General features: G+C 41.4%; 1 protein-coding gene across 1 annotated transcript; it reads left to right on the top strand.

The window, feature by feature from the left end:
* The first annotated feature begins 14,733 nt into the window (after positions 1 to 14,733).
* LOC139558917 (uncharacterized) lies at positions 14,734 to 70,055 on the top strand. Its single transcript, XM_071374420.1, has 9 exons — positions 14,734 to 14,835; positions 15,064 to 15,196; positions 21,944 to 22,039; positions 40,386 to 40,510; positions 50,256 to 50,376; positions 64,462 to 64,605; positions 65,146 to 69,514; positions 69,627 to 69,654; positions 69,846 to 70,055. The coding sequence occupies exons 1-7, from the start codon at positions 14,734 to 14,736 to the stop codon at positions 65,148 to 65,150; spliced, it is 726 nt and encodes a 241-aa protein (XP_071230521.1). The 3' UTR covers positions 65,151 to 69,514; positions 69,627 to 69,654; positions 69,846 to 70,055.
* The last annotated feature ends 2,034 nt before the right edge of the window (positions 70,056 to 72,089 follow it).

Below are 72,089 nucleotides of genomic sequence, written 5' to 3'. Positions count from 1 at the left end.
ACCACCCCGCTGACCAGAAGCTCTCGGGGTGTGTGAGAACACGTGGGCAGACGAGGAGAGAGCAGTAGGAGTAGCAGTGTTATCAGTGGTAATCCATGTTTCCGTCAGTGCCAAGAAGTCGAGGGACTGGAGGGAAGCATAGGCTGAGATGAACTCTGCCTTGTTGGCCGCAGATCGGCAGTTCCAGAGGCTGCCTGAGACCTGGAACTCCACGTGGGTCGTGCGCGCTGGGACCACCAGATTAGAGTAGCAGCGGCCACGCGGTGTGAAGCGTTTGTATGGTCTGTGCAATATGGTCATAGCAACTGCTTAAGCAATAATCAAAACAACATAGGGCTAATTATAACCAATATTCCCTCTCACCTCTGACTGCAGCACAGAAGAAATGAGCTACAATTTTCCCCTTTAGTTAGTTTAGTTGCTCTACTTTGGCAATTGTTATCGAATCAATGCAATATTAGCCACTTTCAATGTAATATACCGAAACAAAACAAACTATGCAAGATTTAGTATGCAAAACTAACTGTGCAAGAGATTTTCTTGTAAGCAGAGTGCATTGGAATAGGATTCTATTGCATTGACAGGCATGACTCAGGCCTGCATTCCACACAGACCGGTGAGCCATGTGTTGCAGCTGGCGCACAATTGGCCCAGCGTCGTCCGGGTTATGGGAGGGTTTGGTCGGCCGGGATGTCCTTGTCCCATTGTGCTCTAGCAACTACTGTGGAGGCCCGGGCGCATGCAAGCTGACATGGTCGCCAGTTGGACGGTGTTTCCTCTGACACATTGGTGTGGCTGGTTTCCGAGTTAAGCGAGCAGTATGTCAAGAAGAAGTGCGGCTTGGCACTTAATGTGTTGTGAAATCTGTTGTGAAATGTATTGTAATGTTTTTTTTATTGAATATAACTGCCTTAATTTTACTCGACCCCAGGAAGAGTAGCTGCTCCCTTTTTTATTTATCCATAATAAATACAGTTATAGCTGACAGGCATCTTTTTGCTAATGAAGTCTAATTGATCTAAAGTTCAGTGATCAACATTCATAGTACCTCTTGGTAATTGACTTGTTTTATCTTCCTAATGAAGTCGCAGTTGGCTGAATGATTTGAAAATTCTTATCAGGATTCATGCCTTACTGCTATTAAGAACAATGTTAAGATGCATGTCTATCGCGATGCTAACCTTTCCATTATGAATAGCCAACCATGAACACAACAGTATCATTGACTTGAATTTGAAGTGTAATCCAGCATCCACCAATGCTAGAATAGCTAATATATGTTTTAATTACTGTGTTGTATAGACTCATGCATATACAGTTGAAGTCGGAAGTTTACATACACCTTAGCCAAATACATTTAAACTCTGTTTTTCACAATTCCTGACATTTAATTCAAGTAAACATTCCCTGTCTTACCTTCTCCCAAAAAATGGGAGAAGACTAGTATTTTGTAGTTGAGTTCCTCATTGTACAGTATTCCTCATTGTTCCTCATTGCACAGCCAGAAAAGTTCAAGACTGTTATTGTTTCCCTTCAATAAAATGCATTCAAAACTACTTTCTGCACATTTCTGCTACTTTCTTAGGCTATACAAGTGCTATCTCTTGCTAAAAAAATTCATGTTTACAACTATGAAGTACCTTTGGTAATAATAATAATAAACTTCTACTTTAGTAAAGAAAACAATTATGACAGGTGTGTTGTAATAAAAACGAGTGGTGTCCACTGATTAAATGCATTCTTTCTGCATTGTGAAGAGGGAAAACCCAGATATTCACAAAGTTTGTGATGAATGACAGGTTGTTTCTTCATGCAAAATAGATTTTGGGTTTAAAATTCAATTAACTTCTTTGGGATAGGGGGGCGCTGTTTTCACTTTGTAAAAAATCGTTCCCAAATTAAACTGCCTCGTACTCAATTCTTGATCGTACAATATGCATATTATTATTACTATTGGATAGAAAACACTCAAGTTTCTAAAACCGTTTGAATTATATCTGTGAGTAAAACAGAACTCATTTTGCAGCAAACTTCCTGACAGGAAGTGAAAATTCTGAAATCGAGGCTCTGTTCCAGGGCCTTCCTATTCAATTGCCTGAAATCTATGGATATACATGCACTTCATATGCCTTCCACTAGATGTCAACAGGCAGTGGGAGGTGGAATGGGGTGTCTAGCTTGATCTGAGGTCGAACAAGAGCTCTTGGAATGACGTGACCACAATTTCCTTTGTCTACCAAGGCGCGGGAAGGACATCAGCATTGGCTTCTGAAAAGCGTTCGGTATAGACGGCTAATATCTCCGGCTTTGATTTTATTTGATACATGTGATAATATCATCGTAAAGTATGTTTTTTCAATATGGTTTTATCAGATTATTGAAAGTTTATTGGGAGTTTTGGCGGTTTCCGTTCTCTGCGTTTGGTGAAGATGGACAGCTTCGTGCCACTTGGCTAGCTTTGGTTGCTAATTCGACAGGAGAAAAGGACATTCTAAAACCAAACAACGATTGTTCTGTACAAAGGACCCCTTGTACAAGATTCTGATGGAAGCTCAGCAAAAGTAGGAACCATTTATGATGTTATTTCGTATTTCTGTGGAAAATGTTTAGTACTATTTTCCGCCCTCATTGCAGGCGCTGTCTCGCTATAAAGTAAGCTGTATGTCGTACTAAAGTTATTTTTAGAATTCTAACACGGCGATTGCATTAACCTGTCTAGCCCCGGGGTTCCGCTAGCGGAACCCCCCCCACATTCCACTGAAAAGGCAAAAATTCAAAATTCAAAGTATATTTTTTAGAAATATTTAACTTTCACACATTAACATGTCCAATACAGCAAATGAAAGATAAACATCTTGTGAATCCAGCCAAAATGTCTGATTTTTTAAATGTTTTACAGTGAAAACACCACGTATATTTATGTTAGCTCACCACCAAATACAAAAAAGCACAGACATTTCTTTCACAGCACAGGTAGCTTGCACAAAACCCCCAAATAGAGATAGAATTAGTCACTAACCAAGAAACAACTTCATCAGATGACAGTCTTATAACATGTTATACAATAAATCTATGTTTTGTTCGAAAAATGTGCATATTTCAGGTATAAATCATAGTTTTACATTGCAGCTACAATCACAAATAGCACCGAAGCAGCTAGAACAATTACAGAGACCAACGTGAAATACATAAATACTCATCATAAAACATTTATGAAAAATACATGGTGTACAGCAAATGAAAGACAAACATCTTGTGAATCCAGCCAATATTTCAGATTTTTTAAGTGTTTTACAGCGAAAACACAATATAGCATTATATTAGCTTACCACAATAGCCAAACACACAACCGCATTCATTCACCGCAAAGGTAGCGATAGCGAAAAAAACAGCAAAAGATATATATTTATTCACTAACCTTGACATACTTCATCAGATGACAGTCCTATAACATCATATTACACAATACAGATATGTTTTGTTTGAAAATGTGCATATTTAGCGGTACAAATCGTGGTTTTACAATGTGAATACGTAGCCAAACTGCACAAAATTATCCGGATATATTTCTGACACTCACCTAATCTAATCAAAGAACTCATCATAAACTTTACTAAAAAATACATGTTGTACAGCAAATGAAAGATACACTAGTTCTTAAGCTTTTAGGGTTTAGTGAAGGGGGTTCATTTAGGACAAGGGGAGTATACAGAATGTTAATAACCTCTTTGGCATACTGGTTTTTGGTCGGAATTTCGGATGACTGATGTGCCCAAAGTAAACTGCCTGTTCCTCAGGCCCAGAAGCCAGGATATGCATATACTTGGTAGCATTGGATAGAAAACACTCTGAAGTTTCTAAAACTGTTAAAATAACGTCTGTGACTAACCAGAACTAATATGGCAGGTGAAAGCCCGAGGAAAATCCAACTTCAAAACTTAAAATGTGAAGTTATTGGAAACTATGACTTCCGCCTCCCAGATTGCAGTTCTTATGGCTTCCACTAGATGTCAACAGTCTTTATACATGGTTTCAGTCTTGTTTCTTGAAAAACCAACGAGTAATAGTTGTTTATCCAAGAGGAGCAGTTCAGCAAAAGTAGTCTCTTTGCTTGCGTGAATGAGAGTGCGCTCTTCGTTCTTTTCCTTTGTTATTGAACATCGTAATCTCCGTCTGAAATATTATCGTTTATTTAGATATTAGACAACCTGAGGATCAATAAAAAACATTGTTTGACTCGTTTAGACGAACTTTGCTGGTACATTTTTGGATTCGTTTGTATGTATCTTGAAGGACTGTCGCCAACTAAACGGACATTGTTTGGATATGAAGAAAGACTTTATCGAACAAAACGATCGTTCATTGTGTGGCTGGGACCCTTGTGATTGCAACCAGAGGAAGATCTTCAAAGGTTGGTGATTTATTTCATCGCTATTTGTGATTTTGTAACACCTGTTCTGGTTGAAATAGTATTTTGGGCTGGGGCGCTGTCCTCAGATAATCGCATGGTATGCTTTCGCCTTAAAGCCTTTTTTGAAATCTGACAAAGTGGCTGGATTAACAAGAAGTTAATATTTTAACCGATGTATAACACTTATATTTTCATGATTGTTTATTATTACTATTTGTTATTTATTACTATTTGGAGCGCTGCAATTTCACCAGATGTTCTCGACTGGCCTAAGAGGTTTAAAGACCATTTTTTTTAATTTATCCGTTATTTTACCAGGTAAATTGACTGAGAACACGTTCTCATTTACAGCATCGACCTGGGGAATAGTTAGAGGGGAGAGGAGGGGGATGAATGAGCCAATTGTAAACTGGGGATTCTTAGGTGACCGTGATGGTTTGAGGGCCAGATTGGGAATTTAGCCAGGACACCGGGGTTAACACCCCTATTTTTACAGTAAGTGCCATGGGATCTTTAATGACCTCAGAGAGTCAGGACACCCATTTAACATCCCATCCAAAAGACAGCACCCTACACAGGGCACTGGGATATTTTTTTAGACCAGAAGAAAGAGTGCCACCTACTGGCCCTCAAACACCACTTACAGCAGCATCAGGTCTCCCATCCAGGGAATGACCAGGACCAACCCTGCTTAGCTTCAGAAGCAAACCAGCAGTGGTATGCAGGGTGGTATGCTGCTGACCAAACAAGGTTTAAATAGACAGAAGTGTGCTATATGGCAGACCAAACTCATCTCTTGGCATGTCCAGCCCACTCATTATCTCAGCCAATCATGGCTAGCGGGAAGGTATTTTTGTGTGGCTAAACCAACTAGGCTTGTAATTTAACATTTGTATTCATATTTACAGATGGCATACACGTTTGTTGTAAAGGCACATGAAAGTTCTAATGTTCGAGAACATTCCTGTTAAACTTTATTTTAATCAAAATGCGTTTTATGTTCAAACGGCTCTCATGTGAAGTAGTGACCTGCGACATATGCCTAGTTTCCTGAAACGGGTCACATTTGTATAATTAGTAGGCTGACACAGTATACTTTTCATAATATTCCCCCTAATGTTATTAGCCTACCTCTTTCTTTCTCTATTGTTGCTTCATTCCTTCCTCGCTATCAACAGTTAAATGTAATACGTTTTGTTGTCCTTATCTTTATCATTCTAATGACATTCTTGAAAAATGTAGGACTAGAATGAGATGCAGAAGGCTTTCAGGCTTTCACTTTTCTTCGCGAAGATTTAATGGTTATGGGTCTGAATAAAAACTGCTATAGCCTACCGCATTCACTCTTCTTTCAAACTACCAATGATTTATATTGGCTGCTGTATTTAACATTCAGCAAAAAAGAGCTTGCGTCCCTGTTCAAGATTGCGTCCAGCAAGCTATTCTTGTCTAGCATTTCCTGCATGGGACTCCAAGAGCTAAGGAGTGTTAACTTTTTAGTGCTAGGGTACTTTTTCTCAATTTCTGCCTGACTGACGCGCCCAAGGTAAACTGCCTGTTGCTCAGGCCAGGATATGCATATAATTGGTACCATTGGAAAGAAAACACTTTGGACTTTGCAGAAATGTTAAAATAATGTAGGAGTCTATAACACAGTACATATGGTAGGATTAAATCCAAAGAAAAACCAACCGGACGTTTCTTTTTTTTGAGAGCCCATGCTCTACCAATGGAACGTAATAGGTACAAAAAAACGAATCTAGCTTCCAGTATGCAATTCCTATGGTTTCCACTGGATGTCAGTAGTCTTTGTGCAAGGTTTCAGGCTTTTTTCTTCCCAAACGAGGAAGAATAATGAGTTTTAATACAGGAACACAGACTTAGAAATCAGTGTATGCGCGCGCAAGGCAGAGGACACGCACCTGCTACTAACATCGTTTTCCTATTGAACATACTTCTTTCCATACGAAATATTAAAGTTGAATTACATTTTAGGATATCTGAGGATTAAATAGAAATGTATTTTGACTTGTTTTAACAAAGTTTAGCCATAGCCTTTTGGAATTCTTTCTCTGCTTGTTGAACGAGTGGATTACTCAAATCGATGGCGCCAACTAAACAGACTTTTTGGGATATAAAGAAGGATTTTATCTAACAAAACAACACTACATGTTGTAGCTGGGACCCTTTGGATGACCAATAAGAGTTATATTTTCAAAAGGTAAGTGAATGTTAGATCGCTATTTGTGAATTCATGAAACCTGTGCCGTTTTTTTTTTACATGGGGCGCCGTCCTCAAACAATCGCATGGCATGCTTTCGCTGTAAACGCCTCCTGTAAATCGGACAGTGCAGTTAGATTAAGGAGAATTGCATCTAAAATTCCATGCATAACACTTGTATTTTCATCAACATTTATAATGAGTATTTCTGTAAATTGATGCGGCTCTCTGCAAAATCACCGGATGTTTTGGAACTACTGAACGTAACACGCCAATGTAAACTCTACCGAACAAAACATACATGTATTGTGTAACATGAAGTCCTATGAGTGTCATCTGATGACGATCAAAGGTTAGTGATTCATTTTATCTCTATTTGTGCTTTTTGTGACTCCTATCTTTGGCTGGAAAAAGGGCTGTGCTTATTCTGTGAATAGGCACTCACCTAACATAATCGTTTGGTTTGCTTTCATCGTAAAGTGTCACAGCCGTGTATATCCTCCCAAGCAGACACCTTGATGGTCCTGAAAGAACTTCATTGGACTCTATGTGAACTGGAAACCATATATCCTGAGGCTGCATTTATTGTAGCTGGGGATATCAACAAAATTTATCTGAAAACAAGGCTCCCTAGATTTTAGCAGCAAATGTGCGACCTGGGCTAGCAGCATTCTGGATCATTGCTACTCTAACTTCTGTGACGCATACAAAGCCCTCCCTCGTCCTCCTTTCGGCAAATCTGACCATGACTCCATTTTGTTGCTCCCAGCCTATAGACAGAAACTAATACAGGAAACGCCGTGTTCAGGTTCATTCAATGCTGGTCCGACCAATCGGATTCCACGATTCAAGATTGCTTCGATCACGTGGACGGGGATATTTTCCGGATAGCCTCAGCAACAACATTGATGTATACGCTGATTCGGTGAGTGAGTTTATTAGCAAGTAAATCGGTGATGTTGCACCCATGGTGACTATTAAAACCTTCCCCAACCGGAAACCGTGGATTGATGGCAGCATTCGCGCAAAACTGAAGGTGCGAACCACTGCATTTAATCATGGCAAGGCGACCGGAAACATGACCGAATACAAACAGTGTAGTTATTCCCTCCGCAAGGCAATCAAACAAGCTAAGCGTCAGTATAGAGACAAAGTAGAGTTGCAATTCAACGGCTCAGACACGAGAGGTATGTGGCAGGGTCTACAGTCAATCACGGATTTCAAAAAGAGAACCAGCCATGGACATCGCGGACATCAACATCTTGCTCCCAGACAAACTTAACAACTTCTTTGCTCGCTTTGAGGACACTACAGTGCCACTGACACGGCCCGCTACCAAAATCTGCGGACTCTCCTTCACCGCAGCTATGTGATTAAAACATTTAGACGTGTTAACCCTCGCTAGTCTGCCGGCCCAGACGGCATCCCTAGCTGCATCCTCAGAGCATTCACAGACCAGCTGGCTGGAGTGTTTACGGACATATTTAATCTCTCCCTGTCCCAGTCTGCTGTTCCCACATGCTTCAAGAGGGCCACCATTGTTCCTGTTCCCAAGAAAGCTAAGGTAACTGAGCTCAACGACTATCGCCCCGTAGCACTCACTTCCGTCATCATTAAGTGCTTTGAGAGACTAGTCAAGGATCATATCACCTCCACCCTACCTGACACCCTAGACCCACTCCAATAGGTCCACAGACAACGCAATCACAATCACACTGCCCTAACCCATCTGGACAAGAGGAATACCTATGTAAGAACGCTCTTCATCGATTACAGCTCAGCATTTAACACTATAGTACCCTCCAAACTCGTCATTAAGCTCGAGACCCTTGGTCTCGACCCCGCCCTGTGACACTGGGTCCTGGACTTTCTGACGGGCCGCCCCCAGGTGGTGAGTGTAGGAAACAACATCTCCACCCCGCTGATCCTCAACACTGGGGCCCCACAAGGGTGCGTTCTCAGCCCTCTCCTGTGCTCCCTGTTCACCCATGAATGTGTGGCCATGCACACCTCCAACTCAGTCATCAAGTTTTCAGATGACACTACAGTGGAAGGCTTGATTACCAACAATGACGAGACGGTCTACAGGGAGGAGGTGAGGGCCCTCGGAGTGTGGTGTCAGGAAAATAACCTCACACTCAACGTCAACAAAACAAAGGAGATGATGGTGGACTTCAGGGAACAGCAGAGGGAGCACCCCCCTATCCACATCGAAGGGACAGTAGTGGAGAAGGTGTAAAGTTTTAAGTTCCTCGGGGTACACATCACAGACAAACTAAAATAGTCCACCCACACAGACAGCGCGGTGAAGAAGGCGCAGCAGCGCCTCTTCAACCTCAGGAGGCTGAAGAAATTTGGCTTGTCACCGAAAACACTCACAAACTTTTACAGATGCACAATCGAGAGTATCCTGTCGGGCTGTATCACCGCCTGGTACGGAAACTGTGCCGCCCACAACCATAAGGCTCTCAAGGGGGTAGTGAGGTCTGCACAACGCATCACCGGGGGCAAACTACCTGCCCTCTAGGACACCTACACCACCCGATGTCACAGGAAGGCCAAAAAGATCCTCAAGGACATCAACCAACCGAGCCACGGCCTGTTCACCCCGCTATCATCCAGAAGATGATCAAAGCTAGGACTGAGAGACTGAAAAACAGTTTCTATCTCAAGGCATCAGACTGGTATATAACCATCCCTAGCCGGCTACCACCCGGCTCCTCAACCCTGCAGCTTAGAGGCTGCTGCCCTATATACATAGACAAATGTGGGTACATTTAGGTATCGACGGTAAGAATGCCTATTTCACCAGCCACTGAGGCAGGTGGTACATATTTCAGGGCTCTACAGTGTGAGCATTAGTGTGAGAATTACATTTGCATGTGTGAATAAAAATAGAGTAAAAAGTCAAGTATGAGCACATGTGCGAGTTGTGATTTATAGCAGAAAAATGCTGCAGTAGCTGTTTTCAAAGTATTTCTGCCGGTTTGTTTTATAGCTGCTAATCGCACAAAGAAATAAAAATCTATAACCCACCTCGCACAGCAACACTGCCTGGCTATGGAGCTTAGTGCAATGTGCTGATAGATTCATTTTTGGAGTCGCTGTGCACAGGCATAAAAGTTGGTCTAATTTACTCAAGTCTACGAAGTGAGACTCTGTCATCATGTTTCTTGGATATTTACATTGTCTTATTCACAAGGTCGGTTGTTTTTCAATGTTAGTTTGAATCTGCTGCTTCAACTGATAGCAAAGAGATGCTGTCTACTAGTAGTCAGATCCCAAATCTCACACACAAGTAACATGACTTGAGTTCGTAACCTCCTGCCCTTAAAGTGGCAGCTGAAAATCGGATATTTTGGTTAAAAGACATGGGTCACAAAAAATGAAGTGACAATGAGCAGTATATCACATTACTACTAATATTTTTAGTTTGTTTTAGAAACATTAAGCTGGTAGATTTTTCAATCTACCTGCCACAGTGGTTCGTGGACCAAAAAGTAAATTTTAGGCCCTGGTTGTAACCATTGGCGGAAGCCTTCTTTGGTGCTATATAAAACCTTTTTTAGTGGTTCTTTATATAACCTTAGGAAAGCGTCCTTTATACTGTAGAACCATGCAGGTTCTATTTAGAACCTTATGAGCATGGTTCTTTATAGAACCTTCAAAAAGGGTTCTATAAGGCACCAAAAAAAACTATCTGGTACTATTTAGAACCATTCTTTTTTTGTGTGTTGTCGTTTGGTTTTTGACATGCAACAGTGAAATAGTGTATTCGGAAAGTATTCAGACCCCTTGACTTTTTCCACATTTTGTTACAGTACAGCCTTATTCTAAAATGGATTAAATGTTTCTTTACCCTCATCAATTGACACACAATACCACATAATGACAAAGCAACATCTGTGCTCTGCCTCTTTTCATGATCAGGGCTTCACTTTCTAACCTCCTACAAAGGAGTAATTCACAACACTGATGAAAGATTGAGTCACAAATTGAGATCAAATGATCTTCGGGATGCTGCGTTTGAAGTGACTCAAAACCATTATTTTCGCATATCTGATGGTCTGAACAGCCAAAAAGCACATGGAATCAGATATTTCAAGTCACATTTCAAAGCTGATTCCTGGCTATGTGACTTGTGGTCAAATGGTCAAATTTGATTTATTTTCCCTCAAAAGGTTTTTAGACTGATATTTGGCATGTCTTGCTGCCAACTACTCTCTTGACAGTTTGACAAGAACATGTGGTAGCTAACAAGCTTGTTAGTTGTTTACAAACAAATTAGTGAATGTGCTATAAAGCTAAACAGCTACCTAGTTGACTGCTGTGGCTAGTCATCCTTTGAGGGTGTTACGCACACCTCCTGGTGGAGGGAACGCAACACCTTGCTACACAACTTCCCGTGGAGTGAAAGAGGTATGTGATTGTAGGTGCGGGTAAGGATGACAGAGGTAGAGAATATTACCATTTACTGGGAATTTATTTCCTTAACATGGTAATTTGGGGAAAAGGGGCTGGACAGAACCAAAGCAAAGAAAGTTAAAGAGTCCCCTCTCCTACCTTACCTGCCTACCCAACCTTAACGCCACTTGGCACACTAACCAAAATACAGGAGGCACTCCACAGGTCTTGCCTAGTGTGCATTGACAGAGTACATACTACAGGTATATGTATGCCCACAGGCTTCTTGCCTAAGCACTCCCAAGGTGCTTTCCCCTTCCCCCTGTGTACAAATTAAACAGAATAATACAAACTTAAAGTAAACAATTTCAATAATCCAAAACACTGAGTCCTATTGGCACACACATAACTCAGAAGTAGCAGCTACAAAATACTTTCAACAAAACTGTCTCTGAGCAACAACCAACACAGGACAACAAAGAAGCTCTCACTCCTAACAAAGGAACACTGGCTTTTATCCAGCTGCAGAATGAGTTTGTAATTGCCGACAGCTGTATCCCCTAATGAGAGTGCGGGATCAGGGCTCCAATCTGCAATAGGGCCGACCAATCAGCTGCTTGGGGAAATCCAGGAAGCCATCCTGAAACATATACACATATATACAAACCCACAACACAGAAACTGGGGGACGTAACAGAGGCTTTAAAAGTGTTTTTACACTATGATTTTGAACATTCAAGCAACTGGGAAACATCCATGGCAGTCATTGTTGTCACCTTAGCTTGCTACATAACTTCTGAGTGAAGCACAAGCACCACCACCAATCAGCCTACACCACTGCGCATACGCCTGTTATTGCTATGACAACTTGCGAAACCATGTCAACAAATGACTACTGTTTGAACACACACAAATCTGATTTTGTCACTTGTAACTTGCTGTTTGTACAGTCAATATTACAAACTAATTTGAAAAACAAAATTGTTTTGAGCATTAAGGCCAGTGTGAATAAAGCTTAAGAGCACACATGCATGCGTACATGCATGCACAAACACACTCACAAGCAAGAATGCACGCACACACACACACACACACACACACACACACACACACACACACACACACACACACACACACACACACACACACACACACACACACACACACACACACACACACACAAAACCAATATTCTCTTTACACCTCATGTATCCTCAGTCAGACTCCAAGGATAGAAATGTTAATGTAAGTGTGCAAAGTTTCAAATGACATGAAAAAAGAAAATACAGTATTTCAAAGGTGAAATGTCTTGAACTAATTAATTCGTGCAGGTAGGTATCTGTGATTCCTCCACTGTCCCTGAATGAAGCAAAAGCAGGAATATGCAAATATCAAAGAATTTGTACAGCTCGGAGCAAAAACGAATCACTCGGAATTAAAGGAGTACAATTGTGCGGAGGCGATGAAAATGAATCAAAAGGGGTAAAAATGTACCTAATGATTACGCTGGTGTAAATTAAAAGGAGGAGTAAATTAAAAATCAACATTGTACTGACATAAGAAATGAATAATAAAAATGTGTGTTATGTTCTGACTACCTTGCTTTTGTGAATATTTATCACTGCTATGCAACCTTACGCTTTTTGATCAGTTCCTGTTTCACTCCCTGTGGAATAACCACTTTGTTGTGTAGAATATGCTTTCATTCAGACTTTTCAAAGCAGAGTGAAGTAGAACCCATTGTATCACCCTAGACGCATACAAAGCTCTCCCCCGCCCTACATTTTGGCATATCTGACCATAATTCTATCCTCCTGATTCCTGCTTACAAGCAAAACTAAAGCAGGAAGTACCAGTGACGCCCTCAATAAGGAAGTAGTCAGATGACGCGGATGCTACACTAGAGGACTGTTTTGCTAGCACAGACTGGAATATGTTCCGGGATTCATCCAATGGCATTGAGGAATACACCACCTCCGTCATCAGCTTCATCAATAAGTGCATCAATGACGTCATCCCCACAGTGACTGTACGTACATACCAGAAGCCATGGATTACAGGCAACATCCGCATCGAGCTAAAGGCTAGAGCTGCCGCTTTCAAGGAGCGGGAGACTAATACGGATGCTTATAAGGAATCCTGCTATGCCCTCAGTCGAACCATCAAACAAGCAAAGCGTCAATACAGGATTCAGATTGAATCCTACTACAACAGCTCTGACACTCATCGGATGTGGCAGGGCTTGGAAACTATTACGGACTACAAAGGGAAAACCAGACGCGAGCTGCCCTGTGACACGTGCCTACCAGATGAGCTAAATGCCTTTTATGCTCGCTTCGAGGCAAGCAACACTGAAGCATGCATGAGAGCACCAGCTGTTCTGGGTGACTGTGTGATAACGCTCTCGGTAGCCGATGTGAACAAAACTTTTAACCTCTCTTGGGCACGTGAGACGTTAGCGTCCCACCTCTTCAACAGCCAGTGAAACTGCTGGGCGCCAAATTCAAATACAGAAATACTCATTATAAAAATTCAGAAAACAAAACATATTTTACATAGGTTTAAAGATTAACTGCTTGTGAATCCAACCACGGTGTCAGATTTAAAAAATGCTTTACGGCGAAAGCATACCGTACGATTATTTGAGAACATAGCCCACTAGACAAATCATTACAAACAGTAGCCAGCCAGGTAGAACAGTTACACAATTTAGAAATAGTGTAACTGCGTTTCGTGCGTTTTCTTCAGTAATCCACAGGCTCAAAACTGGAAGACATAAAAATCTAAATTGTATCCGTAAAGTTCATAGAAACATGTCAAACAATGTTTATATTCAAACCTCAGGTTGTTTTTAGCCTAAATAATCGATAATATTTCAACCGGACAATAACGTCGTCAATTTAAAAGGTAAACAAGAAACGCACTCTCTCGGTCTGGCGCAGGAAAAAGCTCTGTGACACAGCAGGGTCCACTCATTCAGACTGCTCTTACTTCATCATTTTTCAGAATACAAGCCTGAAACTATTTCTAAAGATTGTTGACATCTAGTGGAAGGTATAGAAACTACAATTTGAGTCCTAAGTCAATGGATACTGTAATGGCATTGAATAGAAAACTACAAAAAAAACAAAAAACTACTTCCTGAATGGATTTTTCTCAGGTTTTTGCCTGCCAAATCAGTTCTGTTATACTCACAGACACTATTTTAACAGTTTTGGAAACTTTAGAATGTTTTCTATCCAGATCTACCAGATCTACCATCTATGCATATCATATATTCTGGGCCCGAGATGCAGGCAGTTTAATTTGGGCATGCATTTCATCCAAAATTCCGAATGCTACCCCAGGACGTGTACTCAAAGCATGAGCGGACCAATTGTCTCCACTGACAGTGTCTTCACTGACATTTTCAACCTCTCCCTGACCGAGTCTGTAATACCTACATGTTTCAAGCAGACCACCATAGTCCCTGTGCCCAAGGAAGCGAACGCAACCTGCCTAAATGATTACCACCACATGGCACTCACGTTGGTAGCCATGAAGTGCTTTGAAAGGCTGGTCGTGGCTCACATCAACAGCATCCTCCCGGACACCCTGGACCCACTCCAATTCGCATACCGCCCCAACAGATGACGCAATCTCAATCGCACTTCACACTGCCCTTTCTCACCTGGACAAAAGGAACACCGATGTGAGAATGCTGTTCATTGACTATAGCTCAGCGTTTAGCACCATAGCGACCACGAACACCTCCCTCTGCAACTGGATCCTGGACTTCCTGACAGGCTGCCCCCAGGTGGTAAGAGTAGACAACAACACGTCTGCCACGCTAATCCTTAACACTGGGGCCCCTCAGGGGTCGGTACTTAGTCCCCTCCTGTATTCCCTGTTCACACACAACTGCGTGGCCAAACACGACTCCAACACCATTAAGTTTGCTGACAACACAACAGTGGTGGGCCTGATCACCAACAACGATGAGATGGCCTATAGGGAGGAGGTCAGAGAACTGGCAGTGTTGTTCCAGGACAGCAACCTCTCCCTCAATGTGAGCAAGACGGAGGAGCTGATCGTGGACTACAGGAAACGGCCGGCAGAGCAGGCCCCCATTGGCATCAACGGGGCTGTAGTGGAGCGGGTCGAGAGTTTCAAGTTCCTTGGTGTCCACATCACCAACAAACTATCATGGTCCAAACATACCAAGACAGTCGTGAAGAGGGCACGACAACACCTCTCCCCCCTCAGGAGACTGAAAAGATTTGGCATGGGCCCCCAGATCCTCAAAAGTTTCTAGAACTGCACCATCGAGAGCATCCTGACTGGTTTCATCACCGCCTGGTATGGCAACTGCTCGGCATCTGACCGTAAGGTGCTACAGAGGGTAGTGCGAACGGCCCAGTGCATCACTGGGGCCAAGCTTCCTGCCATCCAGGACCTATATAATAGGCGGTGTCAGAGGAAAGCTCAGAAAACTTTCAGAGACTCCAGTCACCCAAGTTGTAGACTGTTTTCTCTGCTACTGCACAGCAAGCAGAGCGCCTAGTCTAGGACCAAAAGGCGCCTCAACAGCTTCTACCACCAAGCCATTAGACTGCTGAACAATTAATAAAAATCGCCACCGGACAATTTACATTGACCCCCCTCCTCTTGTACACTGCTGCTACTCGCTGTTTGTTTGTTACCTATGCATAGTCACTTAGACCCCACCTACATGTAGAGATTACCTCAACTAACCTGTACCCCTGCACACTGACTCTGTACCGGTGCCCCCTGTATATAGCCTCGTTATTGTTATTCTTATTTTGTTACTTTTTATGATTACTTTTTTATTTTTGCCTACTTGGTTAAGTATTTTCTTCTTCTTGAACTGCACTGTGGTTATGGGCTTGTAAGTAAGCATTTCACAGTAAAGTCTACATTTGTTGTGTTCAGCGCATGTGGCATATACAGTTTGATTTATTTCACTCTATTCTCTCTTGATAATAATGTTTTCTATTATTCTAGTCTTTTCTCGCTGTCTGAGAAGAGGGAAGATCTTCATGAAGGCAGATTGTAATGATCAGTAATGTGGACATTTATTTTGGGAATGCTTGAACTTTCTCTCTCTCTCTCTCTCTCTCTCTCTCTCTCTCTCGCTCTCTGTCTCGCTCTCTCTCTCTCTCGCTCGCTCTCTCGCTCTCTCTCTCTCATGACTCCAGCAACAAAGGTGATACTTCTACTTTTTATTATTCAGCCACAGTATTTATGTTGGTTTCTTTATATACTATAATGTTTAATAACTGTTGAGATCTCCCACCTTTTTTGCTAAAGTTTAACCAATAAAAAATACATTGTCGTCAAAGTGTCTTCTGTCTAGATCTAACTGAAGGGATGGGAGTTAGTTGGCTTTAGTACCAATACCCAAAGCAGTAACAACAAACATGCTTAAGCACAATCATCTTCCATTTCCCTCTTCTTACGTCTCCAGTAACACCTTCCTCTCTCTTTATCTCCTATCTTTCTTTCTTTCCACCTCTCCACACCACCCCAATCACCCTCCGTTGCTGGAGGATCGTTCTTTTCATTCTAAAATAAAATTTCAACAAGAAGTGTGATATTGAGAAAAACGTCTTTACTAACAAGTTTATTGGTCATAGTAGGTAAATAACAACAATCGCTGCAGGGTTCCAACATCCCGAGCTACAGTATACTATCACTAGCTCTTCGAACTGAAATTCAATTACATACATTTCTCCTGGTCACACTTTATGATCACACAAGGCTAGTTTACACACAGCTCCACGGTCAATGAGGGGAGGATATTATATTCGCTGTCTCCCGTACTGGATTTCAACAACCCCAGGCCTTTTTAAATTCACTCGCCATCTAAATGGTAAGTACAGTATGTTATTTCTAAATGATGAATCTTCCCTTTGAAATGTATTTCAATATTTTCTGCATTGAAGAAAGTTTGGAGACAGCAAACTTTATAAACTGCCTTCAGTGCCTCAAAAGGAAAATCTTTCAAATTGGTGTTGCAATTCATTATTATGCATTCCTTTTTTCTTTTTTTGTTGAGGAATAAAAGGGACAAAGCGCATTCATTTCTAGCTACGAATTATATTGAAATTGTTTTGGTCACCTGCTTTTTTTAAATTGTGTGTGCTTGTGGAAATTATATTCAAGTCCACAGGTGAAGACAAATAATTATTCCTGATATGTATTTGATACATTTTATAATTTATATGTTGAATGGATATGAACCAGCCTAATATACAGATGTACCAGATGTATGCAGAAGATTCAGTCTCTTACTTTCAAGAAACCGTTTTCTGTGATGTCAATCAGTCAGGTACATACAGTTACGGCTGTAACATCAGTCTTATCATTCATTCTAATCAGATTGGCAGGGTAAATTTTTTCTAGGCCCACCCAGGGTAACGTCATGCCATCTTTCCTTACAGTACAAACTCCTTATAGCAGACATCTGTAAAGTTAAAACTCTTAAGGATTATCCCCTTTTTTAAATGTTTTTGCCTAAAATGACATACCCAAATCTAACTGCCTGTAGCTCAGGCTCTGAAGCCAGGATATGCATATTCTTGGTGCCATTTGAAAGGAAACACCTTGAAGTTTATGGAAATGTGAAAGGAATGTAGTAGAATATAACACAATAGATCTGGTGAAAGATAATACAAAAGAAAAAAACAACCGTTCTTTTGTATTTTTGTGGTACCATCTTTGAAATGCAAGAGAAAGGCCATAATGTATTATTCCAGCACAGTTGCAATTTAAATGTTGGCCACTAGATGGCATCACTGTATGTGCAAAGCTTTAGTCTGATCCAATGAAACATTGCACTTCTGCTCAAAATTGTGTATCAAGACTGCCCAAATGTGCCTAATTTGTTTATTAATAACTTTTCATGTTCAGAATTGTGCACTCTCCTCAAACGATAACATTGTATTCTTTCACTGTACTAGCTACTGTAAATTGGACAGTGTGGTTAGATTAACAAGAACTTAAGCTTTCTGCCAGTATCAGATGTGTCTATGTCCCGGGAAGTTTTCTTGTTACTTACAACCTCAGGCTAATGCGATTAGCATATGTTAGCTCAACCGTCCCGTGGAAGTGACACCGATCCCGAAGAAGTTTTAAACTAATAATAGATTAAGTACCAGGCTAGCAGCTGTTTACAGTAGTTTTGCAAATCCCTTGGGAATCTTCCTCATGTCCTTCATTCAGCTGCTGTTTTACTTTTCCTGTTAGTCCTGCAGAACATCAGTGTAACATTACTGTATTGTAATGAACAAACATGAGCCATTTTCTTTTGCTAACATAATTGAAAAGGGTTTTCTAATGATCAATTAGCCTTTTAAAATGATACAGTTGGATTGGCTAACACAACGTGCCATTGGAACACAGTTGCCAATGGTTGCTGATAATGGGCCTCTATACGCCTATGTAGATATTCCATAAAAAATCTGACGTTTCCAGCTACAATAGTAATTTACAACATTAACAATGGCTACACCGTATTTCTGATCAATTTGATGTTATTTTAATGGACAAAAAAATTGCTTTTCTTTCAAAAACAAGGACATTTCTAAGTGACCCCAAACTTTTGAACAGTAGTGTACGTTTGGCCATGTAGTGTATATTGGCACGGTTGTTGTTAGGCCCATTATCACTTTCGAGGGCATTATCGAGGGCATTATCACTTTTGTACAACGGGTTACCAACATATTCAAATAATGTTTGACATATTTTCATTGAAACTTTATTTTGATTAATTTATTCTTACTATTTCATCCTTCCATGAGATATAGTCCCGACACAAATCTAGGGTTGCTACCCTAGCTGGCTGGTCATTTGTTCTATTGGTTCTGTTGCCAGAGATGCGACCCAGTTGTTCAGCCTTTTTGTTCTAAATCTATGGACGCAACCCAGTCGTTCATTCTAAATGTTCCATTGCCATGATGACTGACAACGTTCTAATCCCTTGCTTGCTAGCTAGCCAACTTTGGCTGACACAGTTATGTCAAACAGTGATGCTAGAATAACAGCAAAGTAGCTGCATTTGCGTTTGTGTAAGCTGTTTTCTAGTGATTTTTTGGGATACATGCATAACAATGAGCTAATGATGAGCAATTTTGCCTGGTGTAGAACATTTGCTCTCTCGCCAGTTCACTGTTCAGGAAAGATAGCCTACTACACAGCTAACACAATCACTACAAACTGAAGTTGGAATAACAGCAACTTAGCTGCATTTTGTGTTTTTCTATTGACATTTATTCTTATCCTCTACTGCTTCTCTTCTCTTCTCTCTCTACTGATCCCCCCCATCAAAAAAGCTGACTAGCATAGCCTAGCCTAACGCCACAGGGATATCATATAACATAATTTTAATGAAATCACAAGTCCAATACAACAAATGAAAGATACACATCTTGTGAATCCAGCCATCATTTCCGATTTTTAAAATGTTTTACAGCAAACACAATATGTATTTCTATTAGCTAACCACAATAGCAAAAGACTCAACGACATATTTTCAGCATTTTTCTACCGCATAGGTAGCTATCACAAAACCGACCAAATAGAGATATAATTAGTCACTAACCAAGAAACAACTTCATCAGATGACAGTCTTATAACATGTTATACAATAAATCTATGTTTTGTTCGGAAATGTGCATATTTGAGGTATAAATCATAGTTTTACATTGCAGCTACCATCAAAAATATCACCAAAGCAGCCAGAATAATTACAGAGAGCAACGTGAAATACCTAAATACTCATCATAAAACATTATGAAAAATACATGGTGTACAGCAAATGAAAGATAAACATCTTGTGAATCCAGCCAATATTTCTGATTTTTTAAGTGTTTTACAGCAAAAACACAATATAGCATTATATTAGCTTACCACAATAGCCAAACACACAACCGCATTTATCAGCAGCAAAAGGTAGCGATCGCAAAAAACATAAAATTAATCACTAACCTTGACCAACTTCATCAGATGACAGTCCTATAACATCAGGTTATACAATACACTTATGTTTTGTTCGAAAATGTGCATATTTTGAGCTGCAAACCGTGGTTATACATTGCGAATATGTAGCATCGATTCACCAGAATATCCGGAGATATTTTGGACACTCACCTAATCTAATCAATGAACTCATCATAAACTTTACTAAAAAATACATGTTGTACAGCAAATGAAAGATACACTGGTTCTTAATGCAACCGCTGTGTTACATTTTTAAAAATAACTTTAGTACGACATACAGCTTGCGTCAAAGCGAGACAGCGCCCGCTATAAGGGCGGAGAATAGGACTAAACATTTCACACATAAATACGAAATAACATCATAAATTGTTCTTACTTTTTGCTGAGCTTCCATCAGAATCTTGTACAAGGAGCCCTTTGACCAGAATAAATCGTTGTTTGGTTTTAGAATGTCCTTCTCTCCTGTCGAATTAGCAACCTTAGCTAGCCAAGTGGCGCGAAGATGTCCATCTTCACCTAACGCAGAGAACGGAAAACTCCAAAACTCCCGATAAACGTTGAATAATCTGATAAAACTATATTGAAAAAACATACTTTACGATGATATTATCACATGTATCAAATAAAATCAAAGCCGGAGATATTAGCCGTCTATACCGAACGCTTTTCAGAAGCCAATGCTGATGTCCTTCCCGCGCCTTGGTAGACAAAGGAAATTGTGGTCACGTCATTCCAAGAGCTCTTGTTCGACCTCAGATCAAGCTAGACACCCCATTCCACCTCCCACTGCCTGTTGACATCTAGTGGAAGGCGTATGAAGTGCATGTATATCCATAGATTTCAGGCAATTGAATAGGAAGGCCCTGGAACAGAGCCTCGATTTCAGATTTTTCACTTCCTGTCAGGAAGTTTGCTGCAAAATGAGTTCTGTTTAATTCAGATATAATTCAAACGGTTTTAGAAACTTGAGAGTGTTTTCTATCCAATAGTAATAATAATATGCATATTGTACGATCTAGAATTGAGTACGAGGCAGTTTAATTTGGGCACAATTTTTTCCAAAGTGGAAACAGCGCCCCCATATTGACAAGAAGTTTTAAATATCCATAAAAAATTATGCTGATTCATGATTTCGACTGGCTGAGAAAAGCTGCCAGCCTGTCTGTATCTTCCCGACTCCAGACACGTTCATTACCATAGGACAGCTGGAGATGGAATTTCAATATTGGACCAATGTTGCAAATGTCGGAGAGATGCTGTTGAAAACCAAATGCTAGTCTAAAAGAAAAGGTTAATAATGTCTAGATGCCTTTTACGGTGTAGATCTAGTATTTATACAACAGGTTGGTTAAAACCCCTTCCAGCCGGTGTCTATTCCACAAGTTACCACCGACTATATCTATGACGTTGAAATGCCTATATGCTCTGTTTCATCTGACTGTGAATCCACTGTCTCATCAGCTCAGACAGGCAATTTATATACTAGATCTACACTGTAAAAAGCAGTTTAAACAAATGTAAATTAAGGTACTTTGCTGTTATTCTGGCTGCACTGTTTGACATGACTGTGTTAGCCAAAGTTGGAGTAAATGGAGTCAGATGGAGTAAATAGGCATTTCAACCTCATAGATTTAGCCGGTGGTGACATGCGAAATAGACACCGGCTAGAATGCGGTTTTAACAAATCAGCATCCAGGATTAGATCCACCCGTTGTATAAACTCTGCTAATGCCTTAGTTTGCAGTCCTATTTCAATTGGTTTTTAATATATTTATGTAATAATCATTTCATCACTAAATTAATAGCAGGTAGACTGTAAAATAACCAAGTGGATATTACCATTAGATTACTGGCCCCTTTGCTGCTGAGTGAGGCTGACCTCGGAACTCTGAACTCTCCTTCCTCAGGTGAAGAAGATGGTGGTCAATCAAAATCACAGGATGATGGACACAGTGGGAAGTCAGAAGTCAGGCTACAGAAAGATGAAGAGTGGGACGGCCCAAGTAATACAACACACACTCACACACGCACACATGCATGCAGACGCACACACATAAACTAACCAATTCCGATTAATTAACCAACTCATAAGTCCACCACACCTTCATCAAATGAACAAACACAAACCATAAACCATAAATAAAGGATCTGGCATATCTGGTCCATATCTCATGGTCTCATGGTTCATTTTGTTGCTTCCAGCCTACAGACAGAAAATAAAACAAGAAGGTCCCGCGCTCAGGTCTGTTCAACGCTGGTCCGACCAATCTGATTCCACGCTTCAAGACTGCTTCGATCACGTGGATTGGGATATGTTCCGCATTGCGTCCAACAACAACATTGACGAATACGCTGATTCGGTGAGCGAGTTCATTAGAAAGTGCATTGGCGATGTCGTACCCACAACAACTATTAAAACATTCCCAAACCAGAAACCGTGGATTGATGGCAGCATTCGCGCGAAACTGAAAGCGCGAACCACTGCTTTTAACCAGGGCAAGGTGACCGGAAACATGACCGAATACAAACAGTGTAGCTATTCCCTCCGCAAGGCAATCAAACAAGCTAAGCGTCAGTATAGAGACAAAGTAGAGTTGCAATTCAAAGGCTCAGACACAAGAGGTATGTGGCAGGGTCTACAGTCAGCGCCTCTTCAACCTCAGGAGGCTGAGGAAATGTGGCTTGTCACAAAAAGCACTCACAAACTTCTACAGATGCACAATCGAGAGCATCCTGTCGGGCTGTATCACCGCCTGGTACGGCAACTGCTCCGCCCACAACCGTAAGGCTCTCCAGAGGGTAGTGAGGTCTGCACAACGCATCACTGGGGGCAAACTACCTGCCCTCCAGGACACCTACACCACCCGATGTCACAGGAAGGCCATACAGATCATCAAGGACAACAACCACCCGAGCCACTGCCTGTTCACCCCACTATTATCCAGAAGGCGAGGTCAGTACAGGTGCATCAAAGCAGGGACCGAGAGACTGAAAAACAGCTTCTATCTCAAGGCCATCAGACTGTTAAACAGCCACCACTAACATCGAGTGGCTGCTGCCAACATACTGACTCAACTCCAGCTCACTTTAATAATGGAATTGATGGAAATTGATCAAAAATGTATCACTAGCCACTTTAAACAATGCCACTTAAAATAATGTATATGTATATACTGTACTCTATATTATCTACTGCATCTTGCCATCTTTATGTAATACATGTATCACTAGCCACTTTAAACTATGCACTTTCCAAGATGGCTTAGCAGTTCAGACGTCATTTCTGTTTCGTATTGTCGTGTCCTGTATATATATATATTTACACCTTTCTTCGCATATCTTTTATATATTTTATTATCCAAGAACTCAACTACAAAAGCTTTCCTGCAAAAGCTTTCCTGCAACCCGCTTCACCAATTACAAAAAAGTATTATTTACCTCAAATCTGAAAATCCACCGTGGAAGCTAGCCAGGGGCTAATTCAGAAGCTAGCCAGAAAGCTAACCAGAAGCTATCCGATAGCTAGCCAGAAGCTAATCTGTAGCTGCCCAGAAATTAGCCGGTTTGCTGGCTAGCGTTGGTGTTTCAGCTGCCCACGTTTTGTGGTCATCAGCTATTCCTTTAGCTCGATAATCTACCGGCACTTTTGTGCAACGCGACTCGGACCGGAGCATTCCGGGACTTTTTTTCTCTCAGTTTCCCCGGATTTCAGCCGCAGGCTCTGGACATTTGCACCTTGATTTCGCAGCTAGCTAGCTGCAAACCGTGTGACTATTGGCTTACGTCGATCCCGGAGCAAACTCAAATCATTCCGGAGCTAGCCAGCTGAGGAGTTCCATCAGCCATTCCTGGGCTACAGTCACCTATCCGGACCCGTTTTTTTTTTTTTTTTTGCTGCAGATACGGAGCCCCACCGGGCCTTCACGACTGACTGCCGACGTTATCTGCCCGAGGGAGTTATCCAACTGGCACCTCCGTCCCGACGTTACCTGAACGCTCATCTGGGGCCCGCTAACCGTTAGCTGTCTTATCGGCTGCTATCTGAATAAGTATATCGGACAATTATTATTATTATTTATTTTTTTTATTTTTTTCTTGGGTCACTATATCTATTTTGCCAATTTGGATTGATCCCCTCTACCACACGGAACCCCACTAACCTACCGACGGAAACGCACGAGGTATCTACAAATAGACCTCCATCCTATGCTATCTTGCTACCGATAGCCATCTACCCGGCCAGCTGTCTGGATCGCCGTGACCCCAACCAACCTCTACTCACTGGACCCTTATTGATCACTCGATTAAGCATGCCTCTCCTTAATGTAAATATGCCTTGTCCATTGCTGTTCTGGTTAGTGTTTATTGGCTTATTTCACTGTAGAGCCTCTAGCCCTGCTCACTATACCATATCCAACCTCTCAGTTCCACCACCCACATATGCGATGACATCACCTGGTTTCAATGATGTTTCTAGAGACAATATCTCTCTCATCATCACTCAATACCTAGGTTTACCTCCACTGTATTCACATCCTACCATACCTTTGTCTGTACATTATTCCTTTAAGCTATTTTATCGCCCCCAGAAACTTCCTTTTACTCTCTGCTCTAGAAGTTCTAGACGACCAATTCTCATAGCTTTTAGCCGTACCCTTATCCTACTCCTCCTCTGTTCCTCTGGTGATGTAGAGGTGAATCCAGGCCCTGCAGTACCTAGCTCCACTCCTATTCCCCAGGCGCTCTCTTTTGATGACTTCTGTAACCGTAATAGCCTTGGCTTCATGCATGTTAACATTAGAAGCCTCCTCCCTAAGTTTGTTTTGTTCACTGCTTTAGCACACTCTGCCAACCCGGATGTTTTAGCCGTGTCTGAATCCTGGCTTAGAAAGACCACCAAAAATTCTGACATTTTCATCCCCAACTACAAGATTTTCAGACAAGATAGAACGGCCAAAGGGGGCGGTGTTGCAATCTACTGCAAAGATTGCCTGCAGAGTTCTGTTTTACTATCCAGGTCTGTTCCCAAACAATTTGAACTTCTACTTTTAAAAATCCACCTCTCTAAAAACAAGTCTCTCACCGTTGCCGCCTGCTATAGACCACCCTCTGCCCCCAGCTGTGCTCTGGACACTATATGTGAACTGATTGCCCCCCCATCTATCTTCAGAGCTCGTGCTGCTAGGCGACCTAAATTTGAACATGCTTAACACCCCAGCCACCCTACAATCTAAGCTTGATGCCCTCAATCTCACACAAATTATCAATGAACCTACCAGCTACCACCCCAATTCCGTAAACACGGGTACCCTCATAGATATCATCCTAACAAACTTGCCCTCCAAATACACCTCTGCTGTTTTCAACCAAGATCTCAGCGATCACTGCCTCATTGCCTGCATCCGTAATGGGTCAGCGGTCAAACGACCTCCACTCATCACTGTCAAACGCTCCCTGAAACACTTCAGCGAGCAGGCCTTTCTAATCGACCTGGCCGAGGTATCCTGGAAGGATATTGATCTCATCCCGTCAGTAGAGGATGCCTGGACATTTTTAAAAAATGCCTTCCTCACCATCTTGAATAAGCATGCCCCATTCAAGAAATTTAGAACCAGGAACAGATATAGCCCTTGGTTCTCTCCTGACCTGACTGCCCTTAACCAACAGAAAAACATCCTATGGCGTTCTGCATTAGCATCGAACAGCCCCCGTGATATGCAACTTTTCAGGGAAGCTAGAAACCAATATACACAGGCAGTTAGAAAAGCCAAGGCTAGCTTTTTCAAGCAGAAATTTGCTTCCTGCAACACAAATTCAAAAAAGTTCTGGGACACTGTAAAGTCCATGGAGAATAAGAACACCTCCTCCCAGCTTCCAACTGCTCTGAAGATAGGAAACACTGTCACCACCGACAAATCCACTATAATTGAGAATTTCAATAAGCATTTTTCTACGGCTGGCCATGCTTTCCACCTGGCTACCCCTACCCCGGACAACAGCACTGCCCTCCCCTCTGCTACTCGCCCAAGCCTTCCCCATTTCTCTTTCTCCCAAATACAGTCAGCTGATGTTCTAAAAGAGCTGCAAAATCTGGACCCTTACAAATCAGCCGGGCTAGATAATCTGGACCCTTTCTTTCTAAAACTATCTGCTGAAATTGTTGCCACCCCTATTACTAGCCTTTTCAACCTCTCTTTCGTGTCGTCTGAGATTCCCAAAGATTGGAAAGCAGCTGCGGTTATCCCCCTCTTCAAAGGGGGGGACACTCTTGACCCTAACAGCTACAGACCTATATCTATCCTACCCTGCCTTTCTAAGGTCTTCGAAAGCCAAGTCAACAAACAGATTACCGACCATTTAGAATCCCACCATACCTTCTCCGCTATGCAATCTGGTTTCAGAGCTGGTCATGGGTGCACCTCAGCCACGCTCAAGGTCATAAATGATATCTTAACCGCCATCGATAGGAAACAATACTGTGCAGCCGTATTCATTGACCTGGCCAAGGCTTTTGACTCTGTCAATCACCACATCCTCATCGGCAGACTCGACAGCCTTGGTTTCTCTAATGATTGCCTCGCCTGGTTCACCAACTACTTCTCTGATCGAGTTCAGTGTGTCAAATCGGAGGGTCTGTTGTCCGGGCCTCTGGCAGTCTCCATGGGGGTGCCACAGGGTTCAATTCTTGGACCGACTCTCTTCTCTGTATACATCAATGATGTCGCTCTTGCTGCTGGTGATTCTCTGATCCACCTCTACGCAGACGACACTATTCTGTATACTTCTGGCCCTTCTTTTGACACTGTGTTAACAACCCTCCAGGCGAGCTTCAATGCCATACAACTCTCCTTCCGTGGCCTCCAATTGCTCTTAAATACAAGTAAAACTAAATGCATGCTCTTCAACCGATCGCTGCCTGCACCTGCCCGCCTGTCCAACATCACTACTCTGGACGGCTCTGACTTAGAATATGTGGACAACTACAAATACCTAGGTGTCTGGTTAGACTGTAAACTCTCCTTCCAGACTCACATCAAACATCTCCAATCCAAAGTTAAATCTAGAATTGGCTTCCTATTCCGCAACAAAGCATCCTTCACTCATGCTGCCAAACATACCCTTGTAAAACTGACCATCCTACCAATCCTCGACTTCGGTGATGTCATTTACAAAATAGCCTCCAAAACCCTACTCAATAAATTGGATGCAGTCTATCACAGTGCCATCCGTTTTGTCACCAAAGCCCCATATACTACCCACCACTGCGACCTGTACACTCTCGTTGGCTGGCCCTCGCTTCATACTCGTCGCCAAACCCACTGGTTCCAGGTCATCTACAAGACCCTGCTAGATAAAGTCCCCCCTTATCTCAGCTCGCTGGTCACCATAGCAACACCTACCTGTAGCACGCGCTCCAGCAGGTTTATCTCTCTGGTCACCCCCAAAACCAATTCTTCCTTTGGCCGCCTCTCCTTCCAGTTCTCTGCTGCCAATGACTGGAACGAACTACAAAAATCTCTGAAACTGGAAACACTTATCTCCCTCACTAGCTTTAAGCACCAGCTGTCAGAGCAGCTCATAGATTACTGCACCTGTACATAGCCCATCTATAATTTAGCCCAAACAACTACCTCTTTACCTACTGTATTTATTTATTTATTTTGCTCCTTTGCACCCCATTATTTCTGTCTCTACTTTGCGCTTTCTTCCACTGCAAACCAACCATTCCAGTGTTTTTAGTTTTTATTTTACTTGCTGTGTTGTATTTACTTCGCCACCATGGCCTTTTTATATTTTTATTTATTTATACATATATTTGTTTGCCTTCACCTCCCTTATCTCACCTCACTTGCTCACATTGTATATAGACTTATTTTTTTTCACTGTATCATTGACTATATGTTTGTTTTACTCCATGTGTAACTATGTGTTGTTGTATGTGTCGAACTGCTTTGCTTTATCTTGGCCAGGTCGCAATTGTAAATGAGAACGTGTTCTCAATTTGCCTACCTGGTTAAATAAAGGTTAAATAAATAAAAAAAAAATAAAAAAAAAACATACCCTACATTACTCATCTCATGTGTATATACTGTACTCGATACCATCTACTGCATCTTGCCTATGCTGTTCTGTACCATCACTCATTCATATATCTCTATGTACATATTCTTTATCCCTTTACACTTGTGTGTATAAGGTAGTAGTTGTGGAATTGTTAGGTTAGATTACTCGTTGGTTATTACTGCATTGTCGGAACTAGAAGCACAAGAATTTCGCTACACTCGCATTAACATCTGCTAACCATGTGTATGTGACAAATAACATTTGATTTGATTTGGTTCTTTGTAGTCATTGTCATTGTGATATTAATAGCACAGACAGACGTTGTCTTTGTCCCAGATTACTACAGTCAGTGTGGTATCTACTCTCGCTCTGCTCTCCTTTCGGGCAGAACATGATTAAAAGAAGATAAAGAATCATTTCCATGTCAGTAATGAGCTACATTGGCTTTTATCTAATCGTTTAGAAATATGTATTTTTTTTAACCCACAGCCATTCCATGAGTTTTAACTATTCCACAGCTAGTACACGTGATTCAAATGGTCAACTAATCATCAGGCCCTTGACTAGGTAAATCAGGGGAGTTAGTGCAGTGCTACAACAAAATTGTTAAATGTCCTCTCCCAGAGGAAAGGTTTGAGAACCACTGGTTTAGGGAATATTTACAGTACACGGAAGGGTTGATATACACACTTTCCTCTGATGGGATATAACATATTTTACATTGAATGTTGAAATGTAAACAAATAATACATATTTGATCTGTGATCAATGAGATTTTTTAAAACTAATATGTCATATCAATTGTGGTGTCCTATCAACGTTACATATTCCTAACAGTGAAATAGAAATGTGTTATATAATCACAAACCTATTCTATAATCAATTTATAATTGATGCACATTTGTGGCCTGCTGGAGGTCATTTGCAGGGCTCTGGCAGTGCTCCTCCTTGCACAAAGGCGGAGGTAGCGGTCCTGCTGCTGGGTTGTTGCCCTCCTACGGCCTCCTCCACGTCTCCTGATGTACTGGCCTGTCTCCTGGTAGCGTCTCCATGCTCTGGACACTACGCTGACAAACACAGCAAACCTTCTTGCCACAGCTCGCATTGATGTGCCATCCTGGATGAGCTGCACTACCTGAGCCACTTGTGTGGGTTGTAGACTCCGTCTCATGCTACCACTAGAGTGAGAGCACCGCCAGCATTCAAAAGTGACCAAAACATCAGCCAGAAAGCATAGGAACTGAGAAGTGGTCTGTGGTCCGACGCCGGAAAAGGGGCAAACGAGGCGGTCTCGTGGTCAGGCTTCGGAGACGGGCACATCGCGCTCCACTCCCTAGCATACTACTCGCCAATGTCCAGTCTCTTGACAATAAGGTTGATGAAATCCGAGCACGGGTAGCATTCCAGAGAGACATCAGGGATTGCAACGTGCTCTGCTTCACGGAAACATGGCTAACTCAAGGGACGCTAACGGAGTCGGTGCAGCCAGCTGGTTTCTTCATGCATCGCGCCGACAGAAACAAACATCTTTCCGGTAAGAAGAGGGGCGGGGGGGTATGCCTTATGATTAACGAGAAGTGGTGTGATCATCATAACAACACACAGGAACTCAAGTCATTCTGTTCACCTGATCTAGAACTCCTCACAATCAAATGTCGACCGCATTATCTACCAAGGGAATTCTCTTCAATCATAATCACAGCCGTATATATTCCCCCCCAAGCAGACACATCGATGGCCCTGAACGAACTTTATCTGACTCTTTGTAAACTGGAAACCACACACCCTGAGGCTGCATTCATCGTAGCTGGGGATTTTAACAAGGCTAATCTAAAAACAAAACTCCCTAAATTCTATCAGCATATCGATTGTGCTACCAGGGCTGGAAAAACCCTAGATCATTGTTATACTAATTTCCGCGACGCATATAAGGCCCTCCCCCGCCCCCCTTTCGGAAAAGCTGACCACGACTCCATTTTGTTGATTCCAGCCTACAAACAGAAACTCAAACAACAAGCTCCCGCGCTCAGGTCTGTTCAACGCTGGTCCGACCAATCTGAATCCACGCTTCAAGACTGCTTCGATCACGCGGATTGGAATATGTTCCGCATCGCGTCCAACAACAATATTGACGAATATGCTGATTCGGTGAGCGAGTTCATTAGGAAGTGCATTGACGATGTCGTACCCACAGCAACGATAAAAACATTCCCAAACCAGAAACCGTGGATTGACGGCAGCATTCGCGTGAAACTGAAAGCGCGAACCACTGCTTTTAACCAGGGCAAGGTGACCGGAAGCATGACCGAATACAAACAGTGTAGCTATTCTCTCCGCAAGGCAATCAAACAGGCTAAGTCCCAGTACAGAGACAAAATCGAGTCGCAATTCAACAGCTCAGACACAAGAGGTATGTGGCAGGGTCTACAGTCAATCACGGATTACAAAAAGAAAACCAGCCCCGTCGCGGACCAGGATGTCTTGCTCCCAGACAGGCTAAACAACTTTTTTGCCCGCTTTGAGGACAATACAGTGCCACTGACACGGCCCCCTACCAAAACCTGCGGGCTCTCCTTCACTGCAGCCGAGGTGAGTAAAACATTTAAACGTGTTAACCCTCGCAAGGCTGCAGGCCCAGACGGCATTCCCAGCCGCGTCCTCAGAGCATGCGCAGACCAACTGGCTGGTGTGTTTACGGACATATTCAATCAATCCTTATCCCAGTCTGCTGTTCCCACATGCTTCAAGAGGGCCACCATTGTTCCTGTTCCCAAGAAAGCTAAGGTAACTGAGCTAAACGACTACCGCCCCGTAGCACTCACTTCCGTCATCATGAAGTGCTTTGAGAGACTAGTCAAGGACCATATCACCTCCACCCTACCGGACACCCTAGACCCACTCCAATTTGCTTACCGACCCAATAGGTCCACAGACGACGCAATCGCAACCACACTGCACACTGCCCTAACCCATCTGGACAAGAGGAATACCCATGTGAGAATGCTGTTCATCGATTACAGCTCAGCATTTAACACCATAGTACCCTCCAAACTCGTCATCAAGCTCGAGACCCTGGGTCTCGACCCCGCCCTGTGCAACTGGGTCCTGGACTTCCTGACGGGCCGCCCCCAGGTGGTGAGGGTAGGTAACAACATCTCCACCCCGCTGATCCTCAACACTGGGGCCCCACAAGGGTGCGTTCTGAGCCCTCTCCTGTACTCCCTGTTCACCCACGACTGCGTGGCCATGCACACCTCCAACTCAATCATCAAGTTTGCGGATGACACTACAGTGGTAGGCTTGATTACCAACAACGACGAGACGGCCTACAGGGAGGAGGTGAGGGCCCTCGGAGTGTGGTGTCAGGAAAATAACCTCACACTCAACGTCAACAAAACAAAGGAGATGATTGTGGACTTCAGGAAACAGCAGAGGGAGCACCCCCCTATCCACATCGACGGGTCAGTAGTGGAGAAGGTGGAAAGTTTTAAGTTCCTCGGTGTACACATCACGGACAAACTGAATTGGTCCACCCACACAGACAGCGTTGTGAAGAAGGCGCAGCAGCGCCTCTTCAACCTCAGGAGGCTGAAGAAATTCGGCTTGTCACCAAAAGCACTCACAAACTTCTACAGATGCACAATCGAGAGCATCCTGTCGGGCTGTATCACCGCCTGGTACGGCAACTGCTCCGCCCACAACCGTAAGGCTCTCCAGAGGGTAGTGAGGTCTGCAGAACGCATCACCAGGGGCAAACTACCTGCCCTCCAGGACACCTACACCACCCGATGTCACAGGAAGGCCATAAAGATCATCAAGGACAACAACCACCCAAGCCACTGCCTGTTCACCCCGCTATCATCCAGAAGGCGAGGTCAGTACAGGTGCATCAAAGCAGGGACCGAGAGACTGAAAAACAGCTTCTATCTCAAGGCCATCAGACTGTTAAACAGCCACCACTAACATTTAGCGGCCGCTGCCAACATACTGACTCAACTCCAGCCACTTTAAAAATGGGAATTGATGGAAATTATGTAAAAATGTACCACTAGCCACTTTAAACAATGCCACTTAATATAATGTTTACATACCCTACATTACCCATCTCATATGTATATACTGTACTCTATATCATCTACTGCATCTTGCCATCTTTATGTAATACATGTACCACTAGCCACTTTAAACTATGCCACTTTATGTTTACATACCCTACAGTACTCATCTCATATGTATATACCGTACTCTATACCATCTACTGCATCTGCCATGCCGTTCTGTACCACCACTCATTCATATATCTTTATGTACATATTCTTTATCCCTTTACACTTGTGTGTGTGTGTAAGGTAGTAGTTGTGGAATTGTTAGGTTAGATTACTTGTTGGTTATTACTGCATTGTCGGAACTAGAAGCACAAGCATTTCGCTACACTCGCATTAACATCTGCTAACCATGTGTATGTGACTAATAAAATTTGATTTGATTTGATTTGATTTGGTCACCACCTGCAGAATCACTCCTTTATTGGGGGTGTCTTGCTAATTGCCTATAATTTCCACCTTTTGTCTATTCCATTTGCACAACAGCATGTGAAATTTATTGTCAATCAGTGTTGCTTCCTAAGTGGACAGTTTGATTTCACAGAAGTGTGATTGACTTGGAGTTACATTGTGTTGTTTAAGTGTTCCCTTTATTTTTTTGAGCAGTGTATATACATGTGTATATAGGCCTACATCTGAAAGGTATTATTGAAAGGAGATATAGCGGGAGGAGTCTCCTGGCTTTTGACATACAGTTATGTGAAGTGATGAAGTCAGGGATATAGGGTACATCTACTGTATACGTATACATCTGAAAGGTATTTTTTAAAGTGCCGTATTGGAAATGTAAGAGCAGGAAGATTGCTTTTAACAATCAGAATTGTATGTGATGAAGTCAAGGACATAAGATAAATCGACTGTATGGTATACGTATACATCTGAAAGGTAATTTTGAAGGTGACATATTGGAAATGTACACATTAAAATCACAAAAGTTAATTAAACTCCTAAGGAGTTAAATTTAACACTATTTTGGGGTTTATATCATCCCACGCCCATTTTGTGTTACAATTACACATAATGATGTTGATTTTTTGGGAGTTAAAACGACACTAAATGGAGTAAATGTCCAACCCTCGGAGAGTTTCTTAAATTTAACTCCAATTGCCATTTTTCTATTTTCAGTGCTATTTTTAATCAACACCCTGGCCATTTTATACTTTTCTGTTTTGTTTTGAATTAACTTTCAACTTCCTTTGAGTTATAAGGGTGTAAAGCTTTATTTTAACATTTCTTAATGTGTCACATTATGTTGGTTTGCAATGTGATATCCAATCTCTGTTGGAAGCCAACTTGTAGGAACATATCCAGCACTTTTACATCACATCATCAGCCGGTGATTGTCAAGCAAATAACTGTCGGTCTCACGGTAATTGACCGTTAATTAACATAAACACATTTAGCATCTCCTGGCTTCCACACATAGCCTACAAGCCATTTTAAAAAGTCTAATAAATCCATGTAATATAGCCTACACCCACACCATTATTTATTTTAGACAGGTCTAAAGAAGAATGATATGAAGAAAATGTAGTCAATTTCAGAAGAAAAGAATAGCATACTCTGAGTTGTCCTTACTTTATGTCCTCATGTGGCTATGCCAAATGGCCGAGGGCTACACTAGTTAATTTTGCAGACGAGATTTGTTTGTAATTCCGTGGCATTATTTATATTATTTTACAGTATGAAGAATACAATTGAACAAAGCTGAATAAAATATAAATATTTTCTCCAAACGATTTGAGGGAGTGTGCACATGCGGCTATTCTGTGTTGAAGCGGTTAACAAAGATTGAGGTACTCCTATATGCTTCATTTAGAGCTATTCATGTAACTTTAGTTGTTCTACAAATGTTGGGCTATATGTTTTGATTTTTAAAACATTGTAAGGCTGCATGATGAGACTCTAATGATGATTTGAAGTTGCTTGAAAGGCATGGCCTCTGCTTAGTTTTTTGCGCAGGCTGTACACACTCCAATATTCTCTCATTTACAATTTGAGAAGCACTTGATAATGCCTCGAATTTTGCTGCGGCATCCCCTTTGTGGCCATAATTCACCCTAAAAAAATCCATGCCTTTTGAGACCCTGAGTGCTGCGTTGTGCCCTTCTCCCTGAGTGTGCTGAGCAATCCGAAGCATCTCTCACACGGCTCACACAGCTCTCCCTCACATGATCGGGTCTTTCTCACAGGCTACAAGTTAAGACAGACACATCGGGAACGCAACTGCGTGTCTTTATACAATTCCGAGGTGCATATTGAAGATATTGGAAGAACTGTCCCCCATTTACTTTTCGTCAGCCAACAAGATGAGTAGGCCTAACGAACAGCAAAAGCACTAGTATTTGTCAATCTACTATCCCCCATAGTACAAAAGTTGACCTATTCTGTGTGAGAAATAAATATTCCAAATGTAGTCTGGGACAGTTGTGGGATGCGATACATGCCAAATGAATACAACCACTAGCTTAAAACCCCTTTTTTTTTGCTATGTGGCTGACGCAACAGATCAGAACGTTTAGCTTAAAATATTGATAAATTATTTGTCTATTTCTTCACATTATAAGCACAGCAATGCGCACATTGTAGTAGGCTATAAGCACGAATGTTCCATTAGCGGAAAACACCATTATCAAAAGTTACCGCAAATGCAATTATGCATCTAATGCTTTTATTATAAGATGCATTTTTATGGTGAAAAGTATCTTCCCCAAACTTGAAACTCATGCACTGCTTATATATGCCAGTTAGACACTACACCACTTGTAAAGCAGATTAATGTGCTTAATTTTAAGAGGTTATTTGGCCACTTTAGTTGTGATACTAACATTATTAGAACCGATAGGCCTATGGGCTAGGCTACATGACTATGATTCGAACAAGTTGCAAAAAAAAGACTGGGCATCTTATGCTGGGCATCATTCACAAGTGATAATATATAATTCACAAGTGATAGGCTAATAACGTCACCCATCAGACTATTCTTGATTTAATCATGTCTTTATATCTACTAAAGAAAATATATGTGTGACATTTGTTTTGATTTAGAATGGACCATTTTCATGCACCTGTCTTGAAAACAGGGGCAGCGGGAAAATAAATACATGTCGTCTATGCACTTAAATAGCAAATGGTGGATGCTTTTCTCTGTGCTTTATTTTCATGCCAGCCAGGTAGGCTATACTCCTGTTGTAAAGATAAGCAATGTGCTTAATATTAGGAAAGTTGATAAATAAATGTAGTAGCCCTAGAAAGCAGATGGGATCCTCTTTTTAATGGAGGCCATCACTCTGTGTTCTCCCGCAATTGCATAGCCTATAGAACTGTTGACCAACATGAGCACAATAGAGTGCTGAGTACCAGGCAGTTAGCAAGTTTGGTAGGCTACTAATGACCAACACCATCAGATCTTGGAGAAGCCTAGTTACCGTGACTAAATGGTCATGTGGAATTTGACTGCCTTCATGACTCGTGACCGCCGGTGTGGCGGTAATACAGTTACCACAGCAGCCCTACTCACAACTTGTATTTAGAATGCCTGTCAGGGTAAGGAAGAAAATCCTGTACATGAAGACTAACTACACCATGTGAACTGGAACAACTATCTCACTAACGGTTGATATAAATTCAACCACTTACAGATTGGATTAGTTTAGAAAAACGTGTTACTTATCTTTGTGTAGCATAATATAAAAAATAATCAATGTACATGCAAAAACACAAATATTGAAACAAACAAGTTTTTTGAATCAACCTGCAACATAACATGTTAGGAAATAGGCCATTCCCACATCTGTGGATAACTCCATAGATTTTGCTCCATGTCTCTCTGGTTACTCTTAATGGAGTTAAAAGTACTCCGTCCCAATGAACTCCATTTATCAACAATAACTCCAGGCAGTGTATCACTCTCTTGAGGGTTAAGATAATCCCAGTAGAATCAATTTAACCCAACATTTTTAACACAGTGATTTTAACTATCCTTGATTTTACTGTGTAGGAGCTAGAATATTGGCTTTTGACAGTCAGAATGTGAATAGGCTTCTGTATACATCTGAAAGGTGTTGAGAGTACCATTCCTAACATCAGCCACTCTAGTATTATATATCTCTCTATACTTCCAATTCCTTCTTTAAGAATATTATCAACACACTTGTCCACCTGACCCTCACTTTGTCTTGTTTTTAAAAGCAGTGTCTAAATGATGGATCTCTCACTTCCTTTTCTTAGTATGTGGATGAACGATGGAGGGAGGAGGAGGGACCAGTGGCCTGGTTGTCAGATGAATTAACTAAGACACCAAATAATGCTGTTAATAATAATGTTATTATTGATAATGATAAAAGGCCTCTAATCTTCAAAAAACAAAACACCATGTTCCTCCCTGATTATGAGAGTGTTGCGGTATTCAATTAGGAGGTTTTCTGCGGCATATTAATCATGTCCTCTCAGCAGTAATTAAAGCCTCAGCCTGGAGAAAGACGTGTTGCTGGATCGTCAGTCTGTTTATCAGTGCTCACACACCCGCTGTTAAGTAAATTTCGCGTTGTGAGGGGAATTCCAATGATCGCAGTCAGGTCCAGCTATTTTTTTAGTGAGTGAGGGGGAAGACGAGTTTGGATGTTTGAATTCAAGTCTGTCAATGGAATGGAAAGGAAAGCTGCCTTCTGTGCTGCCCTTCACGGCTAGAGAGATTCATTTATTAGTGTTTGTAAATGGGGGAAGAGTGGCAGATCTAAAGAATTGGCTAGTTAGAGGATTCAAGACCACTTGAGTCCACAGAACACAACCTTGTCTTTAATGTTGGGGTGATATATTGGTATATTGGTATACTGTATATCTGAGTCTTGAACTTGTGGTCGATCAACCCTGAACCATCAGCAAGGGCTGTACATGGTCTCACAGTATTACTGTGAGAGGACTTGACATGACCATCATTGTGCTGCAGCACATCATGAAATCACTTCACACCCTACAACCTTTTTATTATCTAACAGTTTGAAACCTCCAATGCACCACAACAACAAGATCATTCCCCTCTCTAGGAAATCTAGACAGAGAGAGCGAGAGAAGTCAAAACCCCGCGACAATGTGCCTGAGAAATAGTTTTTTCCCTCTCTCTTCATCTCCCAAACCAAAGATGGGCTGTCTCCAAATCCTTGTGCCCCATCAGACAAATTAAAGTAAATCAAGCATGAAATGAAGCAGGAGAGCCAGGAGATAAGGTCCCTTTAAGTCCCTCACAGATTAGGCTGTAGAGAGAGCAAGAGAGGGAGTGAGGGGAATGAGAGGGAGCTAGGGAGTGGAGGTGCATTAGGTCCTCAGCAGTGGAGGAGACCAGTCTCTCATCTCAGCACAATAGAGTCCTGTGTATTGGATTACTTCTCCGTGTCACTAATGTGGGGGAGTGGTGCAGGACAACGAGAGGGAGACAGAAAAATTAAAGCAGAGCTTAAAATAGTCCTCAAGTGTCCCTACTCCCCAACATTCCCCCCGAAACCAAATTTCAATTATAATTTTTTTCAGAACAGAGATATTCATAAGAGAGCAAGAGAGAGAGATAGAGGAGGGAGGGAGTGAAGGAGAGATCGAAAGAGAGAGAGATGTGCCTCGTGTGACAGCCTTGAATATATTTTTGGGTATTGGAGTATTGGATGTATGTATTCCGTGGGGTTTTTACTAGTATGCTCAGTGCTCATTGCATTTAACAAGACCAGTGGGCCGCTCAATCAGGAACCCCCTGCCGCTGTGATCTGAGTTCTTAGACACAGAGAAATAACGACTCCTGATCTTGCCGAGCCAGAGACTTAGGTTCCTCAGCCTTTCTATCTGGTCAATCTCCTGTGCTTTTAAAAAAAAATACTCCTGAAACTGGGTGATTTAACCCGCTCCTCCACTGTTCACATCAAAACTGGATGGACAAAGCGGCTTAATCCACTTTATCTGTTGGCTGTCAAACTGCTGGGGCTAAAACCTAATCAAAGAGACAGCTAGGTCATCCAAGATCGAGGCTAGGGAGAGGTGCTTTAAAACCTTTTCTCAATAGGGGGTGCTGTTTACACTTTGAAGTTTTTCGTTCCCAGATTAAACTGCCTCGTACTCAATTCTTGCTCGTACAATATGCATATTATTATTACTATTGGATAGAAAACACTCTATAGTTTCTAAAACCGTTTGAATTATTTCTCTGAGTGAAACAGAACTCATTCTGCAGCTCACTTCCTGTCAAGAAGTGAGATTTCTGAAATTGAGGTCTCTGTTCCAGGGTCGGTTTATAAATTCCCTTATAAGCTATGGGGCTACATGCACTGCATACGCCTTCCCCTAGATGTCAGTAAGCGGTGAGACTTTGAATGGAGCGGATAGCACCATCTGGGGGAGTATAAAACCTCTTGGAACGGAAGTACCGACCTTTTCGACGAGGCGCCTGACGCATGAGCTACACCGGCATGGCGTCTTCAAAAGCTTTCGGTTTAGCAGTTCTATATCTCCGGCTCTGATTTAATTTGTTTTTTTGTCTTAAAAACTTCATAAGGTAGTTAATTTAAACCGACTTATAGCAGTTTATAGCAGTTTATTGCGATTTTCTGGAGTGTCTTTGTCAGGCGTTATCACGAGTTGGACACCTCTCCGGTACATCGGCGTTAGCAGCTAATTTCTACAGGAGTAGAGGACATCTTTCAACCAAAAGACGATTGTTCTGGACAAAGGACCACTTGCCCAAGATTCTGATGGAAGATCATCCAAAAGTAAGAGCTATTTATGATGTTAATTCGTATATCTGTGGAAAGATGTAAAATTATTAGTCCGCCATTGATTTAGGCATGGTCTCGCTGTAACGCACGCTGAATGTCGAGTAACGTTAATTTTAAAAATCTAACACAGCGGTTGCATTAAGAACTAATGTGTCTTTCATTTGCTGTCCAACCTGTATTTTTTAGTCAAGTTTACGATTAGTTATCGATTAGATTAGGTGCCTTTCCAAGATGGCGCCGGCCAGATTGCCTGAAATGTTGCTACTAATCACATTGTATAACCACGATTTGTGCTGCTAAATATGCACATTTTCGAACAAAACCTATATGCATTGTGTAATATGATGTTACAGGACTGTCATCTGATGAAGTATATCAAGGTTAGTCAAAAATTATATATCTTTTGCTGGATTGTTACGATCGCTAACCTTTGCTACTGGTAAACGGCTTGTGTTTCCGGCTATTGTGGTAAGCTAATATAATGCTAAATTGTGTTTTTGCTGTAAAACACTTAAAATATCTGAAATATTGTCTGGATTCACAAGATGTTGGTCTTTCATTTGCTGTACGCTGTGTATTTTTCAGAAATGTTTTATGATGAGTATTTCGGTATTTGACGTTGGTCTCTGTAATTATTCTGGCTGCTTCGGCACTATTTCAGATTGCAGCTGCAATGTAGAACTGTGATTTATACCTGAAATATGCAAATTTTTCTAAAAAAACATATGCTATACAATAAATATGTTATCAGACTGTCATCTGATGAAGTTGTTTCTTGGTTAGTGGCTATATATATCTTTATTTGGTCGAAATTGTGATAGCTACCTATGCAGGAAAAAAATGGTGGGAAAAAAAAGTTGTGTCTTTTGCTATCGTGGTTAGCTAATAGATTTACATATTGTGTCTTCCCTGTAAAACATCAGAAATGATGGCTGGATTCACAAGATGTGTATCTTTCATCTGGTGTCTTGGACTTGTGATTTAATGATATTTAGATGCTAGTATTTACTTGTGACGCTATGCTAGGCTATGCTAGTCAGCTTTTTTACTGTGGGGGGTGCTCCCGGATCCGGGATTGGGACCAATTAGAAGTTAATGAAGTTTATGATCTGGTAATTGACTGCAGAGGGAGGAGATGCTCAGTGAGGATGGTGATGGTGGTGGTGGTGTTCAATGTATGATGAGGAAGAAAGTAATTCTGAAATTCACTCAAGGGAGCTTGTGAAAAATGTTCTCTATCAAAATGTTCTCTGACAAAAAAACAAAGGGTTCCAAAAGGGTTCTTCGGCTGTCCCCATAGGACAACCCTTTTTGGTTCCAGGTAGAACCCCTTTTGGTTCCAGGTAGAACCCTTGTTATGAACTCAAGCTGAGCTATGATTGAATGTTAATAAATTATCTAAATACTGATTGTGTTGTGTTTTATAGGAGAGCTGGAGATTCTCTATGACGGTACAGAGCAGCGGACACGTTTTCGCCAGGCACTCCCTGTGGGCACCACATGGGGTCCTTTCGAGGGGAAGATCGAAATGACCACAGCAGGAAGTGACATGGTAGGTAACAAAATAATGAACACTGTTTATGTTCTGGAGATGTGATATGAACAATTTGATAACTACATTTGGATGGGTCCAAATACAGTGCCGTTGGAATGTATTGCGTTGCTGCACAACTATTTTCAGGTCTCTCCAGAGATGTTAGATCAGGTTCAAGTCCTGTCTCTGACTGGGCCAATCAAGGACATTCAGAGACTTGTCCCAAAGCCACTCCTGCTTTGTCTTGGCTGTGTGCTTAGGGTCGTTGTCCTGTTGGATGGTGAACCTTCGCCCAAGTCTGAGGTCCTGAGCGCTCTGGAGCAGGTGTTCATCAAGGATCTCTCTGTACTTTGCTCTGTTCATCTTTCCCTCGATCCTGTCTAGTCTCCCAGTCCCTGCCGCTGAAAAACATCCCCACAGCACGATGCTGCCACGACTATGCTTCACCATAGGGATGGTGCCAGGATTCTTCCAGACGTGACGCTTGTCATTCAGGCCAAAGAGTCCAATCTTGGTTTCATCATACCAGAGAATCTTGTTTCGCACGGTCTGAGAGTCTTTAGGTGCCTTTTGGCCAACTCCAAGAGGGCTGTCATGTGGAGTGGCTTCTGTCTGGCCACTTTACCATAAAGGCCTGATTGTTGGAGCGCTGCAGATATGGTTGTCCTTCTCCACAGAGGAACTCTAGAGTTCTGTCAGAGTGACCATCAGGTTCTTGGTCAGCTCCCTGACCAAGGCCGTTCTCCCCCGATTGCTCAGTTTGACCTGGCGGCCAGCTCTAGCAAGAATCTTTGTGGTTCCAAACTTTTTCTCTGACATGCACTGTCAACTGTGGGACCTTATAAAGACAGGTGTGTGTCTTTACAAATCATGTCCAATCAAATCAATTTACCATAGGTGGACTACAAGTTGTAGAAACATCGCAAGGATGATCAATGGAAACATGATGCACCTGAGCTCTATTTCAAGTCTCATAGCAAATGGGACTGAATACTTATGTAAATAAGGTATTTATGGTTTTTACTTTTTAATACATTTGCAAACATTTCTAAAAACCTGTTTTTGCTTTGTCATTCAGGGGATTGTGTGTAGATTGCTGAGAAAAAAATTGATTTAATCCATTTAGAATAAGGCTGTAACATAACAAAATGTGAAAAATTCAAAGGGTCTGAATACTTTAAGAAGGCACTGCATGTTGCAAAGAACTTCCCAATGACATCAGATATTTCAATATTTTCAGGAACTAGGAGACAATCGTTGTGGCCTCTATCATTCCACCAACTTACTTACGTTTTTTTGATTCCTGCGAAGTTAGAGAATGTTTGCTTGTGTTTGTTTCTGAGAGAGACACGATTGGCAAGCAAGGAATGTGTGTGTGTGTCTTTTTGTGTCTTTTTGTGTGTGCACGCATGTGTACCCACGTGTGCATGTGTGTGTAATCTGCGCCTGTGGCAGGTTCCCCTCTCTGAAGCGCGGTGGTATCGCTAGCCCATTGTTGTCTCTGCTGTCAGAGCAGGGAGAGGCCGATGCAGCCTGTGCTGGCCTGATAAGGAAAAGAGGATTCAGCCTGGCTGGGAAGAGCAGAAACAGTGGGACTTGAGAGGAGAGTGGACTACAGTGGAGCTCTCCGTCTTGCTCTCTCTCTCATATCCCCACTCAGTCACAGTCACGTGGACACATATCTGGAATGTTGGGCTTACATGTCCTGTCCAAGATGTCTTTGAAAGATTCCTTTGATGAAGACATTGGGATGTTCCCCCTGTTTTAAAGTCCAACTAATTCTTTGAAATTCATTGAAATTGTTGGATTTTGAATACACATAGTATAACTCTCAAGTTTATACTATTCTAATTCAACATTATCTGACCAGTGAAAATGTACTAATACTGCGTTAGCCATCAAGTTCCAGAGATAGTCAGGGATACTCAATACAAATGTGAACAGCAACAGTCCATCAGCTTTGGAGGTCTATCCTGTGAGGATGATGCTGCAGTATCCCAAGCTCTTTAGACTCCTCTGTGATAAAGAGATCATGAACGCCTGAACAGTCTCCAATGATCATAGATGCTTTTCTTCTACACTCTCGCCTCCCTTGCTTATCTTACCACAAAGTAGGAAATTTACAGTAAGTTTGCCAATCAGAAGTGCAGCCAGATTTATTCACCACTCCTTTTACAGTTTCTGAAATAGGTACATGCTTATCAATAACTGGAAGAAACAATTTCATAAACACATCAAGTGCAGCGTCTGGATGCTCATAATTACACACATCAGACCAACAAATATTTTTTGTATCTTCAACATAAGGAATCAGTACAAAACGTTGTGTATCATCTCTTATATACTATTTTAGGCCCAGCCTTTGGAACTTTGGCTTTTCCAGATATGGCCACTATATTATGATCAGTACATCCAGTGGGTATGGATACAGCTTTAGAGCAGAGTTCTGCAGCATTGATTCAAATCTGATCAATGTGCCTCCCAAGTGGAGCGTGTGTGTGTGTGTGTGTGTGTGTGGGGGGGGGGGGGGGGGGTTGTCATCATAATGGGTCCCATGTCGTCCAAAAAGTAAAACTTTTGACTCATCTCTCCATCGAACATTCTTCCAAGAGTCTTGATAAAACATCCAGGTGCTTCCAGGCGTTTTTTTCGCAAACTTCAGTCAATGAGAACGAGATGGGTTCCATTAAATCTGGCGAAAACCAAACACTGAATTTCAGAGTGAGAACCTCATGCCAACGATGCATTGCTACCTAAGGACCTGGATAACTTTCCTCAATAGAAGGAACAATGAATTCTGCTCTGTATCAGAGAATTCTACAAGAGAATGTCAGGCCATGTGTCTGTGAGCTGAAGTGCAGCTGGGTCATGAAGCAAGACAGTGATCCAAAACACAATCAACTCCACATCATCTCTTATATACTATTTTAGGCCCAGCCTTTGGAACTTTGGCTTTTCCAGATATGGCCACTATTTCAATAGAACAGCTTTTCAGAGAATTTCAAAACAACAAACCGAGTTCTCCCTTATTACGCGTTCAGCACGCTTCACCTCTCATAAAATAGAAAGAGAAACATGGAAGACCTGTGCCCTGGGAGAAACATGGAAGACCTGTGCCCTGTTGTCGTGAAGAAAATGGAACCGTGATGCTGTTTCTCTGGATATGTGGTGAGAAGCTAAAACAACCTAGTGAAGTCAGCACAACCTCATTCCAAAAAAACAGCCCGGTCTGACCATGAGGTGGCAAGCCCCTGCTGATGCTGAGGCCTGATAATTATCCCACACCCCACTCACCTGCCTCACCCCTGCCTCGCATCTCCCCCACCCGGTGCTGTGTCAGGGCCCTAAAACAAAGCCCTGTCAAATTAGAAAAAACAAGTGACTTAGGAGATAAGGAGAAGAAAGTGGCAGCATTCCGCAGAAATGCAGATATCAAGACATCGTCCGCTGGGCTATTTCAGGCTTTTATTTTATTTTATTTTTATTTCACCTTTACATAATCATGTAGGCCAGTTGAGAACAAGTTCTCATTTACAACTGCGACCTGGCCAAGATAAAGCAAAGCAGTGCGACAAAAACAACAACACAGAGTTACACATGGGATAAACAAACATACAGTCAATAACACAATAGAACATCTGTATACAGTGTGTGCAAATGAAGTAAGGAGGTAAGGCAATAAATAGGCCATAGTGGCGAAGTAATTACAATTTAGTAATTAACACGAGTGTGTGATAGATGTGCAGATGAGGATGTGCAAGTAGAAATACTGGTGTGCAAAAGAGCAGAAAAACAAAAACAAATATGGGATGAGGTATGTACAGTGAGGGAAAAAAGTATTTGATCCCCTGCTGATTTTGTACGTTTGCCCACTGACAAAGAAATTATCAGTCTATAATTTTAATGGTAGGTTTATTTGAACAGTGAGAGACAGAATAACAACAAAAATATCCAGAAAAATGCATGTCAAAAATGTTATAAATTGATTTGCATTTTAATGAGGGAAATAAGTATTTGACCCCTTCTCAATCAAAAAGATTTCTGGCTCCCAGGTGTCTTTCATACAGGTAACGAACGGAGATTAGGAGCACACTCTTAAAGGGAGTGCTCCTAATCTCAGTTTCTTACCTGTATAAAAGATACCTGTCCACAGAAGCAATCAATCAATCAGATTCCAAACTCTCCACCATGGCCAAGACCAAAGAGCTCTCCAAGGATGTCAGGGACAAGATTGTAGACCTACACAAGGCTGGAATGGGCTACAAGACCATCGCCAAGCAGCTTGGTGAGAAGGTGACAACAGTTTCTGTGATTATTCGCAAATGGAAGAAACACAAAAGAACTGTCAATCTCCCTCAGCCTGGGGCTCCATGCAAGATCTCACCTCGTGGAGTTGCAATGATCATGAGAACGGTGAGGAATCAGCCCAGAACTACACAGGAGGATCTTGTCAATGATCTCAAGGCAGCTGGGACCATAGTCATCAAGAAAACAATTGGTAACACACTATGCCGTGAAGGACTGAAATCCTGCAGCGCCCGCAAGGTCCCCCTGCTCAAGAAAGCACATATACATGCCCGTCTGAAGTTTGCCAATGAACATCTGAATGATTCAGAGGACAACTGGGTGAACGTGTTGTGGTCAGATGAGACCAAAATGGAGTTCTTTGGCATCAACCCAACTTGCCGTGTTTGGAGGAGGAGGAATGCTGCCTATGACCCCAAGAAACCATCCCCACCGTCAAACATGGAGGTGGAAACATTATGCTTTGGGGGTGTTTTTCTGCTAAAGGGACAGGACAACTTCACCGCATCAAAGGGACGATGGACGGGGCCATGTACCGTCAAATCTTGGGTGAAAACCTCCTTCCCTCAGCCAGGGTATTGAAAATGGGTCGTGGATGGGTATTCCAGCATGACAATGACCCAAAACACACAGCCAAGGCAACAAAGGAGTGGCTCAAGAAGAAGCACATTAAGGTCCTGGAGTGGCCTAGCCAGTCTCCAGACCTTAATCCCATAGAAAATCTGTGGAGGGAGCTGAAGGTTCGAGTTGCCAAACGTCAGCCTCGAAACCTTAATGACTTGAAGAAGATCTGCAAAGAGGAGTGGAACAAAATCCCTCCTGAGATGTGTGCAAACCTGGTGGCCAACTACAAGAAACGTCTGACCTCTGTGATTGCCAACAAGGGTTTTGCCACCAAGTACTAAGTCATGTTTTGCAGAGGGGTCAAATACTTATTTCCCTCATTAAAATGCAAATCAATTCATAACATTTTTGACATGCGTTTTTCTGGATTTTTTTGTTGATATTCTGTCTCTCACTGTTCAAATAAACCTACCATTAAAATTATAGACTGATCATTTCTTTGTCAGTGGGCAAACGTACAAAATCAGCAGGGGATCAAATACTTTTTTCCCTCACTGTAGTTGGATGGGCTATTTACAGATGGGCTGTGTACAGCTGCAGCGATCGGTAAGCTGCTCTGACAGCTGATGCTTAAAGTTAGCGAGGGAGATATAAGTCTCCAGCTTCAGTGATTTTTGCAATTCGTTCCAGTCATTTGCAGCAGAGAACTGGAAGGAAAGGCGTCCATAGGAGGTGTTGGCTTTGTGGATGACCATTGAAATATACCTGCTGGAGCGTGTGCTACGGGTGGGTGTTGCTATGGTGACCAGTGAGCTGAGATAAGGCGGAGCTTTACCTAGCAAAGACTTATAGATGACCTGGAGCCAATGGGTGTGGCGACGAATATGTAGCGATGACCAGCCAACGAGAGCATACAGGTCGCAGTGGTGGGTAGTATATGGGGCTTTGGTGACAAAACGGATGGCACTGTGATAGACTGCATCCAATTTGCTGAGTAGAGTGTTGGAAGATATTTTGTAAATGACATTGCCAAAGTCAAGAATCGGTAGGATGGTCAGTTTTACGAGGGTATGTTTGGCAACATGAGTGAAGGATGCTTTGTTGCGAAATAGGAAGCCAATTCTAGCTTTAATTTCGGATTGGAGATGCTTAATATGAGTTTGGAAGGAGAGTTTACAGTCTAGCCAGACACCTAGGTATTTATATTTGTCCACATATTCTAAGTCAGATCTGTCCAGAGTAGTGATGCTAGTCGGGCGGGCAGGTGCGGGCAGCGATCGGTTGAAGAGCATGCATTTAGTTTTACTAGCATTTAAGAGCAGTTGGAGGCCATGGAAGGAGTGTTGTATGGCATTGAAGCTCGTTTGGAGGTTTGTTGACACAGTGTCCAAAGAAGGACCAGATGTGTACAGAATGGTGTCGTCTGCGTAAAGGTGGATCAAATAATCACCCGCAGCGAGAGCGACATCATTGATATATACAGAGAAAAGAGTCAGCCTGAGAATTTAACCCTGTGGCACCCCCCTAGAGACTGCTAGAGGTCCGGACAACAGGCCCTCCGATTTGACACACTGAACTCTATCTGAGAAGTAGTTAGTGAACCAGGCGAGGCAGTCATTAGAGAAACCAACGCTGTTGAGTCTGCCGATAAGATTGTGGTGACTGACAGAGTCGAAAGCCTTGGCCAGGTCGATGAAGACGGCTGCACAGTACTGTCTTTTATCGATGGCGGTTATGTTATCATTTAGGACCTTGAGCGTGGCTGAGGTGCACCCGTGACCAGGCTAATTGAAGACTAACTGCTATGATGAAAAAAAAAACTTTTGAGAATAAATGTAGAGAGCTCTTTCGTTCATGGTTGAATATAGCCAAATCTTATGTTAAAATAATTGCTAAAAATAATCCTTTTGGGACACTATAATTCATCGGATTTTGTGTATGGCTATTATCGATATGATAGATCTTGCACATCTTATTGTCTAAAGTGGACGGCTATCTGCAGATTCATGTCATCAACTAATGACATGCAAATGTATGCATCAGCTGGTGGTGTGTCACAGTCAGTCACAATGGCTCAGAAGGAGACATTACTCCTTCAAGAAGAAGGAAGAAGGGGTCTGTTCCCATAAAGCCCAGATCCAACCGATTTTAAAGCTGGGATTCGAAAAATAACAAAACGGTATATATCAAGAATTTAAATGATCATTAAACACATTCCCAGAACCCAGACTGCAGGTTTAAGTGTCTAATTATGCTGCATACATACAGCACAATTAGACACTTAAACCTACAGTCTCGGTAATTGATGGTGTACCAGCCTATTGTTGAACATGAGGTAGAGAGAGCAGCTCACAGAGATACATTGGAACTGATATCCTGACCTGACCCAATCACTGTGATCCTAATTTAGTGGTTGAAAGTTCACATTATTTTGAACAACAGTCAGCCAAAGTCTAGAAAAACAAAAAATCTATGAGGTGTATATTATAATGTGAGTCAACTGGTTATATAGATTTTCATTTAACGATGAGGTTCCTAAAACCATGGCAAAGGCTGCATCTGAAATTGCACCCTCTTCCATAGAGATACATTAAAATTTTGTTGATTTTTAATTGCATACATTATTACATATACACATTCACCATTCCCTTATCAAAAGATGTGTACTATTGTAATGGGTGCGTGCTGGTGGCAGGGAAGTCAGGCTCAGGAGAGTGAACTTGGTATAAACGGAGCAGTTTAATAAATGCTGAAAAAAACTCAGAACCAAAATATATACAAATAATAAATAAGGGTACAAAACCCGTATCACACCAAACACATGACTTGCACTAACATACAACAAACAATCACAGACAAAGACATGAGGGGAAACAGAGGGTTAAATACACAACATGTAATGATGGGATTGAAACCAGGTGTGATGCAAGACAAAATCAATGGAAAATATAAAATGGATCAGTGATGGCTAGAAGGACGGTGACGTCGACCGCCGAACACCGCCAGAACAATGAGAGGTACCAACTTCGGCGGAAGTCGTGACAACTATATAGGAAATAGACCATTTCAGATACACTCAGTCTCTACGGTAAGTAAGATTGGATATACAGTAGATCAAATCAAATCCAACTTTATTTGTCACATGCGCCGAATACAACAAGTGTAGACCTTACCGTAAAGTGCTTACTTACAAGCCCTTATCCAACAGTGCAGTTCAAGAAGAGTTAAGAAAATATTTACCAACTAAAGTAAAAAATTATAAAAAGTAACACAATAACATAACAATAACAAGGCTATATACAGGGGGCACCTGTTCTGTTGGTGCATTGAAAACCGCAACAGCTCTATATTATCCGTGTCGTCATTCAGCAACGACTCGTGAAACATAAGATATTACAGTTCTTAATGTCCCGTTGGTAATTGTAGGTTATCAATTGTATTTTCCAATGATTGCATGTTAGCAAGTAGAATTGATGGCAGTGGTAGTTTACTCGCTCGCCTACGGATTCTCAAAAGGCAGCCCAATCTACGTCTTCTTTTCCTCCGTCTTTTCTTCACGCAAATTACGGGGATCTGGGCCTATTCCCGGGAGAGCAATATATCTTTCTCGTCAGACTCGTTAAAGGAAAAAGCTTCTTCCAGTGTGTGGTGAGTGATCCCAGTTCTGATGTCCAAAAGTTATTTTCGATCATAAGAGACGGTGGCAGCAACATTATGTACAAAATAAGTAAAAAAATCTGTTACAAACAATGCAAAGAAATTAACAAATAGCACAATCGGTTACGGGCATGTAAAACGTCAGCCATCCTCAGCCTAGTATTGCTTTGCGTTGGACTTGTAACCGAAAGGTTGCAAGATCGAATCCCTGAGATGACAAGGTAAAAATCTGTCGTTCTGCCCCTGAACAAGGCTGGTAACCCACTGTTCCTAGGTGGTCATTGAAAATAAGAATTTGTTCTTAACTGACTTGCCTAGTTAAATAAAGGTTAAATACAATTTTAAAATTGCTGTTGAGCTCAGTGGAGAGGGTCAACTTGTTTCAGATTAGGAACACTTATATTTAGTCAGAGAATAATGTGTCAAGCAGTGGTAATCTGTCTCTCTGTCTCTCAGAAAGCATATTAAACCACTTTTTATGAGAAATTACATATCATACCTGAACTAGGCAGGAAGTGAAATATAGTCCAAGATCATAATTTACCCCTGCATTGTGATGTGTAGCCCTTGGTCATTCTTTTGAAATGCACAACAATTCTTTAGATTCTTTCCCATCCACGCCAGTCTTTCAGGAAGCTGCGGTGATCGCAACGATAGTACAATGTGTCTAAAGATCATGTCTAAAGCAGCACACACACGATAACGTACGTATTATACACACACATAGACATGGATTTAGTACTGTAGATATGTGGAACTGGTGGAGTAGGGGCCTGAGGGCACAAAGTGTGTTGTGAAATCTGTGAATGTATTGTAATGTTTTGAAAACTGTATTAACTGCCTTAATTTTGCTGGACCTCAGGAAGAGTAGCTGCTGCCTTGGCAGCAGAAAATGGGGATCCATAATAAATACAAATACAAATTCTCCTCAGGACTCCAAAGCCCCCTGAAGTGCAAGATCAGAAGAGCCCGTAACAATTATCACTTTGTTCATAGAGATGGATGGATGGATGGAGGATCGATTTGAGTGGCGGCCTCAGCCTGGCCTGTGCCCCATAACACACTCCCCATCACACACACTCTCCTTCAATCTCACTCTCAGGTCAACTGTGAAAAAGGCTATGAAAACTCACTTTACATAAGAGTGACAGGCCTGATTGATGAATGAGTGTGAGTGATCACAGATTGTTAGACAGCAAAATACTAATGTACCACCACCGTCTTTCCTGTCCTACAGAGCGCTCTGTCTCCAAAGCAGCCTGTCCCCGTGGTTCTGACTGGCGGTCCCAGGTGGCTTCAGGATGTCACCTGGCTGGCAGCAGAAGATGGCAAGAGCAATTGTGTTGTGTACAGCATAGGTACGTACCCTATTTGTCCTTTCACTAACACTGTATTATTGGGAACAAGTCACCCCTCGTAAAGGTGTCTATTGACCTGAAGGGAACTTACTGCTTTAGTACATGCTAGAATGGAAAATTTTGTCTTTAAAACCAACTGTAGCAATCAAATCCCCTGGAGACTGAGGGAGCAGGGATGTGTCTTTGTAGTTTTTTTAGAGCGATTTCTCTATAGGCTAGTACCTGAGAGATATTATCCCTCCCTTGTTTGGGGTTTGTTTGTTAGTGTTGAGCCACTGAGTTGTTTTATTCAGCTGTACAATTTGTCACGAGATTTTCAATCCCAATGATGATAACAATCACTATAGCTTTGACCAATTCCCCCTAGGTTGTAAAACTAGGGTTAATAAGAATTAGGCAAAGTCCCAGATTTCTGCAAAAAGTTGTTTCTTTATTCACGAGAACGTTCTAAAGTCAACCGAAATGTGAACAGTCTTTATAACCCCCTCTACGCGCACACACACACACACGCACGCACGCACGCACTCACGCACGCGCACACATACAGTTTTATCACTTTTCTAACGGCAGATTCTCGCCGTTCTCTCCTTTCCTCCCTAGGACAGAGAGGCCTTGGAAGGACCCTCCTGTTGTCAGCTTTTTCAGAGTTATCATGTGTAGTCTTCCAGCCTCTGTTTTCTCAACCATACATTTCTCCCTCTTAAACCTCTCTGCGATATGTGGGACGCAAAATCAAACAACAGAAATCTCATAATTAAAATTCCTCAAACATACAAGTATTATACACCATTTTAAAGATAAACTTCTTGTTAATCCAGCCACAGTTTCAGATTTCAAAAAAGTTTTAAGTTGAAAGCACACCATGCAGTATGTTAGTTCAGCACCTAGCCACAGAAAACCATACAGCCATTTTCCAACAAAGGAGAGTTGTCACAAAAAGCAGAAATTAAGTTAAAATGAATCACTAACCTTTGATGATCTTCATCTGATGGCACTCCCAGGTCTACATGTTAGACAATAAATGTTTGTTTTGTTCGGTAAAGTTCATATTTATATCCAAAAATCTGAGTTTAGGCGGGACGCTACTGTCTCACTTGGCCAAAAGCCAGAGAAAATGCAGCGCGCCAAATTCTAATTAATTACTATAAAAATCAAACTTTCATTAAATCATAACATGAAAGATACCGAATTAAAGCTACACGTGTTGTGAATCCAGCCAACATGTCAGAATTCAAATAGGCTTTTCGGCGAAAGCACACGACACTATTATCTGAGCATAGCACCATAGTAAACAAAAGAGAGAAAACATTTCAACCCTGCAGGCGCGACACAAAACGCAGAAATAAAAATATAATTCATGCCTTACCTTTGACGAGCTTCTGTTGTTGGCACTCCAATATGTCCCATAAACATCACAAATGGTCCTTTTGTTTGATTTCTTCCGTCAATATATATCCAAAATGTCCATTTATTTGGCGCGTTTGATCCAGAAAAACACCGGTTCCAACTTGTGCAACGTGACGGCAAAATATCTCAAAAGTTACCTGTAAACTTTGCCAAAACATTTCAAACTACTTTTGTAATACAACTTTAGGTATTTTTTAAAGTAAATAATCGATAAAATTGAAGACGGGATGATGTGTTCAATACAGGAAGAAAACAAACTCAAGCATGCTTTCTGGTCTTGCGCCTCTATCAAACAGTACACATGAAGTGACACTTTTTCAAGATGGCCGTACTTCTTCATTACACAAAGGAATTACCTCAACCAATCTCTAAAGACTGGTGACATCCAGTGGAAGCGGTAGGAACTGCAAGCAAGTCCCTTAGAAATCTGGATTCCCAATGAAACCTCATTGAAAACAGGGTGACCTCAAAAAGAAAATTCTGAATGGTTTGTCCTCTGGGTTTCGCCTGCTACATAAGTTCTGTTATACTCACAGACATGATTCAAACAGTTTTAGAACCTTCAGAGTGTTTTCTATCCAAATCTACTAATAATATGCATATCTTATCTTCTGGGGATGAGTAGCTGGCAGTTTAATTTGGGCATGCTTTTCATCCAAAATTCCGAATGCTGCCCCCTACCCTAGAGAAGTTAATCGGAGTTTAGCTGTTGCACAGGCATAGCACTTAGATATAGACCTTGCTGTATATTGGATCCACTCCATCCACAAATTGGTATCCACAAACCCTGTTTCTACCTCTATAACTTCTTTGAGATCTTTAGTTTGAACTATCCGCACCGGTCCTTGACTCTGGATGAGCTAGTAACAGTGTCTAAAGTTCAGGGCAGGGTTCCGGCTGGAGGCCAGCGAGTGGTGACTATTTAACTTCTTGGGACTATAGGGGGTGCTGTTCCGCATTAGCATATTTGGGTCTCCAAATTAAACTGCCTCGTGCTAAATTCTTGATCGTACAATATGCATATTATTGTTATTATTGGATAGAAAACACCTTCTAGTTTCTATAGAAGTTGGAATTTTGTCTCTGAGTGGTACAGAACAATATCTACAGCACTTTTCATGACAGGGGTCAGATTTCAGAAATTTTTACCCCTGATCTGGAGTCTGTTTTTAAGGCGACAGTGAATGCTATGAAGAAACCGACACTGCCTACGTCTTCCTCTGGGTGTCTGTACGTCATCACGTTTTGAATGGAGTCTATTGCACAATCCCAGCCCATATAAAACCACAAAACGTGGGATGACCCCTCTCTCTCTCCGCGCGCCACAAGCAAGATGGACTTCGGACCTGCCTCATTCCAAATCGTTATGTAACTAGTTCTAGTTCTCCGGTCATGTTTTCAGTCGTTATAGTTGTTAAAAACATCATAATGTAGTTAATTTGAACCGTTTTATAGCAATTTATATCCGTTTAGTGCGATTTTGAGGAATTTCTTTGTCGTGCACTTTTTAGCTTTGGAAACGTTTCGGGGTGTCGGTCGTTGGTGGTGGACATTTCGAGGGACAGAGGACATCTATCGACCAAAAGACGTTTATAACATAGAAAGGATACATTGCCCAAGAATCTGATGGAGAACAGCTCAAAGTAAACAATATTTAATATGATAAATTGTTGTTCTGTCGAAATATTTTAAACGCATATTTCGCCATTTTGTTTGGTATAGCTTCACTTGGCGAACCCTGTATTGAAAAGTAAGGATAATTTTAAAAATGTAAATCAGCGGTTGCATTAAGAACTAATTTGTCTTTCGATTCCTGTCAACCCTGTATTTTTTAGTCAAGTATATGATTAGCTTTCGATTAAACTAGATCACTCTGAAAGCTGACGTTCCTCATTTTGAGGCTTGAGTTGTGACTATTTCCATTGTATAACCACGGTTTTGTATGGCTAAATATGCACCTTTTCGAACAAACTGTATATGTATGTTGTAAAATGATGTTACAGGAGTGTCATCGGAAGAATTCTGAGAAGGTTAGTGAAAAAATTTATATATTTTGGCGGTGATTACGTTATAGCGCTCTTTGGCTGGAATCGATGCTCTGGTAACGTTTGCACATGTGGTATGCTAACTTATCGATTTATTGTGTTTTCGCTGAAAAACGCTTAGAAAATCTGAAATATGGTCTGAAATCACAAGAACTGGGTCTTTCCATTGCTATGCTTTGTCTATTTTTATGAAATGTTTTATGATGAGTAAATTGGTCATACACGTTGCTCTATCTAGTAATTCTAGTCGATTTGTGATGGTCGGTGCAATTGTAAACTGTGATTTCTACCTGAAATATGCACTTTTTTCTAACAACACCTATCCTATACCATAAATATGTTATCAGACTGTCATCTGATGAGTTTTTTTCTTGGTTAGTGGCTATCAATATCTTAGTTTAGCCGAATTGGTGATAGCACCTGAAGGAGTAAGAAACTGATGGAGTTAGAAAAGTGGTGTATTTTGCTAACGTGTTTAGCTAATAGATTTACATATTTTGTCTTCCCTGTAAAACATTTTAAAAATCTGAAATGGTGGCTTTATTCACAAGATCTGTATCTTTCATCTGGTGTCTTGGACTTGTGATTTAATGATATTTAGATGCTACTATCTACTTGTGAAGCTATGCTAGCTATGCTAATCAGTGTGTGGGGGGGGTGGGGGGTGATCCCGGACCCGGGGTAGAGGCTCGTGAAAGGTTAACAGTCTGATGGCCTGCAGATAGAAGCTGTTTTTCAGTCTCGGTCCCAGCTTTGATGCACCTGTACTGTCTTCGCCTTCTAGATGGTAGCGGGATGAACAGGCCGTGGCTCGAGTGGCTGAGGTCCTTGATGATCTTCTTGGCCGTCCTGTGACACCAGGTGCTGTAGATGTCCTGGAGGGCAGGCAGTATGGTGATACATTGGGCTGACCGCACCACCATCTAACCTCAGGGTGCCGCAGGGTGCCTCACATAATTGAATGCATGGTATGGTATGTCAGAGGAAAATAACGAAATGGATGAGATTATTCAACTCTGCTGGATGTTTTCGGGAGGTCAAGTCAAATCAAATCAAATCACATTTTATTTGTCACATACACATGTCGGAACTAGAAGCACAAGCATGACGCAAAGTATGGTCTGATAAACGCTGGACGAGACAACAAAACTTAAGTCCCTATCGTACCCTAGTCCCTGATGCTCATAGACGGTTGTTAGGACTAGTTTGGATTGTTCATTAGATTGTAGCTAGGCCCCAGTTGTTGCACTTAGATGTATCATCTCTCTCTCCCATCTCCCCCCTCATCCCCCTTCTCTCTGACGGATATGTAACAGCGTTATGGAAGTTGGTTGCTCTGAGGGAACGTAATGGAAATATGCAGTCGGGACGCAGCAGGGTTACACTGGGGCCAATGGCAGAAAAATGTCTGCTATTACAATGGAAAGAAAGAAATTGGTAATGGCTTATCAGTACAGTTCCTGTTTTGGACGATGGCAGGCTGTAGTAGCTTCTAGCTGTATTACATATGGAGGCTGTGCTTTACAGTGGTGCAGTTATACATTAATATGGTACAGCTATGTGTTTTTGTTTAACTTCTTAGCGCTAGGGTTCAGAATCTTAAAAAGAAAAAATGTATAACGTGCCCAACGTAAACAGACATTTTCTCTGGCCCAGATCGTAGAATATGCATATAATTTACAGATCAGGATAGAAAACACTCCAAAGTTTCCAAAACTGTCAAAATATTGTCTGTGAGTATAACAATACTTATTCTGTAAGCAAAAACCTGAGAAAATGTAACCCGGAAGTGATATTTTTTTTAAAACAATCTGTGTTCCCACGTCTAACCTGCATTTAAAGGGGTATCAACCAGATTCATTTTCCAATGGCTTCCTCTGGCTGTAACCAGACTTTAGACATAGTTTCAGGCTTTTATTTAAAAAAATTAGCGAGTTTTTTCTAAAGTAGTCAGGTGTCCTCCGAATATTTCCTGCGTGCGAGAGGGGCACCCCATTTTACTTTTGTCTCTTAATAAATAGGTTATGGTCCGGGTGAAATATTATCGATTATGTTAGTTAAAAACAACCTGAGGATTGATTATAAAAAACATTTGGCATGTTTCTACGACCATTAAGGATATTTTTTGGAATTTGTCGAACGTAACACGGGTTTTGTTTTCTCAACATAATGCGCAACCCAAATCGCGTTTTTTTGTGATAAAAGTAATATTTATCGAACAAAAAGAACATTTGTTGTGTAACTGGGAGTGGAAACATCCGAAGATTATCAAAGGTAAGCGATTAATTGTATTGCTTTTCTAACTTTCTTGACCATGCTAATTTGGGGCTAGCTGTTGTAGCATTGAAAGCTACACTCACAAAAGCTTAGATTTCTTTCGCTGTAAAATATATTTTCAAAATCTGACACAATAGGTGGATTAACAACAAGCTAAGCTGTGTTTTGGTATATTTCACTTGTGATTGCATGATTATAAATATTTTTAGTAATATTTATGCATTTGGCGCCCTGCAATTCAGCGGTTGTTTAGGGAAATGATCCCGTAAAAGGGATCCGTAGCGCAGAGAAGTTAAACCTCTTAGAGCGGAGATCCCGCTAGTGGGATCAAATTTGACAACATCCAGTGAAATCGGAGCACGCCCAAATCAAAATACAAAATCGGGAATATTAAACATTCATGAAAATACAAGTGTCATACATGATTCTTTAGCTTAGAATCTTGGTAATCGAACTGCGTTGTCAGATTTCAAAAAGGCTTTATGGCAAAAGCATAGCATTTGATTGTCTGAGGACAGCGCCTAACATTAGCATATTTTCCAAACCAGGACAGGCGTCACAGAATAACAAATAGCGATAAAATAAATCACCCACTTTTGAAGATCTTTCTCTATTTGCAATCCCAAGGGTCCCAGCTACACAATGAATTGTCGTTTTGTTCGATAAAGACCTTCTTTATATCCCAAAAATGCTGTTTAGTTGACGCCATTGAATTCAATAATCAAGTTCTTCAACATGCACACAAAGATTCCAAAAAGTGACCAGCAAAGTTCGTCCAAACGAGTCAAACAGTGTGTTTTATTAATCCTCAGGTTGTCTAATATCTTAATAAACAATAATATTTCAGACGGAGATTACTATGTTCAATAGCAAAGATTAGAACGAAGAGCGCACCCACGTTCACGCGCGCAAAAAGACTACTTTTGCCCTGGCTCTCAACTTGGAACGACTACAAATACTTCTTCATTTTTCAAAAAAACAAGCCAAAAACCTTGTATAAAGACTGTTGACATCTACTGGAAGCCATAGGAACTGCCATCTGGTAGGCGGAAATGAGATCTTTCAGTAGCATTGCATTGGAAGTCAATCTGAGTTTTTCCTCTGGTTTTGGCCTGCTATATCAGTTCTGTTATACTCACAGACATTATTTTAACAGTTTTAGAAACTTCAGAGTGTTTTCTATTATATGCATATCCTAGCTTCTGGGCCTGAGTAACAGGCAGTTTACTTTGGGGACGTCAGACAGGCGGAAATTCAGGAAACTAGCCCCACAGAGAGGTTAATATTGAATTTCGGGTTGTGGTAGAAGTGGGTCTAAATAGTGGGTGTAGTAGTGGGTCTATATTGTGCACAAATAGGGATAATACATTATGGTGGAGCTGTGTTTTGCCGTCGAACGTCTAATTGGATATTGGACGTCGTAGAAGTTTGATATTGATGTTGTGTTATCACACTCCCACACTTTGATGAGAAAGTGAGAAGTAGCAGCACCAGAGATCCTGGCAGAGGGTGTGAATCATAACAGCCCCAGAGATACTGGCAGAGGGATTGAAAAGTAACAGGCCCAACAGGAATCCTCCTGGCACATGTATCAGAGATGGGCAACCATTCTCGATGGATGGAGGGAAGAAGGGAGGGAGAAAAGGAGGAAAGTTTCTGACAGGACAGGATAAATGATCCTTTAAGGTTTTCAGGAAACATTCTTTCCTTTTTTAACCTGTTAGTGAGTAGGAAGCGCTATTTTCACTTTGGGAAAAAATCGTGCCCAAATTAAACGGCCTCGTACTCTATTCTAGATCATACAATATGCATATTATTATTACTATTGGATAGAAAACACTCTGAAGTTTCTAAAACTGTTTGAATTATATCTGTGAGTAAAACAGAACTCATTTGGCAGCAAACTTCCATACAGGAAGTGAAAAATCTGAAAACGAGGCTCTGTGTCAGGGCCTGCCTATTCAACTGGCTTTTATTTATGGATCTGTATGCACTTCATACGCCTTCCACTAGATGTCAACAGGCAGTGGAAGGTTGAATGGGGTGTCTAGCTTGATCTGAGGCCGAATAAGAGCTTTTGGAGTGACAGGTCAGCCATTTTGTCAGTTTTCCACGGCGCGCAAAGGAGCTCGACATTGTCTTCTGAAAAGCGTTCGGTATACATGGCGAATATCTCCGGCTCTGATTTTATTTGATACATATGAGAAAAACATCATAAAATAGGATTTTTCAACCGAGTTTGATCAGTTTATTCAACGTTTATTGGGACTTTTGGAATTTTTCGTTCCAAGCGCAACGTTTTCTTGGACACGTGAGCGCGACATGGCTAGCCAAAGTTGCTAATACGAAAGAAGAAATGGACATTCTAAAACCAAACAACGATTTATTCTGGACCAAGGACTCCTTGCACAACATTCTGATGGAAGCTCAGCAAAAGTAAGACACAATTTATGATGTTATTTCGTATTTCTGTGGAATATGTTGACCCTAACAGGGCGGAGAATATGTGAGCGCTGTCTCACAATAATGCATTTTGTATGTTGTAGTAAAGTTATTTTAAAAAATCTAACACAGCGGTTGCATTAAGAACCAGTGTATCTTTCATTTGCTGTACAACATGTATTTTTTAGTAAAGTTTATGATGAGTTCTTTGATTAGATTAGGTGAATGTCCAAAATATCTCCGGAGATTTTGGTGAATTGTTGCTACATATTCACAATGTATAACCACGATTTGCAGCTCTAAATATGCACATTTTCGAACAAAACATAAATGTATTGTATAACATGATGTTATAAGACTGTCATCTGATGAAGTTGTCCAAAGGTTAGTGATACATTTTATCTATATTGCTGTTTTTGTGAAATCTATGCTGGCGGTGGATAAATAGCTTTGTGTGTTTGGCTATTGTGATGAGCTAATATAATTCTATATTGTGTTTTCGCTGTAAAACACTTATAAAATTGGAAATATTGGCTGGATTCACAAGATGTTTATCTTTCAAAAATGTTTTATGATGAGTATTTAAGTATTTCACGTTGCTCTCTGTAATTATTCTGGCTGTTTTGGTGCTATTTGTGACGGTGACTGCAATGTAAAACTACGATTTATACCTCTAAATATGCACATTTTCGAACAAAACATAAATGTATTGTATAACATGATGTTATAAGACTGTCATCTGATGAAGTTTTCAAAGGTTAGTGATTAATTGTATCTCTATTTGTGGCTTTTGTGAAAGCTATGTTGGCGGTGAAAACATGGCGTTGTGTGTTTGGCTATTGTGGTGAGCTAACATAAATATATATTGTGTTTTCGCTGTAAAACATTTTAAAAATCGGACATGTTGGCTGGATTCACAAGATGTTTATCTTTCATTTGCTGTATTGGACTTGTTAATGTGTGGAAGTTAAATATTTCAAAAAAATCGCTCTGCGAAGGCAGCGGAATGTTGTGGGTGTTCCGCTAGCGGAACCCCGGGGCGAGAAAGGTTAATAACCTCTAAAAGTCTAAGCCGGTCCGGGGGGGAAGAATTAAGCTAATATAGAATTGTTTTAAGATGGTCATACCATGGATCATTTAGCTATTTTATTTGAAATTGTAGGTCCACTTGGTCCAAAAAATATATACATTACCAATCAAAAGTTTGGACACACCTCCTCATTCAAGAGTTTTACTTAATTTTTACTATTTTCTACATTGTAGAATAATAGTGAAGACATTAAAACTATGAAATAACACAAATGGGGTCATGTAGTAACCAAAAAAGTGTTAACCTTTCTAGGACACACGTTCCGCTAGCGGAACCCCACCACAACATTCCGCTGAAAAGGCAGCGCGGGAAATTAAAAAATATATTTTTTAAATATGTAACTTTCACACATTACCAAGTCCAATACAGCAAATGAAAGATAAACATCTTGTTAACCTCTCTTGGGCACGTGAGACGTTAGCGTCCCACCTCTTCAACAGCCAGTGAAACTGCTGGGCGCCAAATTCAAATACAGAAATACTCATTATAAAAATTCAGAAAAAAAACATATTTTACATAGGTTTAAAGATTAACTTTTTCTGAATCCAACCACAGTGTCAGATTTTAAAAATGCTTTACGGCGAAAGCATACATTACGATTATGAGAACATAGCCCACAAGACAAATCATTACAAACAGTAGCCAGCCAGATAGAACCGTTACACAATTTAGAAATAGAGATAAAATTAATCCCTTACCTTTGATGATATTCATATGGTTGCACTCAGCAGACATTCATTTACTCAATAAATGTTCCTCTTGTTCGATAAAGTCTCTTTATACCCAAAAACCTCAGTTTTGTTTGTGCTTTTTCTTCAGTAATCCACAGGCTCAAACGCAGTCAAAACAGGAAGACAAAAAAATCCAAATTGTATCCGTAAAGTTAATAGAAACATGTCAAACGATGTTTATATTCAAACCTCAGGTTGTTTTTAGTCTAAATAATCTATACTATTTCAACCGGACAATAACGTCGTCGATATAAAATGTAAACAAGAAACGCACTCTCTCGGTTGTGCGCAAGAAAAAGCTCTGTGAAACTTTAGGGTCCACTCATTCAGACTGCTCTTACTTCCTCATTTTTCAGAATACAAGACTGAAACTATTTCTAAAGACTGTTGACATCTAGTGGAAGGCATAGAAACTGTAAGTTGAGTCCTAAGTCAAGGGATACTGTAATGGCATTGAATAGAAAACTACAAACCCCTTAAAAAAACGACTTCCTGAATTTATCTTTCTCAGGTTTTCGCCTGCCAAATCAGTTCTGTTAAACTCACAGACACTATTTTAACAGTTTTGGAAACTTTAGTGTGTTGTCTATCCAAATCTACCAGTTATATGCATATCATATCTTCTGGGCCTGAGAAACAGGTTGTTTAATTTGGGCATGCATTTCATCCAATATTCCGAATGCTGCCCCCTACCCTAGAGAAGTTAATCTACCCATCGTGTCCGATTTAAAAAATGCTTTACAGCGAAAACACAACATATGATTATGTTAGATCACCACCAACTCCAAAGAACACACAGCCATTTTCCCAGCCAAAGATAGGAGTCACAAAAAGCAGAAATAGAGATAAAATGAATCACTAACCTTTGATGATCTTCATCAGATGACACTCATAGGACATCATGTTACACAATACATGTATGTTTTGTTCGATAATGTGCATATTTATATCCAGAAATCTCAGTTTATATTGGCGCCATGTTCAGAAATGCCTCCAAAATATCCGGAGAAATTGCAGAGAGCCACATCAAATAACAGAAACTCATCATAAACTTTGATGAAAGATACATGTTTTACATATAATTAAATATACACTTGTTCTTAATGCAACCGCTGTGTCAGATTAAAAAAAATCTTTACGGAAATATCGTTTGTAGTTTGTAGTTACGGAAATCCTCTGCTCTCATCCTTCTAGACCTATCGGCTGCCTTTGATACTGTGAACCATCAGATCCTCCTCTCCACCCTCTCCGAGCTGGGCATCTCCGGCAAGGTCCACGCTTGGATTGCGTCCTACCTGACAGGTCGCTCCTACCAGGTGGCGTGGCGAGAATCTGTCTCCGCACCACGTGCTCTCACCACTGGTGTCCCCCAGGGCTCTGTTCTAGGCCCTCTCCTATTCTCGCTATACACCAAGTCACTTGGCTCTGTCATATCCTCACATGGTCTCTCCTATCATTGCTATGCAGACGACACACAATTAATCTTCTCCTTTCCCCCCTCTGATAACCAGGTGGTGAATCGCATCTCTGCATGTCTGGCAGACATATCAGTGTGGATGACGGATCACCACCTCAAGCTGAACCTCGGCAAGACGGAGCTGCTCTTCCTCCCGGGGAAGGACTGCCCGTTCCATGATCTCGCCATCACGGTTGACAACTCCATTGTGTCCTCCTCCCAGAGTGCTAAGAACCTTGGCGTGATCCTGGACAACACCCTGTCGTTCTCAACTAACATCAAGGCGGTGACCCGTTCCTGTAGGTTCATGCTCTACAACATTCGCAGAGTACGACCCTGCCTCACGCAGGAAGCGGCGCAGGTCCTAATCCAGGCACTTGTCATCTCCCGTCTGGATTACTGCAACTCGCTGTTGGCTGGGCTCCCTGCCTGTGCCATTAAACCCCTACAACTCATCCAGAACGCCGCAGCCCGTCTGGTGTTCAACTTTCCCAAGTTCTCTCACGTCACCCCGCTCCTCCGCTCTCTCCACTGGCTTCCAGTTGAAGCTCGCATCCGCTACAAGACCATGGTGCTTGCCTACGGAGCTGTGAGGGGAACGGCACCTCCGTACCTTCAGGCTCTGATCAGGCCCTACACCCAAACAAGGGCACTGCGTTCATCCACCTCTGGCCTGCTCGCCTCCCTACCTCTGAGGAAGTACAGTTCCCGCTCAGCCCAGTCAAAACTGTTCGCTGCTCTGGCACCCCAATGGTGGAACAAACTCCCTCACGACGCCAGGTCAGCGGAGTCAATCACCACCTTCCGGAGACACCTGAAACCCCACCTCTTTAAGGAATACCTAGGATAGGATAAAGTAATCCTTCTAACCCCCCCCCCCCTTAAAAGAGTTAGATGCACTATTGTAAAGTGGTTGTTCCACTGGATATCATAAGGTGAATGCACCAATTTGTAAGTCGCTCTGGATAAGAGCGTCTGCTAAATGACTTAAATGTAATGTAAATGTATTCAGTGGAGTGGCTGTGGCTGTGTGGTCCCAAGCATAAGATTATGGGTCTCTTTTTCTAGTTTAAAGTTATAAACATTTAACATTGGCCATGCTGTCAATGAAGCATGATTTGTGCCGCGCCCAAAACAACTCGGTACTGCAAAACCGTCTTTAGTGAGTTCAAGACAACTGGGATCTCGGGAAAAACGAGCTACGACTGGGAAAATACATTTTGAACTTTCATCCAACTCGGAATTATAAATTGGGAACTCGGGCCTCTTTCTAGTGCTACGACCTGAAGATCACTGACGTCATCATGACTCAACCTTTTTTTTGTTGAGTTCCCAGTTGTCTTGAAAGCAGAGAATGATGACAAAGTCTGATGACAAAATTTGGTCACAAAGGAACTGTTCAAGTGAGCACAGCACAACAAAGTAAGTCCTAAAATGTCTTGTATACTGCTGAATAAATGACGTAATATGCCAGGGAGATAGTAATACTTTCTTAGCTACGGTATTCATAAGTGTATTTTGTTGTCACGCCCTGACCATAGAGAGCTGTTTATTCTCTATGGTGGTTGAGGCGTGACAATGACTAGGGTGGGTTATCTAGGTGTTTAATCATCTATGTTGGCCTGGTATGTTTCCCAATCAGAGGCAGCTGTTTATCGTTGTCTCTGATTGGTGATCATATTTAGGCAGCCATTTTCCCTTTGTGCTTTGTGGGATCTTGTGTTTGTGTAGCTGCCTGTGAGCAGCCCAGAACGGCATGTTTCATTTGTGCTTGTTTTGTTTGGTGAGTTTCAATTTATAAAAATATGTGGAACTCTACGCACGCTGCTCCTTGGTCCAATCATTTTGACGAACGTGACATTTGTGTAGTAAGCTGTTAGTAGCTCATGTGCCTCACCCTAATAATTTGGTCTATTTTCACCTCTTAATTTTGCCTACTGTTCTGACTTGGTGGTGCACATGTAGCCTATAACCTGTTTTTGAGAAATGTAATCATTGAATATTGTAAGAGCTTTCATTGTCTGCTTATATGCCCCTTGTATTTAACCTACTGCTGAATAAATGATTTGGTGTACAGGGAGAATACGGCCCATGTTCTGAATTCTGTCGCTGTACATTTCAAAAGTGCTGAACAAATAGTTATGTTGACTACGCCCATCCTAGCTCGCTCATTAATGTCTTAATCAAAATTATGGATTGCCTCTTATCGACTTGTCGTCCCCTTATGCCATAGTTTGTGCATCTCAATTGTCAGAAACCACAATTGTTTAAGCAAGTCAGCCATGTCAGCTATGTTTCTTTGAAGGCAGTAAATGAGGCTGAATGAATTGTTTCACTGCCAGACAAGGCTCTGCTGATAGCCAGGTGTAGCAGTGGTATAGTGCAATCAATGTATTGTTCAGTGTTGTGCTGTTGCTTTGCTCGTATGCATCCCACATGTATTTTTTTTCCCCCACCAAGATTTACATGCTAAAATCGCCACTGGACCTGACTGTATGCTGTCGTGGTGGGGCAGCATGCGTCACGTGTCTCTATGACTCTGTGGGCTGAACCCTCAATGCTGTTGAGGCCCTGTGCTCCACTAAGAGCTAAAATAAAAGTAAGTCATATGTCTCTCCCCCCTCAATTCGTTGAAAGCTTTCCACAGGGATGCTGGAAAACCTTTGGACGGTGGACCATTCCTAATATACACGGGAAACTTGAGTGTGGAAAACCCAGCAGCGTTGCAGTTCTTGACACACACCAGTGTCCCTGGTACCTACTACCATACCCCGTTCAAAGGTACTTACATATTTTGTCTTGCCCTTTCACCCTCTGAATGGCACACACACAATTCATGTTTCATTGTCTCAAGGCTTAAAAATTATTTGTTAACCTGTCTTCTACCCTTCATCTACACTGATTGAAGTGGATTTAACCAGTGACATCAATAAGGGATCATAGCTTTCACCTGGTCATTCTAAGTCATGGAAAGAGCAGTGCACTCAGTTTATATGACTTTACAAATTTCAAGCTTATTGAAATTACAGCTTGAATACTCTATCACGATTCAGGGGGAAACGCTTGATAGGCTTGACGAACAAAATTAACTAGCAACAGACAACCAGAGAACACAGGTATAAATACACAGGGTATAATGAGGAAGATGGGCAACACCTGGAGGGGGGTGGAGACGGGTGAAACATAGTCTGTGTCTTTTTTCCCTTAATGTCCCGTACACTCTCAGGTTGTACAAATGATATACAAAGCATTTGACACTTGTTTTAAAAATGTGTTGTACAACCTGAGCATGTATGTGGACAATATGTGTTTGGTTTTCAGGTTGAAGTTGACCTTCATCCAGCCCTCAAGAGTACGAGTGACGAGAATGATATCAAATGTCTGTGTGTGTGTCTTCTACATATTGTCCATAAATGTTTTTATTTCATTGATAGGACCATGAGAAAGGTGGGTCTCCATAAACCATGTTATAAACTGATTGACCGCATAAACCAGAGGTGTGGACTCGAGTCACAGGACTTGGACTCGAGTCAGACTCGAGTCACAAATATGATGACTTGCAACTCGACTTTGACTTTAACACCAATGACTCGTGACTTGACTTGGACTTGAGTCTTATGACTTGACCTGACTTGATACCCTCCCCAAGCCCAAATATTAAAAATTATGCTATTAAAAAAAGCTCTTCATTTAATGCAACCGCTGTGTCAGATTTCATAAAAGCTTTACCGATAAAGCACACCATGCAATAATCTGTGTACAGCGCTCAGACAACAAAGCAAGCCATCCGCCATGTTGTGGAGTCAACAGAAGTCAGAAATAGCATTATAAATATTCACTTACCTTTGATGATCTTCATAAGAATGCACTCCAAAAATCCCAGTTCCACAATACATTTTTGATTTGTTCGATAAAGTCCATAATTTATGTCCAAATACCTCCTTTTTGTTTGTGAGTTTAGTACACAATCCAAACTCACGAGGCGCGGGCAAGTCCAGGCGAAAGGACAGACGAAAAGTCATATTACAGTTCGTAGAAACATGTCAAACGAAGTATAGAATCAATCTTTAGGATGTTTTTATCATAAATCTTCAATAGTGTTCCAACCGGAGAATTCCTTTGTCTGTAGAAATGCGATGGAACGCAGATCGCTCTCACGTGAGTACGTGTGATCAGCTCATGCCACTCTGGCAGACCCCTAACTCAATCAGCTCCCATTCCCCCCTCCTTCACAGTAGAAGCATCAAACAAGGTTCTAAAAACTGTTGACATCTAGTGGAAGCCTTAGGAAGTGCAATATGACCAAATTGCCACTGTATCTTGGATAGGCAAAGAGTTGAAAAACTACAAACCTCAGATTTCCCACTTCCTGGTTGGATTTCTTCTGAGGTTTTTGCCTGCCAAATGAGTTCTGTTATACTCACAGACATTATTCAAACAGTTTTAGAAACTTCAGAGTGTTTTCTATCCAAATCTACTAATACTATGCATATCTTAGCTTCTGGGCCTGAGTAGCAGCCAGTTTACTCTGGGCACCTTATTCATCCAAGCTACTCAATACTGCCCCAGCCATAAGAAGTTAACGGATTAGTATGAATCGGAGAGCAGCCAATGAAATTGTGCCAGCTGAGAAAAAGTTGTGCATGGCAGTGCAGAGGAACGTCGGTGGGTGAATTCAGATGGAGCCCTTGGAATGATGATACCCAAAATTATTATTTTCGGATATAAAGACGACGCTGTATCAACAAAAAATGGATTGCAACTTGCAAAACATGCGGGAAGAAAATTATAGACGGAGGCGCAACAATTTCGAACTTTGTTCGACATTTGAAGCTGCACAAAGAACTGTAAATCGTGGCTAATATTGCCAGCAGCTATATATTTTATTACTTTACTGGTGTAACATGTAGGCTAGCGTAACGTTAAATCAATGAGCCTCCACACAGTCAGTCAGTGCTGGAACGTGATCATTGCACCCAAGATTGAGCTACAACTGGCTAGGCAGTTGGTAGCCGGTCAAAACTTAATCCATTTAAGTTATTAAGACCATGGAAGATGTAATGAGCTCAGCCCTCTTGCTTAAGAGCAGGGAATAGATGTGGATATGTGGATATGTTTTTCACTGTGTACATGCAACCAATTAACATTCCCTTTTGGATCACTCATTCATCTAAAATTGTATAGCTGCGGAGAATGGATACGCAAGATACTTGAATAAGGAAGTTGTCTATGGCACAGTACAGTCAGTGAGGCTTTACTTCTATTTTCTATTATTTTCATGTATTGAAAAAGTGCATTTTGGTTTGATATTTTCATGGGTCTTTTCTTAATTCATTTTGGGGTTGTTTTTTCAAGCAATTTTATGTGTACAGAGAGAACTTGAATTAACTCTCGCTCTCACCATGAGGTCACGTTAAATTGTTGATACTTTTAATAACCTATTGCACATACCAAAGTGACATTCTTTGTTATTCACTTACGACCACTCCATTTATTTTTGCACCACTCTATTTTGCCAATACTCTGTTTAAATGTCCATAATTTGAATGTATGTATGAGAAACAACTTGACCTGGCAACCTTTGGGGTCTAAAATGTTGAGATTAAGTGGCATTGAAAAGTCTGACATGGAATACATACCCTATCTTGTGATCTGTGTAAAAGGCAATATAGAAATTGTCAGTTGTAACCCATTCGGCTGAGGTTTTCAGCCCTCTATCAAAATATAGAAAAGTGCTAATCTGATCCATCAGACCAGGGGCCTTCTTCCTCCTGCTCAGTCCAAATGAGCTTTGCCCTGAGCTACTCGCTGTGGTCATGCTGGACAGTGGTTAGGTTGGGTGGGCTTGAACGCTCTGTATCTGGGAGTAAGACTTCTTGCAAACAATCCAAACCAACTCTGTAAACGCTCTACTGTGGCTCCTCTATCTATCTTACTTTTCTATACGTCTGACGTTGGATAGGCAGTGTTTAAAGGTGTCGTCCCCGTGCCCCAATGCACCATGGGAGATGATGCGGGTAAGGTGGGGGTAGGCAGCCACAGTGGCATCCATGGTGCTGGCCTGACTCCAGGCATTCTTTGGTCCATCAGTGCCTGTGGAGTCAGTCACTACCGCCCTCTGCATGGGCCAGCCATTGTTCTCTCCCCTCCCCCATCTGCCTCACCCAGTCTGAGGAACAACAAGGGTTATGTACGAGGCTGAACTAGGGCCCTGATGAGTAACAGTCTCCAGCACTGTGAACCCATTGTTGAAATGGACCCTATTTATCTTTTTGATAGATTATATTGAAATAGGATTTAAATTAGCCCTGTTTTCCATACAGAGTTGACTAGAAAAGGAAACACCCAAAAGCTAACAAATGTTCAAACATATGGAAACATATTAAAACAAACTATTTTAAAGAGAAATAATAACTACACAAATGTTATGGTCAGCCATGGAAAGAGCTTTGACCTCCATTACTGTAAATATCATATTGTAGGGCAGCCTCCGAAGTAACTCTTCTTATAAACTGTATGCAAGGATTCATCTGTGTTGTTTGAGGAATGCCTCATTATCTTTCCAACCCCCAATGTCACGCTTCTAGGTAGCAGAGGTTCTGTTGTCTTTACAGGTCAGTAGGTCTGATATCTGATTGGAGGTTAACTTTACAGTAATGCTATTGGTAAACAACTCAGATGTTATAAAAGGGTCTTATTTTGTTCCTAAACTGCTGTGGTTCTTTCTGTCTGTCTGTCTTTCTCTTTCTCCCATGAGCCATCGCTCAGGCCATGGTTCCTCTCTCTCTCTCTCTCTCTCTCTCTCTCTCTCTCTCTCTCTCTCTCTCTCTCTCTCTCTCTCTCTCTCTCTCTCTCGTAAAGCTTGTTAATGCTTTGTAGCTTATGCTTTATGCCTTGTATGTGAATCCATTCATTTTACCAAGTAATTAAATACTATTGTATTTAGAATTCCATTCTCAGACATTTCCTGATTGCCTATTACTGTAACTCAACTATAGTCTTGCATGTTTTAATTATCTTTATGGAGTCAGATAAACATTTTAATAGGCTAATTAAATAGTCTTATCACAAGTCGCATGTAAGATACATACAATAGACACATATCAAATATTACCCCACTACAGTAAATGGTGACCCCAACGTGCTCTATCATTAGGAACTTGTGGATTATATTGATAACTTTGGAAGTACAGTAAATGGTGACTTCCGACTTGATCTTACGGATACTTTGGATTAAATTAGAGTTTATTCTATTAGATTCCTCGATATATAACGAATACGTAGTTTACGTGATGTCGAATATGCAAGCAACAGATATTTCTGAGTTATGGCAAACGGCTTGTATTAATGATTTGATCAAATAGAACCAAATGGAACCTAGTCTTTGCTAGACAGAGAGACTAATACAGAAAGAGAGAGAGGAAGGAAGTGAGAAAGAAAGTGACAGGCAGAGGGAGAGAGAGAGAGAGAGAGGTGGGAAGAAGAGTGAAAGACAGAGAGAGATAGAGAGAGAGAGAAACAGAAAGAGAAAGACAGCAGTGCAAATTTACTTAGAATTTTCATGTGTCTTGTTTGTCTCAAGTCGTCAATGTGAGTGAATCTCTGTCCATCGTGTCCATCGTCCGTCATCTGTTTTGTCTGTTTTCCCACCCTTGTTTTCACTGCTTTGCCGGCTCCCCACCTCAAGAAGGTAGGTGTTTTACTACATTGCATCTTGTTGTGAATTGTATGTTATTATAAATAACCTTAATAACCTGTTGTAATGTTGTTTTTCATTTATATAAAGATGTGTTTTCTTGCAGACATTGGCTGTGAAGTTTAAGTTGGTTGGTAGGTATATAGTACATAACTGTCTTGTATTGCAAGTAACGTTTACAAGCATGTAAATATTTGTATATTTTTCCATTTGTTTGCTGGTAAATATTTGAAACTTGCTCGAATTGGCTGTAAATGTATACATTTGCATATTAAATGTATTCATTGCAAGTTGTCACTTGCATACTCCCTATCCGGCGCTCTAGGTCACCAGGCTGCTCATTATTACACACACCTGTCACCATTGTTACGCGCACCAGCCTCATCAGACTCACCTGGACTTCATGACCTGCCTGATTACCTTCCCTATATATGTCACTTCCCCAGGTGTTATTGACTCTGTTTCTGTTTCATGTCTGTGTGCGTTTCTTGTTTGGTATTATGTTCCATTTATTTATTAAATGATTCACTCCCTGTACTTGCTTCCTGACTCCCAGTGCACACGTTACACAAGTAAAATGTTCAATTGACTGTTCAGTTGCCCAGTTCCTTACTGGTCCTTCTCCCTAGCCATTCATCTTTTGTGTCCAAATAAAAATTGAGGCCAGGTTTGGTATGGAATTGGACATTGGTTTCTAGTTAGTGTTTGCATATCTGGAGGGTCTATATTTGTGTACGTAATATGGCAGAAGTGTCCAGGAGTCCATTACACAGCAGGGTTGAGTCATCACCACATTGCTATGCTTATTCAAGCCCCATCATGTCAAACACTTAAAAGACAGAGTAGGGGGTTAAAGTCCTTAATTAAACTGGCCTGTACCTTGACGTGGTGAGAGGGCTTCCAACTAAACCAAGCCCATGTTATTGAAAATAAAGTATCCATTGCTTTTCCATCCCACCACCCCTGACTGAGACTGGCTGCCTGTCGAGGACAAGTGACAGGAAGAACTTGCCGCAGCACCTGTCTCTTGATTCTGCCTCTTTCCTCATCCTCTCTCCTGTCTCTCCAGATGAAATTCTGCATCTAGTGACGTCTGATTGCCCAACAATCTGCCCACTCATCCCATCCCCTCCATCTCATTAAATCATCTAAATCTGTTAATGGCATGTCATTATCTACTAAAAAAAATTGCTAACCGTATCATACTGGACACATAATATATGAGATAAGCAGATGAGCTAAAAACACTAGCACTGCAAACACGGAACAAAGAGAGCAGCAGTGCATGGACTTCGTAGTCTGCCTCTTCAAGTCCCCCTTCCGAGACCTGCTGCCTGTTGAGAACAACTGACAGGCAGAACCTCCCAACCACACAGCACCCACCTCTCTATTCCACACACCAGAATTAAGTATTAAAGTCTGATTGCCATGTGAGTGTACAAAAAATTATCTGTGAAAATAAATGAATGACAAGCCTGTGTCACAAAAATATTAAAGTTTATTTATTAAAATCAGGTTGGTTTTCACAGCTGTGTCACAAGGTATTCATTATTTTAAATTGTAAGGTATACTTTGATGGTATTTATTTGTTCCACATTATTAATTATTGTATCGTAGCATAGTTTGGACACATCTACTATTTATTTTTACTGTTTTCTACATTGTAGAATAATAGTGAAGACATCAAAACTATGAAAAAACACATATTGAATCATGTAGTTACCAAAAAAGTAAACATATTTTAGATTTTAGATTCTTCAAAGCAGCCACCCTTTATCCTTGATGACAGCTTTGCATACTCTTGCATTCTCTCAACCAGCTTCATGAAGTAGTCACCTGGAATGCATTTCAATTAACAGCTGTGCCTTCTTAAAAGTTAATTTGTGGAATTTCTTTCCTCAAAGAGTATGAGCCAATCAGTTGTGTTGTGACAAGGTAGGGGTAGTTTACAGAAGATAGCCCCATTTGGTAAAATACCAAGTCATTACCATCATTACTTTAAGACAAGAAGGTCGGTCAATTCAGAAAATGTCAAGAACTTTGAAAGTTTCTTCAAGTGCAGTCGCAAAAACCATCAAGCTCTATGTTGAAACTGGCTCTCATGAGGACCGCCACAGGAAAGGAAGAGTTACCTTTGCTGCAGAGAGCATAAGTTAATTAGAGTTCACAGCACCTCAGATTGCCGCACAAATATATGCTTCACACAGATCAAGTAACAGACACATCTCAACATCAACTGTTCAGAGGCGACTGTGTGAATCAGGCCTTCATGGTCGAACTGATACAAAGAAACCACTACTAAAGGACACCAATAAGAAGAAGAGACTTGCTTGGGCCAAGAAACTCGAGCAATGGACATTAAACCGGTGGATATCTGTCTTTTGGTCTGATGAGTCCAAATTTGTAAGACGTAGAGTAGGTGAACGGATGATCTCTGCATGTGCGGTTCCCACTGTGAAGCATGGAGCAGGAGGTGTGATGGTGTGGGGGGGCTTTGCTGGTGACACTGTCAATGATTTATTTAGAATTGAAGGCACACTTAACCAGAATGGCCACCACAGCATTCTGC

Source organism: Salvelinus alpinus, chromosome 29, assembly GCF_045679555.1.
Source record: "Salvelinus alpinus chromosome 29, SLU_Salpinus.1, whole genome shotgun sequence".
In the NCBI taxonomy this organism is placed as follows: domain Eukaryota; kingdom Metazoa; phylum Chordata; class Actinopteri; order Salmoniformes; family Salmonidae; genus Salvelinus; species Salvelinus alpinus.
Note: the sequence above shows the minus strand (reverse complement) of the source record. Positions and strands in the feature narration are given on the sequence as shown.

What these genes read in the sequence shown, in the direction of transcription:
- LOC139558917 (XM_071374420.1), top strand. Translation starts at nt 14,734, where the DNA reads ATGCTGTTCATTGACTATAGCTCAGCGTTTAGCACCATAGCGACCACG. An exon ending in TGACAGGCTGCCCCCAGGTG is followed by an intron (nt 14,836 to 15,063) that starts GTAAGAGTAGAC and finishes GTGTTGTTCCAG; the next exon opens with GACAGCAACCTCTCCCTCAA. An exon ending in TGAAGAGTGGGACGGCCCAA is followed by an intron (nt 22,040 to 40,385) that starts GTAATACAACAC and finishes TGTGTTTTATAG; the next exon opens with GAGAGCTGGAGATTCTCTAT.